The 72089-nt window shown below is 41.6% G+C and overlaps 2 protein-coding genes and 1 pseudogene across 2 annotated transcripts; 2 read left to right on the forward strand and 1 right to left on the reverse strand.

Annotated features, from left to right (window-relative positions):
- Positions 1 to 1896: 1896 nt before the first annotated feature.
- LOC101615246 (uncharacterized protein C6orf62 homolog) lies at positions 1897 to 2579 on the forward strand. The gene has a single exon (XM_045141416.1). The coding sequence runs from the start codon at positions 1902 to 1904 to the stop codon at positions 2577 to 2579; it is 678 nt and encodes a 225-aa protein (XP_044997351.1). The 5' UTR covers positions 1897 to 1901.
- A 10821-nt stretch (positions 2580 to 13400) lies between these two features.
- On the reverse strand, positions 13401 to 28358 carry LOC123457499 (annotated as a pseudogene).
- A 5492-nt stretch (positions 28359 to 33850) lies between these two features.
- Positions 33851 to 47461, forward strand: LOC123457500 (vomeronasal type-2 receptor 116-like). Its single transcript, XM_045141382.1, has 8 exons — positions 33851 to 34053; positions 34602 to 34617; positions 39614 to 39645; positions 41491 to 41785; positions 42183 to 42989; positions 44161 to 44388; positions 45278 to 45401; positions 46548 to 47461. Exons 1-8 carry the CDS (start codon positions 33851 to 33853, stop codon positions 47459 to 47461), a joined length of 2619 nt encoding a protein of 872 aa, XP_044997317.1.
- The last annotated feature ends 24628 nt before the right edge of the window (positions 47462 to 72089 follow it).

Genomic DNA, 72089 nt, shown 5'->3' on the forward strand with positions numbered 1-72089 from the left:
GGAAATCCGATGCTTGGACTGAAATAACTTGTTTTTTTTTGGGGGGGGGGGGCTTCCGCAGGCAGTCTTGGCGGGCCGCTGCCGCGGTAGGCGGGCCGTCTCCTCCCTCTCCACCTCTCCGTTCTCTCCCGGCTTCTCCCTCTCCCGCCCGCCGCTCCCTCCGCGTCCTCGCCCGGTGCATGCCCCCCGGGCGGGCAGGGATGCTCCGTGGCTCTAGGCTTTCTCTTGACCGGGCTCCAGCCCGCGCCGCCCCGCCGCCCGCCCGCAGGCTGCGGCTAGGAGGGCCTCGCACCCCGCCCCAGACAGACACCCGGAGTCGGCCCGCGCCAGTCCGGCCTCCGCGGGCACGAGGGGCCACCGGGGAGCTTTGTTTTGCTCTGCTGTGTTTCCCTCCCCCGGACCCCTCCCCACCCCGCTCGGTGGCGGCCTCTCCGCGCGCTCCCTGCACCCCGTCCCCACGTCGGGAAGCAAGGTCACCCTGCACCCCGCCCCGAGCCACCCAAAGTCTGGAAACACGATCTGTTGAACGAACGGGAGAGCGAATCCCGAACCCTGCAACTCCCCCCCACACTTTAAAAAAGCTATTTTTCTTTGGGTGGGAGGGCGTGTGTGGGCTTGTTTCAAAAAATTTTGTTATTAAAGCAATGACTTTCTATTCTTCCCTCGCCCCAACTGATGGTTTCCTCATATTTTTTTCCTCCTCGCCTGCCTCCTCCGACCCGGGCGGGAATTGCTTTCCACGATGAAATGAGTGGGACCGAGGCATCCTGTGAGTCGTTGCCGCTGAAGGCTAGGGGGTGGGGTGCAAAGGCCGGGGGTCCCCTGGGCCCCTTTGCCCGGGGCGCGGTGTGGAACCGGCACCTGCGCCCTCAGCCACGCTCGCTCGGACGGAGTCGCGGCCTCCCGCCCCACACACGCACCGTCCGAATCCCCACGGGGCGAGGGGTTGTTGGGGATCCCCGGGCATTGATCAGGGCCAAACCGCAGAGCCGCAATCTTTTAACAGTTAGTACCGTACACTACACCCCCACCACCCCACCTTTCCCTTCTGCCATCTCGGTTCTCCTGGGCCGCAGCGCTGGCCGCCGCCTGAGGGTGGAAACGTGGGTGATGGGGAAGGTGGTCACGACTCCGCTGTTGTTTCTCGTGGCTCCCCTGGGCTACAGCTCTGTCCCCCCTCCCTCTAGTTTCCCTGTAGTTGACGGCAGGGAAACCCTGGACCTCTCCCCTTTCTCCATGGATTTTGCACCTTTCTCTCTGCTCAGCACCAAGTGTAATCAGTAACAGGCACTGACAGTTCATAGCAATAGTGAAATCTGAAATAAGTGAGAATTTGTTACTACAGGCATGGATCTGGCTGGGTAAAACCCAATAGGATTTATTTTATTCACCTAACCTCTTTTTTGTCTTTTTTAATTTGGGAAGCAACGATCACATTTCCCACTCCTTTTTTCCTTAATTCCTTTTTTAAAAAGGGAAAATCCGGATGGATTTCAAGGATTGGACTGGTATCCGCTGTGTTTTATTGCACACTAAGTCCTGGTAATAGGTTTTTCACTTCCCCTCACATCCTTGATTTGGGCAGTTAAACCAGATGCGTTTCCCAGAACGTTAGTTCCAAGTATTTTGTCATCTTTCTTTCCTTCCTCCCCTTCCTTTTTTTCCCATCTGAACCCGAATATTGTCCAAACATGACTGGGCAGCAGCTTTTGTTTCTTGACCCTGTAATATGACAGTCTGCTAATATTGTCTTGGTGCAGTTTGGAGTGACAGTTGTCATTTTAGCTATTCAATCATATTAGCAGGAAAATATGACTTGTTTCTGTTGTATTGAGTCTTAAGAAAAGTGCCCATAGTTTAGTGACAATTTCCAAAGGCTTTAGTATCACCTGTATTTCAAAATGGGGGACCCAAACTCCCAGAAGAAACAAGCTCTGAACAGACTCCGTGCTCAGCTTAGAAAGAAAAAGGAATCTCTAGCTGACCAATTTGACTTCAAGATGTATATTGCCTTTGTGTTCAAGAAGAAGAAAAAGTCAGCACTTATTGAAGTGTTTGAGGTCATACCAGTTATGACAAATAATTATGAAGAAAATATTCTGAAAGGTGGGCGGGACTCCAGCTACTCCTTGGAAAGCGTGGAGCTTCTACAGGATGTGGTGCAGCGGCAAGCCCCTCAGTATCAGTCCATGCGGAGGGATGTAATTGGTTGTATGAGGGAGATGAATTTCATTCTTTCGCCTCGGAATGATATTGAGAAAATTGTTGGTCTCCTGTTTTCTAGATGGAAGGAATCTGATGAGCCTTTTAGGCCTGTTCAGGCCAAATTTGAGTTTCATCACGGTGACTATGAAAAACAGTTTCTGCATGTACTGAGCTGCAAGGACAAGACTGGAATTGTCAACAATCCTAACCAGTCAGTGTTTCTCTTCATTGACAGACAGCACTTGCAGACTCCAAAAAACAAAGCTACCATCTTCAAGTTATGCAGCATCTTCCTCTACCTGCCCCAGGAGCAGCTCACCCGCCAGGCAGTCAGCACCTTAGAGGATCACCTCCTTCCTTACATGCCAGAGTAAATGAGCACCAGCCAGCAAGTGGGGAGATGGAGAACGCAGCAGCAGTTTTCTTTTCTGTTTTCTCATCACTTTTCTTTCAGAGTTTAAGGAAAAGTTTAACACTACGCATTTTGAAACTTGGTCTTCCTGGATTTTTCTTTTAGCCATTTGTATCTTAGAACTTAAAAAGATGTCTTCTGCGTGGACTGTGTGAAAGAAGATGCTTTGCAGACTTGCTGCACTGCATCAGCATCTTAGAGGGATGTGAAATGCAAGGACTGTTGTACATTGAAACACTGACATGTTCCCAAAGGCACAAGGTGACACTGATAGTCTTCACGTTTGTGCTGGTTTTGCCTCTGACATCTGTCATCAGTATTTAGCGGGTGAGAAATGAATGTGGCAGGTCTAAGTAGCTTTGCGATGATCACCGTCGCTCCAGAGCACTCACTGTCAGGTGCATGCTAATGACCAGGGTGATAGTTTAAGAAAGAAATACAACTGTGGGAAAGAAATCTGAAATGTAAAGCATCTCACGGTAGGCATGCCTGCCTCATAGTTCACTGGACCATGTTTGTTTCTTGGTACTCATAAATGCCTGTATTCTTCCAGATCTCTTTCCCAGAGTTGCTGATCTAGAAGGTTCTGCCAAGTGTGGCTGTGTTCACACATGAAAGCAGAGCTGGAGTCTGAAGCAGCTACAAAACTGAGAAACAGTCATAGCTGCAAAGCCACCTCGGTAGAGGGCTGAGGAGTTTTCTATCTTGGTTTACTGTGTTAGAGATTTTTAATTACAAACAAAAATCCCAGTGAATTTTGCAGAAATACTGGTTTCTATGCCATCCTAAAGAAAGTTAAGAGTGTTTGGAGTAGTAGAGAGGTTTGAAAGTTGGGGTCTAAAATTGTAAAAATAAGCAGAGTGTCAAAGTTCTAAAAGCAGAACTCGTTTTGTGCAATGAACATAAGGAAAGACTACTGTACAGTTTTGTTCTGTTTTGTTTTTTCCTTTTCCATGAAGAAGAGCTTTGCTTAAGGGTTGCATACTTTTACTGGAGTGAATCTCAGTGACCATACTCCTCCAGAGAAAAACTAGTGCTTACTTCTTCCCACTTGAATTTAGCTCCTCTGGTTGGAATTTGAAAACATGAAAACCGAAATAAAATAGGTGAAAGTTCCTGATTATTCAGGTGAAGAAAAAGAAAAAGAAAAAAGATGATCAGACTTGCATGTTAGGCAGACTCATGTATTTGTCAGCTATTCAGCAAAGGCATTCTTGGGATTTGCTCTGGACCCACTTTGTGTAGCAATGGGGCATGCAGCAAATGAGTGAAGGCAGGAAGATTTCCTAGGAGAACCAGGTCAAAGCACTGGGTAAGAGGGAAAGGAAGAGTTAAAAAAATAAAAAGAACAGAAGGTACTGAACTGTGCCAGTCAGAACACAGAAAGACAGGCTGGAAAGATGGCTTAGCAGTTAATGCACTTGTTTACGAAGCCTAAGGACCCAGGTTCAATTCCCAAGTACCCACATAAAGCAAGATGCACAAAGTAGTGCATGCATCTGGGGTTCATTCACAGTGGCTAGAGGCCCTGGCACCCCCATTCTCTCCCTCTGCTTTATGTCTCTATCTCTCTCAAGTAAGTAAAAAGAAATATTATTTTTTTAAAAAACCCAGAAAGTATTGGCTGGAGAGATGGCTTACTGGTTAAGGCATTTGCCTTTGAAGCAAAAGGGCCCAGGTTCAATTCCCCAGGACCCACGTAAGCCAGATGCACAAGGGGCACATGCGTCTCTATTATTATTCATATTCCATTCTGCTATTCACCATGATTTCAGTGTCAATACACTTCCTTTCCTTTGAATGTGCAGAAGACTTTTCTCATGAATATCCTCATACTATATGCAAGACAGTCAAGTGTCAAAGAGGTAAAGCACCTGCTCAGAGCAGGTGGTCTCATTAACATACCCCTAGAAAAAGAATGAATTGCCACCTGGCAATCATAGCTTGAGAGGGTTGATGTGGTAAGCTAGTGTGTGATACATAAAACCTTTTCTCCAAAACAAATATATAAGTAAATGGAAATTTTCTCTAACCCAATGTGAGCATTAGGACTCCCACTACAAAGTCTTGGATTTGTTCAAAGCATTTGGTATCTGAATGCATTCTCAGTAAGTAAGTTAATGTGCCCCTAATACAGCTTCCCCTCTTATGTTTTTATCTTTAGCATTTAACTTCTCCTAGCCTCAATTTCATCATCTGGAAAATAAGTCCCCTGGTTTTGTGACACAGTGATAATTATGTAGAGTTCCTCAATGCACCTGCTACTCAGTACAATTTTGTTGCCACCCCTTTACCTTTCTACCCAGTTCCTACCCCATTTTTACATTACAACCATCCCTTCATCTCTTCCAAGATTCTGTCCCATTCTGAAGTTACACACATCCCACATATCCCTTCACCTCTTTTCCCAGTGCCTGTCCTATTCTGATATAAGGTTATATCCATCCCTTCACCTCTTTCTCCAGTTCCTGTTCTGTTCTGATATTACATCCATCTCTTCACCTCTTTGGGTAGTTTCTGTCATGTTGACTTTACGACTTCCACCAAACACAACGACAGAAACATGTATCTTGGTCAGTCTTCTGCAGTCCCTCATATTACACATGTAGAAAAAGCCACATCTTTGTAAAGTTGGAAGTACCAACTTTGACCAAAAGCAAGTTTTGAGGAAGTCCAAATCCAAGAATCCTGTGGTGCCACGTAGAACCTCTCATTGTCACACACTCTTAGGAAAGAAGCCTCTGAGACTTTGCTTCCTGGGCCAGGAAGGGCCCTGTGTCCAAGTGGATTTCAACCCATCTGTCCAAATCACTGCTCACCCTTATCCTTGTGTTTTTTAGGCTCCACACTATTGCACAGATCCCTAGGATGCACTACTCACTGCTCTTCCCTTGGCCAAGCTCCATGGCAGGTCCCGGGTACCAGGGTTTGGCACGTGGGTCACACAAGACTGCCCTCGCTGTGCTCTGAGCCAGTCCCCACAAGGGCTCCCACAAATACTTGCCTCAGAAAGAAGTTCAGGTATGACAGGGATATCGTACATTGTTGAGACAGTGCTTCCTACTTTGGGATCTCTCCAGGTTTAATTAAAAGCAATCAGGCTGCAAAGGTAATATGGCTTGACCCTTTCTGATCCTATCACACTGCAGTGGCCCCTGAGGGAAGTGTGGTCAGCATCCGACCAATCTGGAATCCTACAAAAGTGACCTTGTATGAACAAAGACAGGCATCATCCACGCATTTCAGGTGGTTGAAAGGGCGCAACATCTACTTTTGCTTCAGCAAACTTGAAAGGCAAATCTTGGACCCTGGCAAGGGTATCCACTCAAATGGGAAGGGGCTTTCAGGAGCCCCTGATCTCATGCCCTAGGGCTTCCCTTTAGTATGGACTCTTTCCTCCATCACCGTCAGCCAATTCCTCCCACTGCATAAGCTGTTGAGCACAGTACAAATATGATAATAATGAGAGAGAGAGAAAGAAAAACATCATAGATGGCCATGGATATCCAAGTTAAATAAAATGTTTGGATTACCCATGCCATTGCATGTCTATTAGTGCAGAACATCCAGCTTTTTTTTTGAAGAAAGAAACTGAAGGAAAAAGAAATGGAGAGCTTTGTATATGATGAAAAGATCATAAAGCTCTCATCTATCCACTTGTGTCTGCTGGGATAACTAGAGATTACCAACATGCTAAGAGTAAGGCTTAGACAATAATCCATTCATATTTCTCCAGGGAAAATTAATAAATCATTTTTATGACAAGTGGCCACAAGAAGAAATAGAAATCTAGTCATTATTTCAACCAATCCTTCATGAGGTCAAACACACCAGGAAAAGATGGTGTGTATATATGTTACATAGAATTCACAAGGTCCCTCTGCCTTCAGGAGATAATTTCAGAAACTGTCTCACATATATCCTGGAACTCTTCAAAGCCCCCACATCATCTTCTCAGTATCTCTGAGCAGTAGAGACTCTCACCATGATTTCATTTAATTATTATTATGTCCACCTCCAAAAGAATACTAAAGCTGGAGATGGTGGTGTGCACCTTGAATCCCAGCACTCAAGCAGGAGAAGTAGGTGAACTGTTTTTAGTTCAAGACCAGCCAGAGACTACAGAGTAAGTTCCATGTCAGCATGACCTAGAATGAGACCTTTCCTCCCCACCAAAGAAAACAAAAACAAAAATTAAGCATACTGGGATACACTCATACTAAGCATACTGAGATACACTCAGTGCACACACCCCAACAAGCTAGGTGAAAGCTACATATCTGGCTCTGAGCCATCAACATACCCCTGGGTTGGAAGTAAAAAACTAGTGCCAAGGCTATAGAGATGGCTCAGCAGGTGAGGTGCTTGCCTGCAAAGCCTAACGACCCACACAGAGCCAAACGCACAATATATCTATAGTTCATTTGCAGTGACTAGAGACCTTGGTGTACCCATTCTCTTTCTCTCTCAAATTAATTAATTAATTAATTAATTAATTAATAAAACTACTTCCACAAGCCATGGCATGATATTCACCAATAAAAATTAAAAAGATAGATGCTCAAGAAAATATTCATGTGAGATATCATGAATAAGCCATATAGAAACTCACTTCTTCATTAGCTAAATAATATATATGCTAAAAGGAAAAGTTTAGGCCAAACTACTCCATAGGGATAATGCTGTGCCCAGAAATCTTTGTTACAATAAAAATAAATAATAATAAATATTGTGGGATATTGCCAAGGTTCTTGGTTACCCACCAGAACTATATAGTAAGACCCTACTGCTGAAGACACCACATGCTTGGGCTGCATGTCATAGAAATTAAACTGGAGTTGAGCTGGAAGCCTCCTCCCTGTTGATTAGCTTTCAGGCTACAAAGAGCCATACAGCCTGTTAAGGGAGAAAAGCCATCAATAGTTTTAACCAACAGTGGACCCTAATAGTTCTAGGGCTGACCAGCCAAGCCAAATATACTAATTGATGCAATGATGTCATGCCTGTTATGGAACAAACCAACTGCTCTCTGATTAGATTTGAGGCCTACTCCATGGGAGGAATTCCTGACTGGTAGTCAAAAGCTAATCAAAAGCCTATGACTGAAGATGTCATAAGCCCTAAAGGGGAAACTAGCACTGTTTGGGTAAGTGAATATATATTATGACCAACAAAGTGCCTTCCAAATACTTAGCCTTAGGCCCACTTATTAATGCTACTATCACTTTGGGTTAAAGATACTTCTCTTTTCAGATAGCTGTCAACATCAGTAAACTAAAAACTCATTGAAGTGGTGACAAGAAATGACAATGGTGTATTCATCACTAAGTGAGTGTAGCAGACAGCTTCAGGTTCACTGAGATAAACTTCCAGACCAGGCACAGTTATGGCAGAAGGGATTTATTGAAGCTTACAGATTCAGGGGATATTTCATATTGGCAGAAGAAGCTGGCCTGATTTCACAGGAACAAGCAGAGGGAGAAAGAGAGAAAAGCAAAAAAAAAAAAAAAAAAAAAAAAAAGAAAAGAAAAGAAAAGCCAAAACCCAAAATCCCAAAGCCACACAGCCAAGCACATTTCAGGAACTCCTGCTAGGCACACTTGGCATATTGAAATCTGAAACACACCACCACACCTTAAGATCAGCCCAGTGACACCACCTCCAGCCAGGTGGCTGCAGATGCAAACTACAAACTAATAAAAAAATGAACATGTTGTGGGCCATCTATTCAAACTACCACAGTGAGACATCTCTATCACACCCTCCAAGAGTCAGGGACCACTGTGGATGAGGTAGTGGAAAGAATGTATGAGTCAGTGGAATGGAGGAGTGCTTTGCAATACTGTCTTCCAGACACAAAGTTGGTGTGGTATTCATGACCTCATAGTGGCTACCTGCATAATAGGAGGGGAAAGTAATGACATCAAAATAGACTAGTTAGAAACTAGGTGTCATGGCACACACCTTTACTCCCGGCACTTGAGAGACACAGGTAAGAGGACTGCTATGAGTTCAAGGCCACCCTGAGACTACATAGTGAATTTCAGGTCAGCTTGGGCTGGATCCAGAGCCTACCTTGAAAAAACAAAACAAAAAATAGAGTAGTTGGAAAGAAGAAGGGATTCAGTGGAAAAGGGTTTTGGGTGGGAAAAAGGGAGGAGGTTATGATCATGGTAGATCATCTATATGAATGGAAGTTGTCAATAAAAAGCTAAAGAAAAAAAAGAAAACATTCATATAGAAGGATGAATACTTACCACTGGGCATCTTTAGATCCTGAAGACAGCTACATCATAATCTCTTAAATCCTGAGAGTGTTTCCTTTCATGGATTAAAGAGAAGACTTTGCTGATGAGATTTAGGTGGGGAGATTATCTTGGATTGTCTAGGTGGATTAAAAGAAAGGAAAAGATTCTCCCCTGGACCTGAAGGAGGAACTCAACCCTGTCAACACCTTGACCTCAGCCCAATGAGACCATGGCGTGCTTCCTGCCAGGAGACTGGGTGGTTACCTAAGCACCAGGCCTGAGTGCTTAAGATGTGCTGACTGCTCTCACAAGGTTGTGACAACTTAGCATGCTGATTTTTCCAACCACAGTGCCAAAGCTCTAATTAGCTTTGGGAAAAAAATGTTCTACAAATGATCCCAAATGCATCTTCCTTCATCCAAAGCATGGTGCTTTTGGGTTTCCGGAAGATTAAAAATTAAAATTTCACACACTTTCACTTTAATAATTTACAAAGGCCCTTTCCCTACCTACTAAAAGTGAGCACTAACTACCACTGTGGAACTCAGGCCCAATTTTCTGCTCTGCAGAATGTTAATTCGCCTGTGGAATGTAAAAGCGGAGCCTGGGGAAGGGTTGGAAGGGATAGACAAATGAGTGCCTGCATGGCTAATGACTGACAGTACCATGAACAAAACCTTTAACAAAAACATAAAAACAAGATCCTCTATTATTCTTTAATGGACCCACAGAAATCCTGATGAAAATTATACACAATAGTAATTATACAAGAGGCCATGTTTCTTCTAGGCAACAGGGTTTTAGAGCTTAGCAAGCAACTACTCCCTAAAACCTTCCTTCCAAGAAAGGACATAGAAAGTATGATACCTGCTCAGGAGGCGGGGAAAATGGTGTTTTGTTCTTGGGGTTAATAAATCACTCCACTGACATCAGATGATAACTTTCCTTTTCCCACGAAGTCTGCTTATCTTGGTAATCCATTCCTATCTTCAATATATTCTTGTGGACAACAACCTCACCTTATCTCCTTTTCTGCATTTTATCTGAGACCTTCACAATTGCACTTAAACACTCTCCTTTTTCCTCTTAAGGGTAAAATAGCTGAGTTTCTTGGCTCCTACAAAGTCACTTTCTAGAAAAGAGTTCATCAACTTTTCTGCCTTTCTGGACAATCACAAGGTTTATTGTGACCGATTCACAGAGCTCGCAAAGGTCTTTCACTTACTCTTTGTGCCCTCAGCAGGTTACCAACCTAAGCCTTGATGCCCACAACCTCCCTGTCCCTGCTGTACACATTCACTTTTTTATTTGTATTTTTTGTTTAATTTATTTATTTGAGTGTAAGAGAGAGAGAGAGACAGGCAGATAGAGAAAGAGAATGGGTCCATCAGGGCCTCCTGCCACTTCAAACGAACTCCAGATGCATGCGCCACCTTGTGCATCTGGCTTACATGGGTCGGGATTCTTAGGCTTCACAGGCAAGTGCTTAATTACTAAACCATCTCTCCAGGCCTCACATTCACTTTTAAGATAGTATGGTCAACACAATGAGAAGTAAGCATCTAGAATTATGACTGACATGGAGGAGATGTAGAGTAAATATTTGTTGAACTGAATGTGAATGAGTCTGAGTTCTCTAGACTACGGGTCCAATCACTCACAAACCAACTCATCACAAGCTTGTTGGGGTTAACTCATTCAGCAACAAGGCAGGTTCAGATGAGAATAAACTGCAACCCAAGTTGCATTGTTGTAGACATTGTTTTTACAATTATATTTATTTACCATCAGTCACTGCACATGATACTGTGCAGACTGGATTAACTTTTACCATGCAGTAACCTCCAGGTTGGCCCTAGTTCACAGGTGAGCATGCTGCAGCCCAGTAAGACCCACAACCAGCCAAGATATACATACGGTTAGAGTTAGAAGCAGGTTTAGAAAAGAAGCCCACACTCTCAATGCCATATTCACCCATAATGCAGAAAGATTTAGATGTTGGACCTTTTCATTTCCTCTCTTGGACTCTGTCACCATTTCCATGTGAATTGCATGCTTGTGATCACTTTTTGGGGCAACTCCCTTGAAAAGAAAGATGCACACATATGTGCATGCATACACACAATAGTCGCAGAGTGAACAGGTGCCATGATCATGGAAAAGGATGTGACATCTGAAACCTGACCAAATGCCAACTTCCCTGGTATTGTACTTCATGCACCTATCTACTTTCCCATGCACACAATGCAGATACCAAAGTGTGATGCCATCTCCATGAGGCAGTGTCCAGGATTAAGGCCTATAACCCAGTATCTGGTAGCGAGTTCAGTGCCTATGAGAGACCTGGACATGCACGTTGCTGTTCCTCCTCTCAAGGTTCTTCTCACACAGCTGACCTGTAACATGGCCCTGGGAGACCGTAGTTGCTGTTCCTCCTCTCAAGGTTCTTCTCACACAGCTGACCTGTAACATGGCCCTGGGAGACCGTACGGGCAGGTGCTACTCCTCCTTCACAGGAGTGGTCCGTAAAAAGAGCTGTGAAGGATCTTTAAGACCTACTGGAGGCCAGACTGTCAAGGAGCTCAGACTCTAGCTGGGTTCTACCATGCCTCCCGCCAGCACGGGGGCAGGGACACAGGCTGTGTCCCGGTGGAGAGGGGCGGCACTCTTATACATGGTTGGTGATAGACTCTCACAGATAGATATGAGGTGGTGTCTCAAGGCTACCCAGGCTAACCCCCTCTTACTTTGTCTGCACGGAGAATACTGAGAAGCAGCACAGATGACCGTCTGCTCTGCCCACTCCAACTCCTTCCTGACAAGCAAAGATGTTTCCATGTATAAAAGTGACAAGCAGAGCTGAGGACCACACAGCTGTCCTTCGTTGAAGAGCTCAGCTCAAAGACTGCCCTGAAGGTCATTCTGGAGCAGCATTTCTTTTCAAGTGAGTGCTCTAAGATCCTGTTTGGGGATGCATTTCGAGCATAACTCAACCAACTGGATCCCAATGTCAGACTGAGGTCAGCCTATGGACAACAGGTTGTATTATTTATCATTGTCAATGAAGACAAGGTCTCCTCCACAGGCAGTGGGGCAATAGTGAATAGCGTGGTATCTTAGGAGAGGAGTTGTATTCCTTCTCATTCTCAGTGGAGACAAGGTCTCCTCCACAGGCAGTGGGGCAATAGTGAATAGCATGGTATCTTAGGAGAGGAGTGGTCAGTCTCCAAGCCAGAGACTTCAGAAACCCATTCCTGTTCACAGAAGAGAGAAGCCTTCCTGCTCTTCAGCATCCCTGAGCCTTCCTCTACATGGCCAAGCCTCCTCAGTCTTTCCCAGACTTCTTCCCAAGTTTCGTGTCTATTGATGCCCAGCCCAGCCCAGCCTCAAGACTGTAGCGCACACAGCTCTGCTCCTAGCCCACAGCTAGAAGGGCCCCAGCAGACTAGTGGTAGGAAAAGGGAAGAGTCTTTCGAGTTACACTTTTGGACTCTCTGTCTCCTCACAATGCACAAATTGTCCCTGTGATGTTTTGCCACCTAAATCCTCCTTATAAATCAGATCAGCTTCTTCCAACTTAAAAAAAAAAAAAAGTGGAAGGCCATGACTCTCAGAACGTCTTCAACCTGAGAGTGTTATAAAGTAATAAGGGTGTCACTTCCTCTGGTCAGTGCTACAGCTTGTTTAAAGAACGCGGGGCCTCATGCCCCCGGAGCAAGACAAGCTGAGCAGAAGCGCAGCTAACATGTCCCACGCGGTACCTGCTCTCTGGCCTTCAGAAATAAAGAACCTTTACGAAAACAAGCACCTAGTCACATTCACCTGCTTTCTCACCTGTCACACACCTACTGAGTATGCAGGATTTGCCTCAGATGGCACGGAAGTCTCCTGTCCCGGTCCTGGGTACAAGGGCAGGCACTGGGCAGTAGGAGCTGAACCTGTAAGCTGGGATCCAGCGCACACCTCTGAAGAAGCATGGCAGAGCCTTGGTGTCAGTCTCAGTCTCTGCCCAGCAGCAGTGACTTGATTCCAGCAGCAACAGAATCCAGCCCTAAGTCCTGGGAACATGTTTATCAAGTTGTCAGCAGTGGTCACCGGGGCTTGGGGTTGCGCATGAGTAGAGTGAAGAGATATTCTCCTTTCACTCAAACCCAATTCTACATCTCATTTTCTGTGACTTTTTTTTTTCCAGGTAAGGTCTCACTCTAAAACAGGCTGATCTGGAATTCACTATGTATTCTCAGGGTGGCCTCGAACTCATGGCAGTCCTCCTACCTCTGCCTTCGGAGTGCTGGGATCAGGGGTGTGCTCCACCATGCACTGCTCTTCAATTTTCTGAAAATCAAGAGTCTCCTCATCTCCTACCAGCCCGCTCCTCACTGGGCAGCCTCCCAGGACTTGAGGAGTAGGCTCATATCCGCAAACCTGTATCAATCATGGACCACCTGCCTCAAAAGCGTTCCCCAGTTAAAGACAGGACTGTCCCCACGGTGAGAGCATAAACCGCTCTGAAATCCCTGTTACAGTTGCAGAGGTCAGAATCTCAGTTCATTCACAGAACTGGCCTTGCTCTCGGCCTTGAGAGCAGCACAGACACCCGGAGCCTGGCAGCTTGAGCAGCAGCCACGGATCGCTCTGAACCACGTTAAATCCTGCAGCCAGCACACGTACCTGCAGATGTAGGTCCTCTGGCAGGACTCCCGCAAAGGCAAGCAGCTGGGTCTCTTCCTCTCTTCATAGGAGCACGCAGGCACGATGGTCTGTCGCCGTGGCTCCCTGCAGGCCATGTGTGGCAGGAGCAGAAGAGCACGCCGTAACTGAGCTTGGCAGGAACCTGGTCAAAGAACTGCCTCAGGGCCCTGTGGCATCTGTGGCGGCTGCAGACTTGGTTAGAAACGCTGGTGATACACGGCGTGACGAAGGCCGCCTTATACTTATGGCAGGTGTCATTGAGATTACAGGCATTGGCCGCATTCAGGCAATTGTTCTCTTCGGAAATGTGCTTAACTGCAAAGCAGAGAAAGACAGACATGATCACAGTGCTTGGCCTCTGTCCACCTCTACCTCCACATCTGCACGGAGATTTTGCTGTTCCCCTGACCATATTCCCACGTCTAGGACTCGAGGAATTTTAAGGCTAATTACCCGATGAGTCTCCAGGAAAAGGCGTTGGGATGCAAACACCAGGAGTCCACACTAGCACAAGCTCCTGGGATTCCCACAGATGTGTAAGTAGTCGCTATGGAGCTAGTTACAGGGACTCAGGCACCTGCCTCGTACTAGCAAACATAAGAATGTTTCCAATCTTTACTCTGGGAAAGGAAACTAATATCAAAAAAGCAACAAATTGGGTTGGAGAGATGGCTTAGCTTTTAAGCACTTGTCTGTGAAGCCTAAGGACTCCGTTTTGATGCTGGATTCCCCAGGACCCACATCAGCCAGATGCACAAGGGAGTACACATGTCTGGTGTTCCTTTGCAGTGGCTGGAGGCCTTGTTGTGCCCATTCTCTCTCTCTATCTGCCTCTTTGTTTCTCTGTCTGTTGCTCTCCAATAAATAAATGAAAATAATTTTCAAAAAGCAACAAATTATATACTTGTTCAGGATACAGTACATAAAATGATATGCTGAATGAGTTATAATTGCTATGTAGTTCTCCATAATTATTTAATAAATATATGTAGGACATGCTAACTACTGTATGCTTTTAGAGAAATTGCATGGTTAATTGACTCCACAAAAGATTAGGCCTGCTGTGTTTAACTTTTGGCTCCCAGACCATTGGAAGAAAAACAGTATACATCACATAAAAATTTGCAAACCCTGATTATCACTTAATTCCCTACATATAAAACATCTGTTCTGTGATTATTAAAAATTTCCAATTAGGAAGATTCAGCTGGGACTTTGGATAGCATTTCGTTGGGCTTCCACAGCAAGGGCTACAGGATTATCACAAGCCATATGCTGCCTTCTGCTCAAATTCCCTGTGCTCATGCTGACTGGCGAACCATTGCCACTCACTCTGGGACACTTTCTTTTGAAAGTTTTATTTATTTATTTATTTATTTATTTATTTATTTATTTATTTATTAGAGAGAGAGAGGCAGAGAGAAGGAATGGGCCTCCAGCCACTGCAAACTATCTCCAGATGCACGTGCCCCTTTGCTCATCTGGCTTACATGGGTCCTGGGGAAATTGAACCGGTGTCCTAGGCTTCACAGGGAAATGCCTTAACCTCTAAGCCATTTCCTGGGACACACTTGCATTGTATGTATATCAGTGCCAGGGAGCATGGCTGTGTAGGTTGGCCTGGGTCATACACAGTTTACAAAGTTACAAGTGAATGGACAAGAGGCACTATGCTCAGGATCCCCCATAAAGACCCCCCCGCCACCCAGCAGGGAAAAGAAAGTGATACAAACCCTGCAGAGTCATTTGGTAAAGGTGGCTTACGTCAGACTGATAAGTACGCGTGCCGGAGATCCTCGAGAGGGGGCAGGTAGGTAGGAGACTAGAACCCCACAACTACGGGATCAGGCACCCCAGTAAGTTCCCACTCAAGCCTCAGCTCCACTGCGGATTCTGTGCCTCCTTTTCTTCCTGCTTATACACCCCAAATTGGCAGGAACACTTGGGAAAATACCAGAGGCTAGAGAAGTGTCAGGATGCGGGGGTTCTGGTGGTCTGGATGGGGTAAAAAACAGGGCAGACATCTAAAAGGGGCATGTGATGGGCTGAGTGTGGCAGGCTCATGTGTTTGAATTCTTGATTCCCGGCAGGTAGTGCTGTTTGGGAAGGTAATATCTTGGGGAGCCGAGCTGGAGGAAGTGGGTCACAGTCGAGTGGAGAGGGCTGGAGCCCCATGTGTCCTTTGCTCTGTGTTCTGCATGCACTGGTGACTGTGAGGAGCCAGCAATCACACCTGTCTTGGCTTCTGTAACAGACAGCTTCAGGTTCATGGAAATGAACTTTCAGACCAGGCACAGTTATGGAGGAAGGGATTTATTGAAACTTACAGATCCAGGGGAAGTTCCATAATGGCAGAAGAAGTTGGCCTGCCTTCACAGGACCAAGCAGAGAGAGAGAAGCACAAGCCTAAAGGTCAAAAGCCACAGCACACTTCAGGAACTCCAGCTAGGCACACTTTGCATATCTTTAGATTGAAATCAGAAATTCACCACCACAACTTAAGATCACCCAGTGACATTGCCTCCAGCCAGGCAGCCAGCAGATGCAAACTACAAACATACAACTGAATATATTGGGGGCCAACTATTCTATTCAAACCACCACAGCTTCCCTACATGATATAGCCCCTAAACTAAAAATAAATGTCCTTAAGTTTCTTCTGGTCAGGTGTTTGTTCACAGCAAATGCAAAAGTAACTGCTACAGGGAATATAGAATACTTTTAAAGTCTTATTTCTAATAGGCAGGCAAACTGAGTATTAAATATTCTCATCACATTTCAAAAATATATTCATTACAACATAAAAATAAAAGGCACAGAAAGTAACAAATTCTTCATGAAAAGAAAACTTCCTATGTTCTATGAAAACTGTACGTTGTTTTGTAGGAAAAAACCCCCGCAGGGGGCCCCCACGTTCTGCCCAGATAAGGCGACACCCCAAATCACTCACGAGAAGCGGTCTTGATGCAAACTGCAAGAGGATTTTATTCCAAGTGCGCTGGGGCCCACAGTCGTACACCGCACAGGGGTAGAGGACTGCAGAGCCCCAAATGCAGGAACGGGGCAGTTTTTATAGGGTTTCTAACAAAGCCTGTGCATTAGACCAATCATTATTTAATATCAGGAGCCCCGCAGGGTGTTAGCCAGTCAGTTTGTGCCACCCCATAGTTTCTAAGCCAATTAGTTTACTTTGTTCAAGCCCCTCATGGACCAATCATTCTCTTGGTGGTCAGCATTTGCGCAGGTCCTTGGGTGGGAGTAGCAGAGTGTGGTACCAGTCTCCTATGACCTTGGAGGTCAGCACTTGTGCAATTCCTTAGGTGGGGGTAGCAGAGTATGGTATCAGCCTCCTATGACCTTGGTGGTCTGAGGCAGGCTGCTACAGCTTATGGTGCGAGCTACTAAGGCTTACAGTGTGGGCTATTAAGGCTACTAAGGCTTACAGTGTGGGCTATTGAGGCTTATGGTGCAGGCTATTTACAGAAACCAAATAAGTGGTTTACTTTATTATTCATTTCCCATCCTTGAGGGCTATCTCATGCCCTTTTTACCTAGTTTTATATTAGGAGTGGGCTCTGATATAATGAGAAGAGGGATTCTTTACTTGCTTCTAACAGAGAGTAAAGTCTGGAGTTTGAGGTATGCAGGGGGCCCGCTTAAGCTCCCTTTGGAGTGTGATAGTATTTCTGAGCTTCTGAATTCTTGGGCCTTTCAGTTTTAAGTGAATCCCTGAAATCAGAAACTACAATATTATACCCTGACGCACAGGGCATGTATCAGCACACCATAGGTTCATCCTACAAATTCAGCGTAGACGCAGTAAACACAACCTCCATCATCTCACAGTGAGCAGTACAGGTGCGGCCAGTGTCCGCCCATGGCAGCCCTCCACTTCAGCAAGCGCTCCTGGTGCTGCCTCCCGCACCTCCTACTCCAAAGCCTGTTTCTATTGGACATACTCACACTCCTTGGGACCCCAGGAAGGAAACAGCCACAGTGTGCCCAGGCAGACACCTGTGAATCTGGGTCTGGGTGACAATTCCAGCCTAGTCTTGAAACTTCTAAAGTTGTTCTTTGGGGACCAAGTACACTCTGAAAGTCTACTCTTCCCTAGATTTATTAGTTATGCATTTATATAATCATCAACTAGAAATTACTAAAACCATATTGAGTAATCTGAATTAGGACATTAAGGGCTGAATATTGGTAAATACGTGATTTAACTACTTGGATTTTTGTCTGCACTTGATGTGTGACGGAGGACACTTTAGCCTCTATGTTAAAAGAAGAACAGAGGCATCCAGGCTTAGGAGCCTGTCAAATTCAAAGAAACACACTGACATCAAAGACTGCATTCACATTGTGAACACTTTGCTTCAACAAAAAAGTCATTCCTTACATTGACTACACATCATGTAAGAAATTTCTTTTTCTCTGCAAGTGACACATATGGTAACACACAGCTTTAAAATTGTCCTGGTATACACCTTTCTGTTATCTTAACAGTTCTTAAAATTATGTGGGCTGCTAAGTTTTTCCTAAGAATGTATTAAAACTGAACAGCAGTATTGTCGCGAGCACTCTCAAAGATGATTGGTTGAGAGGATTCCGCCGGCGAAGGCCAATGATACTCAGACACTGGTATACTTGCAAAGGAGTTTACTGGGATGAAAGTCACGCACAAGCAAGCCCAAATTATCACAAATAGTATTATAGCTAATATAATATATAACCAAGGTATATTCATCGCTACTAACACAAGAATATTTCTAACAAGTCTAACATGTATACGACCTGACAACACGAGATTTGAGTTGCGACGTTTTACGACGTCTTACGACCTGACCAATACGGGGTTCGAGCTGCGACGTTTTCAGTTCGCTGCGCTCCAAGCCAAGTCTTGGTCTGCTGGCGTAAGCTAGTGTTCTGGCTTACGGATGATCGTTCGGACAGCGTGTCGGGCAGAGTGTCGGGCTGATGAATTCGGATCGGTGATGCGTCTCGCGGGTCAGGACTGCTGAGTAACCTTTCAGTCAGTCATAGTGTCGGGGAGACTGAGACAATGGTCGCTGAGCAGCTGGGGTTTTTATACTTTCCAATACTTATCTAATAGTTTCACACACATCTGCTAATCTCTATTACGTCACAACTAGTCTTAGTTTTGCTTACAAGCTTTGACTTTGCATTTTTTACTCTCACAACAGACGTGTTTATCCTAAACTGGCCCTGGACCATATGCTGGTCCTTACATGCTCATAACAAGTATTTTAAAGGACAAGTTTTGTATAAGGTGGAAATAGTAAGCCATTTCATTTCTGAACTGCTTACTCAAAGCTAACTTCATTTTAACACTGGGAATGACTTTGCCTCACTTTCTGCTAATCCTGTTTTCATCGATATATAAGTCTGACTGGAACACCACTTCCTAACCATCACTCCCGAGTGTGACAAATTTCAGAATATACAACGTGGTACATTCAGAGAACAGTAATTTATTGTCATCTCTCAGGTTAACATGTGACTTCCTTTATGTTTTGCACTCATTATCAAAATATTTTCACCCAACCTTCTCTACTTGAGACCAATTTACCCCTAAACAAGAACACAACAAAGGCAAAAGAAAACAAGACTCACACTCCTTGCAAAATCTAAGTTCAAAGATCTTCTCAAAAGGTTAGCAAAGTGCATTTAGCATGCATGTGAAGAGGATATTGTATCAGGAACAACTGAGGTTTATTCCAAGGGTCCTAAAGTAACTTAATGCTTAAAAATCAGTACCATGCACATTAATAAAGTACAGAAAAAATATGATTAGTTCAGAAGAAACAGAAAAAGCATTCACTTTACTTTAATGCCATTATTTAAGGAAAATGTACATGGACTCAGCAAACTACTAGAACAGAACTTCCTCAGTTTGGTCAAAGAAAGCTGTGACAAACCCACACTAAAATCACATCTCATGGTAAAATTCTGATTGTCTCCCCCTAGTATCAGGAGTAAATAAAGCTCATTTACCATGTACAGTAAATATTATGCTAAAGATATTAGCCTTTGCAACCAAGCAGTAGAAAGAAATAAAAGGTATAGAGAGTACACAGGAAGACATGTTTGCAGATGAGCAGAGCATCTATAAAACAGCCATTAGAATAAGTGGAATCACTCAGCAAATATAAAGTTCATATAAAAAATCAATTGTGGGGCTGGAGCTTAGCAGTTAAGGTGCTTGCCTGCAAAGCCTAACAACACATGTTCGACTCTGCAGATCCCAAGTGAGCCAGCCGCATGAAGGAGAGGGAAGCGCAAGGCTGCAATGCCCACTAGGTGATGCAAGCATCTGGAGTTAAGAGCTCACTGGCTGAGGCTCTGGTTCACCAATTCTCTCTGTCCCCAACACCTTGCTCTCTCTAAAAAACAGACCAAATGTTTTAACACATACTTCACAAAAATAGGTATTAAAAATGAACTGGAGAGGGCTGGAGAGATGGTTTAGTGGTTAAGCACTTGCCTGTGAAGCCTAAGGACCCCGGTTCCAGGCTTGATTCCCCAGGACCCACGTTAGCCAGATGCACAAGGGAGCGCACGCATCTGGAGTTCATTTGCAGTGGCTAGAGGCCCTGGTGTGCCCATTCTCTCTCTCTGTTGCTTTCTAATAAATAAATAAATAAAATAAACAAAAAAATGTACTGGAGAGATAGGCTTAGTGGTTAAGGTGTTTGTTGTCAAAGCTAAAGGACCCAGGTTTGATTCCGCCAGTTACTTACATAAAGCTAAATTCACAAGCTGGCACAGGCGTGTCTGGAGTAGTCATATTGGCTAGATATCATGGTATGCCCATTCTCTCTCTCACTCCTCCAGGGCCTTCAGCCACAGCAAATGAACTCCAGATGCATGCACCACTTTGTGCATCCAGCTTACGTGGGTCTTGTGGATATATATATAAAATAAATCAAGTTTTATTGTTAAAAAATTATAGACCCTAGAGGGAATCTTCCACTGTTATTTGGCCAAAAGGAAAGATTTAGCCCATTAAAACATCTTCGAAGTGTCTGGTCCATACAGTTTCCACTCTTGCTTGGTTTCTTTAAACAAAACAAAAAACAAACAACAAAAAAAAACCAAAAAACATTTGATTTGCCATTACCCAGTGTTCCCCTCTGCCCCCAAATAAAAACTCTTTATAAAGGCCTCTCTTTCAGAAGAAAGTGGACAAAAGACTTATCTTCCTTAGACTCCTGCCCCCGACCTGCGGGGGCAATGTTACACGGGGTGGTCGAGGAGGGATGCAACCTGAAAGAATGGGCGGAAAAGAAGGAGACCAAGTGGAGGTTTTGTCAAGGTCTCGTTTAATGTTGGATTTTTTCGCCTTTTTATAATCAACCAGCATGTAGGGCAATAAGGGGGGGGAGGGGGAGGGGGTACAAGGAAGGAGGAAGTAGGGCCACCTGGCTGTAATCTTCTGGAGCATCTTCTCAGAATCTCTCTTGTGACCTCTCCCAGAGCAGCTGTTTGTTCTCGGGGGAGGGGCTGCATGAGGGCTGCTAGCTCTCTTTTGTCCTCAGGGCAGTGAGGGGCCATATGAAGGCTGTTAGTTCTTCTTTTGTCCTAGGGTGGTCAGGTCATGGTCTCTGACAGACTCCAACAAACATGGCTTTGGGGGAGTGTGTCATTTGCTATAATCAGTATTTCTTGCCATGGACCATATGAACAGCTCACTTCCTATCAATTCGTTTTGGGGTGTGGCTCCTTTTGTCTTTTTCCTCAGCTCCTGGGCTTCAGGAGCATTTTACCTCCCACTTTGCTTGAGAAGGCAAACCCCTCCTCATAATTACCACTCTAATTAATGCAGGATTTCTGAGCTAAGCTGGATCATCCAACTGGTGTTTTTCCCAACAAGACAACCACCTTATACTTTTGTGCCATCCTGGGAAATCTGTCAACCTAAGGATGGCCCCAGATGTTCTCCTCTGGCCTCTGCACACATGGACACAGAGCATGCATATCTGCATACAAGTATATACACATACATACAACATACCACACCATGTGTACTGTTCACACACAAAGTGGTCTAAAGTGAATCCCTATTTTCTCCAGAAACACTACTTACACGAATGTGTTTTCCTTCTTTTTGCGGCATACATTTAAGATGCACATTATGATGTATCAATACATAATGACACAATGAGATAGTTACTACAGCACAGCATATTCATCTAATGCTTTCTTCAGCTAGGAAACTGTCTTCCTTTTCAATAGCATCTTTCACCTTGTTTTTTAAACATTTATTTTATATTTATTTATTTGAGAGAGGCAGAGAGAGAGAGAGAGAGAGAAAATGGGCAGGCCAGCACAACCAGCCACTGCAAAGGAATTGCAGACACATGTTCCTCTTGTGCATCTGGCATATGTGTGTCCTGGGGAAATCAAACCTAGGTCCTTTGCTTCACAGGCAAGTGCCTTATCCTCTAAGCCATCTCCTCAACACTTTACCTTGATTTTTTAATAATCTGCTTGATATCTCGTGAAAAACAAGTTCCATTATTTTTATGTGGAATTTAAAATCTTTTTTTTTGCATGTATTCCCCTCCTGCCACAGATATACTTTACTTTGGAACATATTCTCCAGATTAAAATATATCCTCACAAATGAGAAGCAAAGCATGCCATCAACCCACATCCAGCCCCAACTACAAATTCACTTTTACTGAAGATATTTGATAAGCACCCATGCTGAAAGAAACGAGGTATGGTAGGTTGTTCATTCTTCACTCAATGTAGTTTAAGAACTGCCTTCCTGAAGGTTCAGGACTGCAAGTTTTTTTAATCCCTTATTGGGGAATAGGAAACCCAGTCTTAGAGTCAGAAGCAAGCCAACTGTTATGAGCATGTAAGGACCAGCATATGGTCCAGGGCCAGTTTAGGATAAACAAGTTTGTTGTGAGAGTAAAAAATGCAAAGTCAAAGCTTGTAAGTAAAACTAAGACTAGCTGTGTGCAGTGACGTAATAGAGATTAGCAGATGTGTGTGTGAAACTATTAGATAAGTATTGGAAAGTATAAAAACCCCAGCTGCTCAGCGACCATTGTCTCAGTCTCCCCGACACTATGACTGACTGAAAGGTTACTCAGCAGTCCTGACTGAGACCCCCATGAAACACATCCCCTATCCGAATTCATCAGCCCGACACTCTGTCTGAACAATCATCTGTAAGTCAGAGCATTAGCTTACGCCAGCGGACCAAGACTCGGCTTGGAGCGCAGCAAACTGAAAGTAAAACGTTGTAGCTCGAACCTCGCATTGGTCAGATCATAAAACGTTGCAGCTCGAACCTCGCATTGGTCAGGTCGTAAAACGTCACGACTCGAACCTTGCATTGTCAGGTCATATACATGTTAGACTCTTTAGAAATATTCTTGTGTTAGTAATGTAGCGATGAATATACCTTGGTTATATATTATATTAGCTATAATATTATTTGTGATAGTTTGGACTTGCTGTGCATGACTTTCATCCCAGTAAACTCCTTTGCAAGTATACCAGTGTCTGAGTATCATTGGCCTTCACCGGCGGAATCCTCTCAACCAATCATCTTTGAGAGTGCTCGCGACACCAACAGTTTATAAGGCATTAGCAATGCATTGAAATGGCCGAGATTTATCAAAGATCAAGCATGTTTCAGACCCTATGCTATGAATTGTACATAAAACACTGTTAAGCTAAAAGAACTTACAAAGTAGGTGTGATCACCCCACTGTATATCCAAGGAAAGTGAGGCACAGTGCATTCCAATGACCTTCTGGGACACAGAAAGCGTAAGAAGGTTGGACTAGACCTCTAAGAACACTTCTCTATCATTTAGCCACCCATGGACGGTGGTTCACCCGCTCCAGACAAGGAAGGGAGCTGTGAGTAAACATAGCATAACTAATAGTTCCTGGCTTTTAGGGGAAAGGCAGACATGTAAATAAGCCCTCTGTCATTCAGGTACCCAGAGACAATGGTATGTCTGCTCCACAACAGGAGGAGTGCTGAGCAGACAGTGGGTAACTAATATTCCTGACTTTCTAGGGAAAGACAGACACATAGCTAAAACCTCTCACTGCGCCATCATCAGTGGCCACCATAAAATCAACAGCACAGTCCTGAGTGAAAGGACCTGTCTCAGGAAATTCCAACAAGACTTTCAGCAATAAAATGTGATCATGGTCTTGAAGAACTAATACATGCTTCCCAAGCCAAGGCAAGGTCACAGGCAAACACCCAGGAGGGGCGCACAGATGGAAAACCTGAGGGACAGTTTAGCCCAGACAGCTTTAATGGAAAGAGGTATGGCACTTCCAGGAAGATAGAAGGATTAAGCAGAGAAAGTAGGGGCTCCCTGGCCTTCTGAAATGTGGCCCTAGATGAGGCTGCACTCTAAACATCAAGAGGTAGCTGTTTTAAGGAAAAAGTCCAGTGTGTGTTTTCATCTAGTCTTCCATTTGGGTGCTTTGTGATCTTGAGCTAGTGTCCTCTGTTTGCTGTGCTTCAATCTGCTCATCTCTAAAATGGAAGCATCCAAAAATGAGGGTGTAAGTTAATGATGCAAATCTCTCCACACAATGCCTGGCATGCAGTCAAGGCTCTAAAAATGCTGGTAGCTGGTGGTTCATAAGATACACAGGGTAGAGGCGATAACTGGCTCACTGCAAACACAGTGTAACAACTGTGAGAGCACAGCACTGCCCAGTGGATATTAGGCGAATGAGTATGCATGTAAAACCCACACGTCAATCCTTACCATTTCCCTTGCATCTGTACTTTCCTACAAGACAAATCACTGGGAATACAGAACACTCAGTAACAAGCCATCATCTCGTAGAGTCAAATTCAACTCAAATTCAACTACCATGTTTGGCCACCAAGAAATGTGGGCTGGAGAGATGGCTTAGTGGTTAAGCACCTGCCTGTGAAGCCTAAGGACCCTGGTTTGAGGCTTAATTCCCCAGGACCCATATTAGCCAGATGTACAAGGGGGCGCATGCACCTGGAGTTCGTTTGCAGTGGCTGGACACCCTGGTGCACTCATTCTCTCTCTCTATCTGCCTCTTTCTCTGTTGCTGTCAAATAAATAAATAAAAATGAACAAAAAAATTTAAAAAAGAAGAAATGGGTGATTTGTAGTGTTATATATACATGAGAAAATGTAACTGTATATAAAGATAATTTCTCAAAAAAAGATAATTTCTCATGAAACCTACTGCCTTGACCCTAATTTATGAGCTGTCTGAATTCAGATAATAAGAAAAACATAACTCTAAATTTAAAAATCTCTCATAAACCAAAGCAAACTGAAGAACTGCAAAGAAAGGCAAAGTAAGTCACAGGAAGAAAGATTACATTTTCAAGGGCCACTGGGGTGAAAACAGTCTCTTGATGCTAACACTTGCCCAGGAAGCATTAAAAACAGCAGAAATGCCACCCCCAAAATGATCGGGAGTTTGGGCATATGCTTTTAATCCCAGCTGAGGTTGTAGAATCACTGTGTTTGAGGACAGCCTGAGACTATAGAGTGAATTGCAGGACAGCCTGGGCTATAGCAAGATGCTTCCTCAAAAAAAAAAAAAAAAAAAAAAAAAAAAAAAGAGGGAAAGGGAGGGAGGGAGGAGGAAAGGAAGGAAGGAAGGAAATATTAAGAAATGGTAGAATTTAAGCATTTAAATCAAAGGCAGACAAGTGAATCCACCCAAAATTCTTCAATAATTTAAGGTAATCGTCAGTGTGTCCTAACAGAGTTGCAATATTAGAGAAGATCCCATTCCATTGGGGCACTGTGCTTATAAGATAAGCAATAAGAAAACGACTGCCACAAACAGAAGCAGCATTTCCTTGGCCAAAAGTTGGCCATCTATACATGTATGTATGTATGTATGTATGCATGTATGTATGATATATACATATATATATCATATATATATATATACACACACACACACATTTTTTTCAAATATATTGTAATGTTTAAAAAACCAAACAACTCAGTCACTTCCCTCAAAACCACTCAGTACTTCCCTGAGAATTACTCTTAAGTGGAACAATCACTGCTAAGGGTTCTGCCTCATGATTTTCATCATCCTACTTCTAATTTACCAGAAACACTGTGCCATTCTACTGGTTTCTTACAGCGTATTTGAGAGCCAAACAAAACGCAAGTCAACTGATGCAGGTTGGCGAAGTCGTCTGCGTAGAAGTGTAAATCGGCTTACCTGACAGGAATGGCACCACCAGCAATACACCTGACAGTGTGCTGTTCACGGGTTCATATGGGACCTTTGAGCAGATCACTTCCTGGAACCCACAGAGATTGGGCTCAGATCTGTAAATCTTGTAATTCAAGTGTGTTTCACTGATGAATCTAAATGTTAATCCTGTCATGACTGTGTAACAAGAAGATACCAAAACTTTCAAAGATTTTTTTTTTCCTTTTTTTTTTTTTAAATTTATTTATTTGAGAGCGACAGACACAGAGAGAAAGACAGATAGAGGGAGAGAGAGAGAATGGGCGCGCCAGGGCTTCCAGCCTCTGCAAACGAACTCCAGACGCGTGCGCCCCTTGTGCATCTGGCTAACGTGGGACCTGGGGAATCGAGCCTCGAACCAGGGTCCTTAGGCTTCATAGGCAAGCGCTTAACCGCTAAGCCATCTCTCCAGCCCCTTTCAAAGATTTTAAGAGCATGGTTTTCTTTTTCTTCTCTCTGTCTTTGTTGCCCTCAGTCTCTCAGAGTGCCACAAAAATACTAGAGCACAACCCAGCCTGACTACCAGAAAATCTCACACTTAAAAAAAAAATTCTGTTTATGAGACATGGCAGCGGGAAAATAGACACACCAGGGTCCCTAGACACGGCAATTACCTCCAGGTGCATTTGGCTTATGTGGGTCCTGGGGAATGGAACCTGGGTCCTTAGGTTTCACAGGCAAGCACCTTGACTGCTAAGTCATCTCTCCAGCCCCCTTCTTCCACTCTTTACGAAGGAATGGAATCTGAGAGTAAAGACCCAGTGGACTTCAAGAACCAATGGAAGGAAGGGGACCAAGGAGAGGCTCTATTTCGGTTTGCTCTCCAAACCATGGTATATGGTTGGAAAGCAGGTTTACCGGATATTCAAGAAGTATCTCTAAAATAGGCTTTTATATAATAGATTCTGAAATGGCTGCTAGTGGGCCAGACCAATATATCATGAACGTTTCTACTGTGATTCTTGGTGGAGATTAAAGGTGCCACATGTTTTTTGTGCAATTTATAGACTCCTGTGGCCTCTGGCACATAAGTACCAAAACGTTTGCACCAGGGGCTGGAGAGATGGCTCAGCAGGTGGAACGCTTGCCTGCGAAGTCCAAGGACCCATGTTCTACTCTCCACATCTCACATAAGCCAGATGCACAAGGGTGAGGCAAATGCAAGGTGGCACATGCCCACTAGGTAGTGCAGGAATCTGGAGTTCAAATTCAGTGGCTGACGCCCTGGTGTGCCAATTCTCTCTCTCTCTCTAAAATATTAAAAATAAATAAATAAGTAAATTTTCACTAGGATGGACAGCTGTGATCAGTTGCTTTTCCTCTCCCTGAGTTAACTGTGCATGTTTTAACGAAGGGCGAACAGCAGTAGTTTATTGAAGAGGCAACTAATCTAAGATGACATGCTGGTTTAGCACTCATATGCCTTTTTATCAAGCTTGATGGGAAGGAAAATAAAATGGACACCAGCTGCCACTGTCTCCAGGGTGCTCATTCCCCTTCTAGGGAGAAGGGAATGGAGGACGAGATGGCCTGCTCAGGAACCTAGGGGCCGCATGCCTTCTGAGAAGGACCAGGCAGGGGCGATGGGCTTACCTTGCAGGCTCCGGTACATGCGCCAGTAGATGCGCAGACAGTTCTCCTCGTCAGTTCCACGCTCACAGTAGCAGCTGTAGAGAGACGTCTGCTTCAGGGCTTCTGCGGCATTATGGCATTCATCCGTGGCCTCGAGGCCCGATGCCAGGTTCAAGTCGGTCTTCTTGCTCCCCAAGCACTGCCTCAGCCTGCGGTAGTTGGTGCGACAGCCCCGCTCCTTCCAGCACTGTTCCTTGGCTTTCATGCACTCCACGCGGTCCCCACCGCTCAGCTCTGCTCACAGGAGCAATTCTGCAGGGTGAAGGCGGAATGCGTAAGTGTATTATTTACTGAAGAGACAACTCCAGGCCCAGGAGAGGGTGGGGGCCCGATACAAGGAAGTTTGGTCCATTTGGGGGTGAGTGCCCTGGGCAGAGAACTGGTCCACCGCTTTGCCCTGCCTCAATGCCCTCTTCCCTAGCCTGTGATCTGAGGGGGTTTGCCCAGGATCCTGCAGCCTGGAGCCCGTGAGCGTCTCAGGCTGTCACCTCGCTGAGCAGCTCTCAGAGGAGCCGGGGTAGCGGGTGGGGAGGCTAAAGGAGAGAAGCTCTCCCCAAGCCCCCTCTCCCGACGGGGCGCTCGCCCTCGCTCCACCTGCCCCGCTCCTTCGCCAGCTCCCAAGGCCTCCTTCTGTCCGGCGGGAGCAGAGGTTCGAACCTCTCAGCTGCAGACCCGGACACCAACACCCACAGCCGAGCCACAAGCGAGGGCGACAAGCCACCACTTCCCAAGCGGAGTCGTGACCTCTCCCCCTGGCCTTCTCCACCGCACGCCCTGCAGTCTGGGAGCATCTAGGGCGCAGTGGCCCGGGAAAGACCCGGGAACAGGAGGGCCAGCGGCGGGCCTGGACCTACCCAGCAGGGGCAGCACGAGGTACAGAGCTAAGAACATGGTGCTGGGCAGCTGGTCCCCAAGTGGGAGCAGCGGCGGGTCCCTGGTGCTGGGCGAGCCGGCTCTGGGCTTCGAGCGCCGCCTGCACCACAGCGCCCCGCTAAGTCCCGTCGCCTGTGGCTCGGCTGCTCTGTGGGTGGCGGGCAGGGGCTCTGGTCCCGCTCGACCCTGAACCTCGAAGGCGCGCTGACACTACAGCCCGAAGTCTCTCCTTCCACCCTCCCCTCCCTAGCTCGCTCCAGGGGTCTTCCCTGTGGGTGTAGACGCGCCCCCCCCCAATCTGGTCTGAGCGCGGGAGGTCAGCGCACATCCGTGGGGGAGGGCGCCGAGGGTGTGGACACGCTCCTGAAGCCCACGCGGGGGTCTGCACAACCCCAGAGGCAAACAGCTAGTTAAGGTCCTAGCTCTGGGGCGGAAGCCGCCTTGCAGGGAGTCCCTGCCCTGGGGGGCAGAGGTGGCCAAAGCCCTTCTCCCTCCAAGTTGTGCTCAGACCCACAGTCAAGGGAAACGTTCCCTTGGGGAAACACGACACACATCTTCACCCCAAAGAGGACTCAGGTGGCAAACCAAAGTACCACGACACCAATACCAGTTCAGTGAACCAATGGGTTTATTGGGGGGGTCACTTACAGAACATAAAGATGGGTTACCAGTAGGAACACGGGGCCCCCAAAGCAGCCACATTGATGGAGATTCTTGTGTGAACATTACTCTCTGGATGCTCTTCCCTCAGCCCCGAGATGAGGGCTTACTTAGGGAGCATCAGGACCCCAGAGCAGCCATACCATGGTGAGGTCTCTTTCCACAGTGAATGACAACTTCCCTGCGGTGGCTTCTAGACCCTCCTGGTCTCTGTCCAGGAGCAGCGCTGCAGTGGGGCTCACTATGCTGCTCCCGCAGCCTTGGGGTGACACTTTGCTTTACAGAGCACAAGACCCCAAAGAAACACTACATTAGGGCTCACTATTTCAGGATTACCCCCATGGATGCTCCTCCCTCAGCGTGGGGGTGAGGGCTTACTTACAGAGCATGGAAACTCCAGACACCACCTCAATGTGTTGTAGAAATTCTCTGGAAAGATCACACCAACACCAGTATGGGTGAAAGTAGAGCAGTTTACCTATGGAGGACTTGAGACATTGTATATGGGTGTTGAGCTCCTAACCCTGAACCCAACCCTAACCACCCTAACCCTAACCGTACCAACCCTAACTACCCTAAACACCCTAACCCTAACCTTAACAACCCTAACTACCCTAAACACCCTAACCACCCCTCACCCTAAGCCCTAATCCCAACCCCTAACCTCAACCTCAAGCCCTAACCCCTTACCCCAACCCTAAACCCTAACCCCAAACCATAACACTAACTCCAACCCAAAGGTGAACCATAAGAATCCTAACCCTAGCAACCTTGACCATACCCTGACCTCCCTGACCCTGACTCTTAACTCTTACTGTAACCCCACTCCCCTACCTTGACCCCTGGCCCCCTGACCCCTAATCCATAACCCTAATCTCTACCCTCTTAACCCCCTACACTCTTAACCCTAACCCCTATCTCCTACCCCTTAACCCCAACCTCTCACCTGAAACCTTAAAACCCTAACCCTTGATATTTGCTAAAATAAACCCTATCTAAAACCAGGTCCTAACCTCTACATCCTTAGGGGTGTGTACTTACAAGTGTAGGCAGAGATGAATTTGTGGCCGGAAACTAGTCCATTGCAGAGACGTCTTCATTACCATCCAGTATATTATTTGCAGTTTTTAAAATCTTTTGTAGATAGATTGATAAAAACGGCAGGGAGAGTATTTAGAGATGCTGGCACTGGTATAGACTTTGTAAAACAGCTTGCTTATGAAAATGCAAACAGTGCTCGCAAAGCAGCTATATGGCCTTATAGAAAGAAAGTTGATCTACAAGGATATATTAGATTATGTGCTGATATTGGCCCTAGCTATACGCAGGGGATATCCATGGTTGCAGCGTTACAAGGAATTCCTTTTGAAATGGCCGCCACTGCAGCAAGATCTGGCAAGTGCTTTTCTTGTGGAAAAATAGGACATATGAGAAAAGATTGTCTAGATAAAAGAAATGATGGAAATTCCAATAGTCCAGCTCCTGGTCTTTGCCCAAAGTGCAAAAGAGGAAAACACTGAATGTAAAAAAAACAATGAATGTAGATCTAAAAGAGATAGAGATGGCAACCCTATTATCCAGCAGCAGGGAAACGGGAGGAGGGGCCACCCCCAGGCCCCAAAAAGACAAGTTTATGGGGCAATTCAGTTTGTTCCTCAAACAGCCCGTTACAGCCAGTCTCCCCACTTCTCGGAGCCACCCCAGGGAGTGCAGGACTTGACCTCAGTTCCTCCACCTACATAGTACTGACTCCAGAAGTTGGATTTCAAGCACTGCCTACTGGAGTGTGTGGCCCACTGACAAAGCACAGTGTAGGCTTAATCTTCGGAGGAGTAGCAGTGCTATGCAGGGATTACAAGTAGCACCTGGAGTTATTGATGCAGATTTCACAGAAGAACTTAAAATTATGGCGTCTTCTCCAAAAACAATCTTTACAATATTGCCCGGTCAGAGAATAGCTCAATTGTTGCTCCTTCCAATGATAAGAATGGGAGGGGTCACTAATGTTCAGGGTTGAGGGACTCAAGGATTTGGCTCCTCAGATGCTTACTGGGATCAACCCATCAGTAAGGAACGACCAAAATTAACATTAAAATTAAATGGGAAGCATTTTGAAGGGTTAATAAACACTGGAGCTTGGCCTGGGTCACATAGCTTAAGTGTGGCAATCAGTGCATTCCATAATTTGCTCCTCTGCACCGTCCCATTGGAAGTCTGCTAGGATCTGCAAGCATTAAAAACCCCAGTGATCTTTCCTTTCCTTCCCCACAAGGTGAAGCATGGTTAGGAAGATGCCATCTTGACAAGAATTGCTATTTGCACATATTATATTGCCATGTTTGCATAGTCTGATGACAGGGTTTTGATTCTCTTGTACCCACATAAGGTGAGATGTAAAAAGTAGCCAAGTGGCTGGGGCTCTTGTGTGTCCTATCTTTCTCTCCATCTCTCTCTCATTCTTTCTGCCTGTCTGTTTCTTTTTCTCTCAAGTAAATGAAAAGAAGAAATAATTGCCAGGTGTTGTGGAGCACACCTTTAATCCCCAAACTCAGGAGGGAGAGCTAGGAGGATTGCCATGAGTTTGAGGCCACCCTGAGACTCCATAGTGAATTCCAGGTGAGCCTGGGCTAGAGTGAGACACTCCCTGTAAAAACCAACTAAATAAATAAATAAATGAAATCAATAGATATTTAAAAGCTAAACTGTGCAATAAGAAATTATTCCCCCTAAGGTTTGAATTAAATAAGAATGTGCATCCTCTTTAGTTTTATTGAACACAGTGCAGAAGACTTGGTGATGGTTAATTACATTGTCAACTGGGTTGTATTTGTAAACACGTATGAAACTTATGAGGCTCATCTCATAGTGTGTTGATAATGGCTCTTTTCTTGAAAGGATAAGTTAGGTGGTGGGATATTCACCCTGAATATAGGTGGAATCATCCTATAAGGTGAAGCCCTAAGCTCAATAAAAAAGAAAATCCATCTGAGTGCCAGAATTCACATCTGTCTTTTTATGTTAGATATGTGAAAGCAATCTCATATTTCCTACAACTGTGCCCTTCCAATCATAATGGTCAATACACTCTTCAACTGTAAACTAAAATGAACCTTTGTAAACTTGTTTCATGACATATATTTCCTCAGAACATTGCCAAAATATCTAATTTCCTTATCTGGAGCAATAAAGGAAGAGAAAAATAAAGTTACCTGCAGGTGCCACTGTTTGGGGAGATTATGAAAACTTTTAGAGATGGAGACATGCTGGAAAAAGTTTGTCACTCATTATGGACCTGACAATTCACTCTATCCTTCCTCTGAGTCCTGCATGCCAATGTGACTCAGCTTCCAACTCGTACCTGCCATGCCTTCCCCAGCATGATAAAAATGGAATGAAGCCATTTCCATCCACAAGTTGCTTCTGGTATGGTATTTGTTAAAACTGTTACATGCACCAAAACCGTGTCCTAGAAATGAGTGTCTACATAACAAATGGTGGTGGCAAAATGGATATCCACACACAGAGAAAACAACCAAGAACCATCCTTCCCATCACATGGAAAATACATTGAAAATCAATGAAAGATCTTAATGTAAGACAAGCTTTGAACTTGAGGCAAATGTAGGAAAGATTGCTCAACATTTTTCTTTCAAGGTAGGGTCTTGTAGCCCAGGCTGATCGGGCATTAACTATGTAGTCTCAGGGTGGCCTCGAACTCAGATCAGTCCTCCTACCTCTACCTCCCAAGTTCTGGGATTGAAGGCATGTACCACCATTCCCAGCTGTCCAACACTTTTTTATAGACAAGGAAATTCTTCAAAGGACTCCAATGGCTGAAGTAATAATAGCAAAATGGGAATGTATAATGCTTAAAATAATCTGATCTGAAAGAAAACAGCACAGTAAACTGGCATTTTCATAAGAGACAATATGTGTCACCCATTCACTTGGAAAATAATGAATTTGAGAACATATAAATAATATTTAGAAGTTGAGCTAAAACCTTCCCACTTGAGATATGTTGATTTGGATAACTTAGGTATTTTCCCAAGAGTGATGCATATTGATCACCTTCTTTATCTACTTTCAGATTTAATTAACTTCATACTCATTCCCATAGAAGCTGCATTCTCATTGTAAACTCTATGGGTTTCATTCTACCTCAATTCTTTGTCATAGTTGTGGATTCTTTTGATAAGGATATATATTTCCATATATATATTGTTTATTCAGACATTAGGAAACGTGGAGTTGTGGGATATTACAGACATGAAACTGCCATGGAGTAGTGCGTGGAGCACACAGTAAATGCTGTGATGCTGATGGGAGTGAGGTATGTGCGGATCCTCTCCTCCTTTGCAACAATGGGGGAAATAATGCTGCACTTTTATGCATGAGCTATGATGGAAAGGAAAAATTTCTCAACTTTTCACTACACATCTGGTTTTAGACATGCTGAAGAAATCCATTTACATGCTTTCAGGTGTTTTTCATCCAAATGGCTTGCTGACATGAGTCTGGGACCAAAAGTGCTCATATTATCTCAGGGGCATTCATGCCTGGATATGCATGACCTCATAGCACCTGAAACCAGAAATAATCCTCACAACATGTTTTTCAACATGTGTTTTTGACCATGATGTAGACCTCAGGTGCAATGCCCCATGGCTGTGTTCTGTACTTCTCAAGGGAGGTGACACAGGCTGGGAAGAAGGACATTAGGGATATAAATATTCCCCCTAGCCAGCAGTAGTAGTAAAGATAGATACACGCACAAGCATACACGTGTGATTTGTGTATCTACTGGATGTTGAACATTGCATCTGAGCTCAGACTGCGAGCTTTGAGAAATGGGGAAGCTGACCAGTCTAATGCTTGCCATATTTCTTGTGATGCTTTCTGCACTCTTCTGCAGTTTGACAGAAACAAGCTGCTTTTGGAGAATAAAGAAAAACACAGACAATGATGGAGATATGTGGAAGGATTGTAATTTTGAAATTGTGATATCATGGAAGCCTAGGAGAGAAAAAGATTTAAGAAGAAAGCTTTCCTGGTAAGTGTCAACTTTGGTTCTTAATTTTCTCTTTCAAAGTCATGAATAAAGTGTAAGAAGTCTGCATATGGGTAACAACAACACTTGGAGGATCCCTTGCTCTTTTATTCCTAAGTATGCCACTTATAAATGAGCCAAAAATTATTTTGCTTTTACAAAGCAGTATTTTCCCACAATCAAGTGAATATGAGTTTTTATACTCCAATGTATATATCTAGGATTTTTGGGCATAGTGCTTTCTTCCTTGCCCAATATTAAATCCTCCTTATCCTGACAATAAACTCCACTGGCATTTGGTCAATATTAAGTGGCTGAGAAAAAGTGTCCCTTCCAGTATCTGCTCATCTTTCATCCATAAGTATGTAACTCCTAAGGTCTTCCAAAGGGGACCAGTTTTATGTGTTTGTCGAACCGTGGACAGTCTTTTCACTTAGACACTCATCTCTCAAATTCTTGTGTAAGAGATTCCATGATATTTCCTTATAAAATGTTATATTTGATGAATATTTTATGTCACCAGACTTAATGTCTCATGTCTATTATCCTAGCATTTGGGAGAAAGATGTAAGATCACCTTGAGTTCAAACCCTGGTTGACATTCAGGGAGTTCCAGATCAGTCTGAGCTATTGTGAAACCATGTTTTCTAAATATCTAAATAAAAAATCAGTAAATTTTAAATATATTTTCCAAAAAAAGGTGGACTCCTCTGGGATATAGTTCAGTGGCTGAAGCTGCTGACTTGCAAGGCCTTCTGGCAGAGGTTCAATTCCACAGCATCCATGTAAAGCCACATGCAAAAGGAGTCACATTATCTTGACTTGTTTGTAATGACAGAGGATCTATCATGCCATAAATGTTCACAATAAACAAATAGATAAGAAAACAAATTAAATATTTTAAAAAGTTGTTTCTTTACTTTACTACATGTACTGTCCATATATGCATTAATTAAATTTTATGAGTATTTTTTGAGGTAGGATCTTGCTTTAGCTCAGGATGGCCTTAAGTTCACTCTGTACTTTCAGGGTGGTCTTGAATTCACGATGATTTTCTTAACTGTGCCTTCCACGTGCTGTGATTTAAAGTGTGTGCCAACATGCCCAGCTTATGTAAATTTTTTGCACCTTCCACATTTGAAGACAACCATTTCTTGTACTTTTGTGTGTGGCTCACTTACTTACCACAGGAAAAGCTATGGGTATCTTACAAATTATGGGATATTCTTCTTAATGACTGAAGAATAAATTTTGTCCACACATCATGTTTTTAATACATTCATTAGATAAATGCTAAGGTATGTTTTATAACCTGTTATTGTGAACAATAAAACAATGAAAACTATAAATGCAAGCATTTTTGTTTTATTTTGTAATTAGCCCTAGTGTATTTTACAAAATGTTATAAACTTCTTATATCTCCTAACAACACTTTCTTTAAGTTTATACCCAGGATTGATAGAGCTGGATCTTAGAAGGGAACAACAGTGTTGTTAACAATAAGTACAGGAAATTCCATTCCTAACCAAATATAATAGGACTTCATTTTCTTACACACCCTTATTAAGTACATTGAATAATGCTTCTGTTAAGATTTTTCATTACTATTATCCCTATTTCTTGGGCTATAAGTCATATATATTTAGCTATTCTCTTTGCTATTTTCTGGACCATTATCCTCCACAACATCAATGATGACCAGAAATGTTTTTCATTTGCATTCTGTATTCTTGGTGTGCAACCATTTATTAAAGTAATCTAACTTGACCCTTCTCATTTAATATGACAAAACACCACATCTTGGACTCATAATCAGGAAATGTTTCTGCGATATGCTATTTTCTCTATGACTGTCTATTGGATTGAGAGTCTATTTTGAAATTTTTATTTGGGGAGAGAGTTACTATTCCATTTTCATTCTTATTTGAGTGGTTACCCAGTTTTCACAGCATCATTTAGAAGAAAAGCTGTCTTGTCTTCCAAGTGAATTTTCGCATATGACTAAATATTTGAAATTTTGAATTTGGCCATTCATTGTACTCCTTGTCTTACTATGTCAGAGGATTAGCCTGCTCAAGTTTGTTTCATTGAAGCTGAAAATTATGTATTATTATACTTCATGAATTTTAAAGTAAAAATAAGAATTCCTCTAATCTGAAGTCTTGTAAAATGACTTATGAATGATTATACTCCTTTAAGTATACATTTTAGGTTGCCATAGTTTAACATTTTGATCCTGATGTATTTCATATTTTACATTTTTAGAATATTACCTTATAGTAGACACATAATATTCATGTATTTTTGGATTAATTTTATCTTTGTGTTGCCAAGGCCTTTTCCTAAATCTATACTTCTAGCACCTAAAATGCATGAACAACATCCTCAAGGACTGCTGTAAAAGCAGAACTTTGGGACTCCAATTCAAGTCATTCTAATTTATATGGGTTCAGGAAGAGCCAAAAGAATCACAACCTGCCTGGTGGTATCAATGGTGTTGTGATTCTTCCTGACTCATGCTCATCAATGGTTTCCAAAATCACTCCTTTGTTCCCCATAGGTACATTAGAATCTGTACTCCAGAGCATACTTTACTGTACTAGGAACATTGCCATATCAGCTATTTTCCACTGCCCATGAAATGCCCACAAAAGAATAAAGTAATTCTCCCTTGATCAAGCATATTTAATATCAGTATACAAAAGAATGATGCTATGGGAAATGAATAAGTATCACATAACTGAACTAATAGAATTTGAATGAAAATTCTTTGATTTCCTACAGATAAAATCCTGGAAGGGCACAGTGATTGTGCCCAAGTTGGCAGGTCAAATGGGAAACACCACCAGGGAAGATGCTGAATAACTCTGTGCACATATAATCATTCTTTATTGTGTAGGGTATAATAGTGTGTCATTAATTTGTAAGTATTTTATTTACCATTTAAGAGAGAGACAGAGGAAGACGCAGAAAGAAAGAGAGAATGGGCTCATCAGGAAATCCAGCCACGGCAAATGAACTCCAGACACATGTGCCACCTTGTGCATTTGGCTTACATGGGTTCTGGGGAATCGAACTGGGATCCTTAGACTTCACAGGCAAATGCCATAGCCACTAAGAAATTTCCCCAGACCATTCATCATTAATTTTGACAGATAGAAAAAAAGTAAACTTAAATCAAAAAAAAAAAAAAAAGATTAGTAGCCAGAAGCAAATTGCCACAAACTGATCTTGGGGCTTAGGAAAAATATTCTCAATTTTGCAAAAAAGAATGATTATTGGGTATTGGGGATAAGCAAGAAATTCTTTAATACTTATTTACTTTCTTCTGTATTTGACATTTTGACACATGTATAAAAATATTTTCATATTATTCTCACTAATTACCCAATAACACATTCTTCTTGCCCATTTTTCTTTTTTCTTTACAAAATTAGACAAATTAGGGTTGCTTATACGATTATTTAGTGAAAGGTTATGTACCTTGTGTTAGGAAATTTGTCAGTGGCTACATCACCTATTAACATGATTCCCAGATATCATTAGCAGCCATTTCAAACGTTTAGTTCCATTTTTCTTGGTACTCTATCAGCAACCAGAAGTTGTAATTGCCAATATAAAGTGATTACTGTATGCTCAGAGTCAAACAGGACATCAAAACTAGACCCTTGGGCTGGAGAGATGGCTTAGCGGTTAAGCGCTTGTCTGTGAGGCCTAAGGACCCCGGTTCGACGTTAGCCAGATGTACAAAGAGGCGCATGCGTCTGGAGTTCATTTGCAGAGGCTGGAAGCCCTGGCGCGCCCATTCCCTCTCTCTCCCTCTATCTGTCTTTCTCTCTGTGTCTGTTGCTCTCAAATAAATAAAAAACATTAAAAAACAAAAACTTGACCCCTTTAGGTTGAGGGAACTTTGCAGAAGGTGGGATAAGGTCTTACAAAGAAAAACAATATCTCAATTAAGGCTGCACATAGTCTATAAGTTAAAATGTGAAAGGCACAGCTTATCAAAGTTTACTAACTATAGAAGCAATCTTTCTTTTGTTGGTGATAGCAAAAGAAGATAATTGTGAATAGGAAAATAATAGAATTAGGCCTATTTGATCTAGAAATCAATTGTTTAAAATTCTGAGTGAAAATACAAAATTAGTGAGACAATTCCTCATAGATATTATGATAGTGCTCCCAGTGAAATGTGGAATTGGAAACTCCAAAATGAATTCTTTTGAACATAACCTGTTATAATTATTAGATATTAAAATTTCATAAAAAGACAACATCAGTGATTATTAAGAAATATTTTAATCATAAAGTCAAAATATATCTACAGAAGAATTCTAATGATCTACAAAACTATCTGTCTATCTATGATTAGAGAAGACTTAAAAATGAGGCAATAATAGAGGAAATCAAAATTTTACATTTACAGAGATATCAAAAAGTTTAAGGGACCATGAAATTTTCACATGTGAAATATGCCAAATCCTGAGTTTTCTCTGCTTACTTACTAAGCACTAAGGTTAGTAATGTAAACTAGCTGTAAGTTAAGCAGGTATAATAGTAAACTAGTAAGGTAAACTAGCAGTCTAGTAGTGATACAAATTTAAGAAAACATGCAACATAAATGCAGAGGACAATGCCAGAAGAATTGTATTCATAATCACCATCAACACAATAGATCTACATTGATAAACAATGTTTGGGGGTTGCATAACCCATCCATCCTCTAGTGTAACACAAACCTCAGCTCCCACATGTTATCTTTCTGCCCTTGTTACCTGCACTTGGATCTCACACGTGAATGTAAGCACAGTCTCCTAGTCACTACACCACTTTCTCCTGCCTATGTAATCTATGGCCAGCATCTCACATGGGGCTCTGCATAATCACATACACTAGTTTGGGTAGTTAACCAGTCTCCATGTCCTTCCTTCCACCCACACTGCCAATTGGCAGATTCCAGTGAGAGTCTGGGAGCAAGTTCCCATCTTCATGTCCTTCTGCCTACCTGTCCTATCACTTCTGCGATGACAAATGTGAGCCCAGGTGCAGAGCCAGTCCATGTGCCCTTCCTACTGCTGGTGCCACCTGCTGCTCAGAATCTGCACATTAATGGACACTCTGCCCCTTGCCTCTTAAAATCACTACTAAATTACAAAAATAACTCTGAGTATTTGTGGTGTTAATTCTCCAAGCAGACCCATCACTGAAATAGATTTAAATACTCCCAGCATGGCTCAGGAAATTTTGAGGAAAGGGGTGGAAAGATTGTTAGATCCACAAGTTGGGACATTGTACACAGAGGTATTCCCCCCACCCCATAATACATGGCCCACAATTCCCATGGTGTTAACTTTCATCCCCAGAGAGGAAGGCCTCTTCAGTAAAGGGGCAAGGAGGAGGGAAAGGATGGTACCAATAAGTGTTGTTTACCTACAAAATATGTCCATATCTAATAAAAATGTCTCCAAGTAGAAGATTGGATCAGAAAAGAGAAAAATTTCCTAATCTCAACAAAAATATATCTTGCCATTAAATAGATGCTTTTTTTTTTTTGAGGGAACAGGTGGAAAATATTTTCTATGACATTGCATTTGATTGCCAACTTGACAAGAGTGATATTCTGGATTAGGTCAACCCTGGGCAGTATTCCTGTGAGATGATGTTGACTATGCAATTGAGGTTGGAATATCTAACTTAACAGTGCGCAGCACCATTCCAGAGCATAGATTCTGTAATGTGCAAAAGGGAGAAAGCTGGCTGCTAATGCAAACCCTTCACTAAGCACTGCTGCCTGCTTGTTGGCTAAAAAAAAAAAAAAAAAAAAAAAAAACGGGTCCCAGTTGTCATGCCTTATCTGTCAATAATCTCCTTATAAGTTTTGACTGTTATTTAAGATTACCAGAAGTGTAGTCTGAAATGAATACTTCCTCTTTAAACTGATTTTAATTATATATATATATATATATATATATATATGTATATATATATATATATATATAGAGAGAGAGAGAGAGAGAGAGAGAGAGAAGCAGCAGAAGCAGAGAGAGAAAACTGCCCTGCCAGGACCTGAGGCACTGCAATCAAACTCCAGATGCGTGTGTCCCCTAGTGCACATTTGCAAACGTGTGCAAGCCTCACCTTTGTGTTTCTGGCTTACATAAGATCTAGAGATTCAAGCATGGCTCTTAGGCTTTGCAGGCAAATGCCTTAACTGCTAAGCCATCTCTCCACCCCTAACGTTATTTTTGTCAGCTATTTTGTCCCAGCAAAGAGGATTTATATAATACAGGAAGCAAATGGAATTGCAGAAACAATGGTCAACTCTTCTAATTGCTGATCAAATAGATTTCACGCCATAATGAGAGGAGATACCATAATTTCAAAGACAGTATAAGAGCCAAATTTTGCCATAAGTGGATAGGACTGACTGAATATTCAGCATTAATCAGAGCATGACCTTAGTCGATGCAGTATGATATGTAAAACATTGCCATAGAGTAGGGATTTATAGTGGGATTTCTGCATAAATATGGGGACCTGATTTCAAGTCCACAGCCCTCAGATACAATTTTGGCATGTTGATGTGCATCTATAATTCCAACACTAGATGAGGTTGATAGAGTCCTGGAGCTTGCTTGCTTCCTAGTCTCACCAAATTGGTGAGTGTCCAGTCATCAGACTAATGATGCTTAACATAATGGAGGAAAACAACTCACATTGACTTATGGGCATACTCAAACAAGCATCTGGCCTCTTCCTCACATTCTCACATATAATATTGTCTCTCCCAAACATGAAGATGTATATTACCCACATATACACTCCAAAAATTAGATCACAAATTAGATCACTGGTTCTTTTATTGTGCGTTTCCTACAATTATGAGTTTCAGGATAAAGATATAGGCAGATTTACTGTGTGGCACAGGTCTATTTTCAAGATCCTCAAGCTGGAAACAGGAAACAAACTCTTTAGATATATTTGAAAGATATTTAATTAATTTACTTATGTGTGAGAGAGAGAGGGAAGGAGGAAGAAGCAGATAGAAAGAGAGAATGAGCACACCCGGGCCTCCAGCCACTGCAAACAAGTCCAGACACATGAGCCTCCTTGTGCATCTGGCTTACATGGGTTCTGGGGAGTAGAACCTGGGTCGTTAGACTTCACTGGCAAATGCCTTAACTGCTGAACCATGTCCCCAGCCCTCTTTAGATATTTTTAAAACATAAATGCATTTAAGAATGGTCTGCCATTACACAATTAAGAAAGAATTCTCAGTTGGTCTTTATGTGATGCGGTTTCATATCCTCACATCAAAGTGAATGATTACATGAGAATTTCAGGAAAAAAACATCATTTATCACAGGTATCGCATGTCCAATCTATCTGTTTCAAAGTTATCCTGTTTGGAAACTCATTCATAATAATCACTGTGTTTCTTTTCAGTTTGCCAGTCAAAAAATATCAATATATTCTGACACTGATTTTTGCCACTGAGGAGATCAACAGAAATTCCAATCTTTTACCCAACATGTCTGTGGGATTTGAATTCCTTGAGTCCAAGTGTGATGATTCACTTAAACTTCTCCCTTATCTAAGTAAGATAGCAAAAATACGTTACTGGATTCCTAATTACAGGTGTAGACAACATTCATGTTATGTACGTCTTACTGGACCAACATGGGCAGCAAGTATCAAATTTGGGACATTTCTGAAGCTCTTTGAATTTGCACAGGTGAAACTTTTGTTATATACAGTATAAATCCTGACCCCTCCCCCTTACTACCATTCTCATGTGCTTAGTGGTATTTCAAGTAGGGGACATGAGTTATGCATGTATTGTCAAATGCATTTCAAAGAGCTAATGACCAGTGATTTTGTGGGGTATCAACACTTCATTTTTAAGATTTGATTGGAGGAAGTGGGGAAACATACAAACAGATTTCCTACAACACTCACATTGCTAAGTAATTTTCCAGAACCTTATGGACAGTGACATATGAGTAATAATTGGGTAACAAACATCCTTCCCACCATTCTCCCTATGTGGTGATTAGCACAATTCAGATCATGGATTGAGTTTGTTTCCAATTCCCTTCCTCATATTGATTTCTATGTTCTGTGTCCTTTAGATTCACTATGGCCCATTTCATCCTATTCTGAGTGACCATTATCAGTATCCTCATCTGTATCAGATTGCCCCCAAGGACACAAGACTGGCTTATGCCATAGTCTCCTTACTGCTTCATTTCAACTGGACCTGGGTAGGGCTTATCATCTCTGATGATGACCAAGGTATTCAATTTCTCTCAGATTTGAGAGAAAAGATGCAAGGAAGTGAAGTCTGTTTAGCCTTTGTGAATGAGATACCATTAAACATGGAGTTATACAATACAAGGGCTGAGATATATTATAACCAAATTGTGACGTCATTGGCAAATGTTGTGATGATTTATGGTGAAATGAATTCCACAGTAGAAGTGAGCTTCAGAAGATGGGCCTATTTAGGCATCCAGAGGATCTGGGTCACCACTTCACAGTGGGATGTTGTCACCAAACATACAAGCAGAGACGTTAGTTTTGACTCATTTCATGGGACTTTCATTTTTTCTAACCACCATCAGGAGATTCCCAATTTCAAAAAAAATATTCAGACAATGAACACTTCAAAATATCCAATAGACCTTTCTCTGATGAAGTCAGAATGGATGTACTTTAATTGTTCAAATATTGAATCTAAATGTAGAACACAGAATAAGTCTTCACCCAACACCTCTTTAGAGTGGTATGCAGGTCAAGGATTTGACATGGCCATGAATGATGAGACTTATAATCTATACAATGCTGTGTATGCTTTGGCATATGCCCACCATAATTTCTTTTTTCAACACGTAGATATTCAGGCAACAAAACCTCAACACCTAGTTGACTGCCCAAAGGTATGTATTGTCATCAGTGTTCCCTTCTAAGTTGTTGCACACATTTTGAAACCCTGGTGCTGTGGAGTACTTTTCTCAATTATGAATATTTCTATATTGTTTCATTTCCTACTAAGTGAATCTAGATATGAGATTATTAATTACTTTTGGGGGGAAAATACCTGACATAAGAAATTGAGTAAAGAATGCTTTCATTCTAGTTCACATTTCAAGGGTAGAGGCCATCATGATGGTGACAATATGGAAGCAGGAGCATAAAAAAACAACAAAAATTACTGTGTCCATGGCAATACATGGTCTGTAAGCAGAAAGTGATGTTATATATATCTTTCTGTGATAATAGACCCTTGGCCTATGGAATATTGCCATATGTGTTCATTGTGAGTTGTCCCAGTTAAAGTACCTAACATAGAAATTCCTTAGAGATATGTCCAGAAATTTGTGTCCACGGCAATTCTTATTTAAGTCAAGTTGATACACGTGATAAATCACCACTGTGTGAATATATTGAAAAAGAGGACAGTGAAATTAATGATCTCAGTTTTGAGTGAACTATGTTTATTGTGACAGATGGTCCTGATACCATTCCAAATGTTTTGTTTTGATATGTAATCCCAGATATTTATCATGAAGTGCTTGAATATCTATCTTACTTTTCCCATGCCAAAGTATCCTGATCAGTTTGATTGATAGTACATATAAGTTGTTAAAGTAATTCTGACTCACTGTAAGTACTGAAAGTTACTTGATTTTCATAAATATAATGGGTTTAGAATCTTACATTGCCTCCTACTCATAACTGATGGCTGACTCCACAATACACAGCGCATATTCCCCAACTAGGAGTGTCCCTGCTAGGGGTGGGGGTCAGGAAGGACGCTGACAATGGTACCAACCTGACTGTATTCACTGAGTACAAAAGTAATTTAAAAACCTTATATCACTAGCTTTATATAATATTTAGTAATCATTTTAGCAGTTTCTCCAAAAAGAAATTTATAAAAATATAGTAATTAATTTATTTGTAGAATTTCATTTATTTCACACTACTGGGAACTTGCAATAAAGTTTCCTGCTGAAGGATGAACAGAAAAAAAGCAAGGTCTAACCCACAACATATATCATGTTTATATGTGTGTACAAACTTAATTTCAATATACGTCTCTTTTAGCTTTACAGCTCCCTGAAGACCTTGCAATTTTTGAACCCTGTTGGAGACCTAGTGACTGTTAATGAGAAAACAAAATTTGATGCAGAGTATGATATTCTCCACATTTGGAATTTTCCACAAGGTCTTGGAATAAAGGTGAAAATAGGACAATTTTCTCCACATCTGCCCCTTGGTCAGCAATTGTATTTGTTTGATGAGACACAAGAGTGGGCAACAGGGAGCAGGCAGGTATGTTGTACTCACTGTAATGCTTTACCATAGACGTAAGATGCAAACATCATGTGGGGCCATGTGTGCCCTTCAGTGTTTGGTCAAGTGCAACATGTTTTATAGGATCCTTTTTCCAGTGTCCTAGAGTTTCTTTCTGTCTTATGAAAAATATTTGGAAACAACAAAATATTTTATCAAACTCTCCATACGTAAGACAACTTTCAGTGTACTAAATGGAGTGTGGTCCTTAAATTATATTGTATGTTGTCAGGCACTGCCAGGCACAGACTGAAGCCTTCAAGAGAGGGGCCTGAGCTGCCAGGCACTGCTAAGGACCCTAGGGCTACAGGGCTACAGAAGGCCACTCCCTCCCCAACCCCTGCACACCTGAATTTAGGTGGCATTACCCATAACCCTGTGACCATTGGACAGGTGCCTAGGAAACTCCTAATCAGCTGGTAGCCTTCACACAGTCCTGAGACCATATTTCACCTGATCCACCACTTCCTCCCCACCCCCACATCCTCCAACACCCCCCACCATTGCCTACATGCTGGAAAGATAGTTCCTAGGCATAGGCTAGCAACATTTAAAACCACCAGTCCCCTTAGGGTCCTCCCCCCACCGTCAGATGCTTATAAACCCATTTCCCTGACAATAAACAGAGAAAGCTGTTCATGCCAAAATTCCTCCAGTAAGTCTTTTACTTTTGCGTGCTCACCCACCCTGGCCCTGAGCTCTTTCAGGGAACCATGGCCAGGCCCCAGAGGACACAGGAACCCACAGTCTGTGTGGAAAATAAGTTCATTAATAATGCATTGTTTTAGTATATATTTGTCAATGGAGTAAAAAAAATCCTAACTGTTAAAAATACATTTCTGTGGGGCTTGGTTTCCACCCCCCCCAGATCCCCTCCTCTGTGTGCAGTGAGAATTGCAGGCCTGGATCCAGGAAGTTCAGACAGGAGGGAAAGGCAGCCTGCTGTTTTGATTGTTCTCCTTGCCCTGAAAATGAAATTTCTAACAAAACAGGTAAGTTGATGTTTCAGGTAGAAATTCTCCAGTTATTCTGGGGACTGGTTTCTGCCTGGATGGGACCTGAAGAGACAGATAATATAATTACGTTTAAAACATGATAAATACTTCTGACCACAAAAATAGCACTCACTTTCCTCCACAAACCTCATTTTTATTACCTAGATCCACTGTAGTGGTTAATTCCCCCACAATAAAAAATAAGCTCTTTGAAATGTAATAATCCAGGAATATGTTATCCCTTTCAAGGATTATGACACCTGATATTTTCTTCACATACATATAATCTGCTTTGAGTCTACATACATTGAAGATTACAAGAAGGAATCTTTCACATACTTATTTTCCCATTACCCAGTAGGTTACTGACAGAAAAGAAATGCCCATAGATGTCATTATTTTAGCTTTAGAAATATGTAATTTTCCAATACTGTGAGTGTTAGAATAGCATCTAGTGAGTACATACAAAATAATTGAGAAAGAGAAGTTAATTTAAGACAACAGACAATAGCATATCCCAAACATTAAAATCCTGTTTCAGGAAACCTAACCATTCTAGAGTTGTACCTAAATGCTGTAAGAAATATGAGAAAAGGGATTTAAATAATAATGTAGATATTAATACCTCCATATTTTCATCTTAGAGTCTGCTACGTGTCCTCATACCTAGAGGATGTTTCCAGTGTCCCAGAAATCAAAGTGTGTGGGAGTGGTGGAGTGTCGATAGATGAAGTAAAAAATAAAAAAAAGAAATACGACTGACATTTTTTTTTTGACGTGTACCCACTGGGATAACATCATAAAAGAATTAAAATAATAAAATATAGAATAACTATGACATGCCGACACAATTACTGCAATTGTGTGAACAGAAATTTAGAAAACATGATTAAGAAAAGTAACATTAGAGGTATAAATGGAAAAATCTACTTTGATTGAAATATTCAGTATGAGATACTGTATAATTAATGAGATGGTCTTTATTAACTGGGAATCATGGCTATAGAGCAAGCTACCTTAATTGTTGCCAGTAGGAACAAGGAATACAAACAGGACTGACCTCTAAAACGTGTGTTTGCAGTATACTTTGACTAAGAAGGAAATACTGCCACTATCCTGAGGATGCTTTGCTTTGTCTGCCAGATATGGATCAATGTGTGAAGTGCCCAATCAACCAGTACGCCAACAAAGAGCAAACTCACTGTCTCCAAAAAACTGTGACATTTCTGTCTTATGAAGACCCCTTGGGGATGGCTCTGGCTTGCTTGGCCCTGTGCTTCTCTGCACTCACTGCTCTTGTTCTTGGGGTTTTTGTGAAGCACCAAGACACACCGATTGTGAAGGCCAATAATCGCACAAACAGCTACATCCTGCTCATCTCCCTCGAGTTTTGTTTTCTCTGTTCATTGCTCTTCATAGGACATCCCAACACCGCCAAGTGCATCCTGCAGCAGGTCACCTTTGCAGTTCTGTTCACTGTGGCTGTGTCCACTGTCTTGGCCAAAACAATTACTGTGGTTCTGGCCTTCAAGGTCACTGCTCCAGGAAGAAAGATGAGGGGATTGCTGGTATCAGGAGCACCTAACTTCATCATTCCCATCTGTACCTTGATCCAACTAGTTCTCTGTGGACTCTGGCTGGGAACATCCCCTCCCTTTGTGGACACTGATGCACACTCAGAACATGGTCACATCATCATTGTGTGCAACAAAGGCTCAGTCACTGCCTTCTACTGTGTCCTGGGATACCTCGGATCTCTGGCTGTAGGGAGCTTCACTGTGGCTTTCCTGGCCAGAAACCTGCCTGACACATTCAATGAAGCCAAGTTCCTGACCTTCAGCATGCTGGTGTTCTGCAGTGTGTGGCTCACCTTCCTCCCTGTCTACCATAGCACCAAGGGGAAGGCCATGGTGATGGTGGAGGTCTTCTCTATCTTAGTCTCCAGTGCAGGGTTGCTAGGTTGCATCTTTTTTCACAAGTGCTACATCATTATATTAAGACCAAGTAGAAACTCTCTTCAGAGGACTAAGAAAACAACATATGGTTCATCCAATTGATTTTTAAATTTTAACTCACATGTATTGGTTTGATATATATCTCAAAGAAACTCTTACACTATAGTAGCCAATAAATACTAAAAAATGGTAAGATGTTTGTTTATGTGTACAAATCTTATTTGTTCTCTAACAGTATTACCAGCGTTTTTGCACAGACTTCAGGCCAGTTTCCATTACCCAGCACCTACTGAAAGCCAGTTTCACAAAGTGGCATATGCCTTTGTAGTTAGGTAGCAACACCAAGAATAATCATTTTCTCCCATCTTACTCAGATTAGTAAATAAAAACATTTAGAAAAAGAAAAAAAAACCTGCTAATGTACCATGCATTGTGCTCCTATCAGTCTTGATCATGTGGAATGTATCTGATCCATTCTTCCAGTTTTTCAATGTAAATCTGTTGTAGAATATTGCTGAACAGAGCAAATGTCTTTGGGCCTGACTAAAAATGTTGCAGTCGAGTGCTCAGACTATTCAGATATACAGTGAGGGTATAAGTAAGAGATAGAAGTATATTACCCTTTGGAAGAAGTCAAGTCTGTACATTAACCTTGTTTCAATATACATTAAGGTTATGGAAGTGTGTGGAATAGCCTTAAAAACTTGAGGATGTATAATTAAAGCTAAGATTGTGCAGACCATCGAAGGTCCATGCCCATTATGTAAGAGAAAAAAAGTGATGCCATTGGAAAGTACTACATTTGAAAATTAATTTGTTGTTACAATGATATTATTTAACACATTTGTAGTTTAGTGGATTGCAGATCATGAAAACTTTAGTATTTATAAAACCTTTCATTAAATGACTCTTGGTGTCCTTATTTGAAAGTTTATAAACATAGGAATCAATTACTAGTGTATCATTGTAAGTGGTGTAACTTTTGCTATCAGTTGCTAAACAGATGTCATTTGTCTGTCAAGGATTCAACTATATGAGACTGGTTTCTGAATGTTCTAGTGTTAAAGAAGTGTGATCAAGACTAGGTCCCTAGTACATCTGCATTGCTTAACCCTTTCCTTTTTTAAAACTGTGTTTTATTTTATTTATAGGAGAGAGAGAGAGAGGCAAATAGATGATGATGATGATGATGATGAGAGAGAGGGAGAGAATGGGTGCACCAGGGCCTCCAGCTGCTGCAAATGAATCCCAGATGCATGTGCCACCTTGTGGATCTGGCTTACATGGGTCCTGGGGAGTAGAACCTGGGCCCTTTGGCTTTGTAGTCAAGGGCCTTAAAGGCTAATCCACCTCTCCAGCCTCTGCTTGCCCCATTTTGATGTTAGACTGCTTACATCCATTCTTTTCTGTCCTTAAACGTGCTCCACCCTATTGTGATGACATTCATGGTGAGACATCACATCCAACGTACTACGCCAAACCTTTGAAACTACACTCCAATATTTTCATTTGAAATTCTTATCTTAGTACACAAAGTAATGTAAAATAAAACTCAAATGTGAGGGAAGAGATTTATTCTTGCACAGGAGCAGAGAGTTCAGCCCATGGGACCTTTAAACAGAATAGCAATTGTTTAAATCACAGTCATTTGTTGTGCTGAAGAAGAGAAAATACAGAGTGCCTGTAGAACTTCCATGACCGTCAAAGTGCTGTTCATTGTCCATATGGAAGACAGCCAGGTGTGAGGAATAATCCAAGTGGAAGAGAAAAGCCATGGCATTAGTGTTAGCTTTCCGTTAAAACTAAGACGATGATTTACTATGTTATCTTCTCCCCACCTCCCACCCCTGCCGGAACTTTCTTCTTTGACTTACCTGACGGAATGTATCAGCATGTTATTCTCATGAAACATGACCTGATATCAAGCCTGAATGTCTTCCTGGACAATACAGTTTTGAATGTCACATTTAGAGTGGAGTAAATAATAGTTGACAAGGGACTAGATCATTAGCAGTCCTTTTTTTTATTTTATATTTTGGTATTTTCAAGTATGTTGTTCCTCTAGCCAGGCTGAGCTGGAATTCACTATGAATTCTAAGCATGGTCTCCAACTCATAGCAATCCTCCTACTTCGGCCTCCCAAGTGCTGGGATTGAAGGTGAGCACCTCCACCCTGACCATAGAGTACTTTTATTTTTGGTTGTTTTTAGATTGTGTGACACCCAGAGGTGATCGCATTATGCAAAAATTATATAAAATATTCAAACATTTGTCCATTGCTGATTTCTAGACCTGTGTATAGATTTGTGGTTGTCTACTTCTCTTTTATGAGTAAGATTAGGGACTAAGCAGCTTTATGCTCACAGGGTCTCTTAGGCTGCTGTGACACACCACTGCTATATTGTGAAAATAGCCATAAGTGATACATAGTGGATGGATGTGACACTTTTTGAACTTTTTGATTGGGTTATCCCATTATAGAATGACTTTAACTATACTGAATTCTGAAGCACATCAAAATTCTGATTTCCTCGAAGCCTATATGACTCAGATCTATTAGGCTTTTACTACCTCATGAGAGTCAAACATCACATAGCACTTAGGAAAGACACATACCATCGCTGTTGTGAGGTCGCTGATGAATTGTTTTTTCTTAAGTCTCCTACTGTTGTATTTACCTTCTCAATGCTGAGACAAACACCCAAGCAAAAGCAGCTTATATCATGAAAGGGGTTATTTTAGCCTTACAGGTTCCTGGAGAAACGTGATCATAGCAGAGAAAGCTGGATAACTTCAACACACATGAGAGAGAGAGAGATCACTAGAGTTCAAGGTGTCTCAGAGAATACATCAGGGCTGCAGAGCACTTCCAGCTCTGTTTCCATTGACTCATCTTCTTCCACAGGGCTCTTTCTGCCAGAAACTTAGTAGGAATCTTAAAGGTGTTCAAAAATGCCTGAAATTATGGAGACAATAATTAAAGCACCACAGTTATCCACACTAATGAAGTGGGTCTCAAACACAGCTCTTATCCACTTTTGTCAGTGATTCCTGTCCTTCCTCTGTTATCTTATGCAGACCTCAGTTGGAAATAACCAAGTGTCACTGATGGCTTGTATGAGCTCATCCAATGGGGTCTCTTATCTCCCACATTACACATGCTTGTGAAGCCTTTGTCTCATGAGGGATCCATAGGTAAAGTGCTCTGATTCTCCACTTCCATGATACTAATAATGGCCCAAAGCCTCATGATCTGAGTGGTGAAAGGCTCCTTTATTTCTTGTTTAACAGTATTTCAGTTCCACAATTCAGTAGTGCAATAAACCTGACCAACATAGTTTTATATATTTGCCATTTAAGCCTTATATATTCATGCTGAAACATGTTTTTGCCTTCCTTTGTAATAAATGTCAAAACTTATAGGTTCTTTTCATTACTCCTGCCTTGCTCTGTGTCTTCTCATTGTCTCCTTCCTCCAATTTGTTCTTTCATTGTGTCATACCAGCTGTAGGAACTGGCAATATCTTACCTTTTTCTAATTTCCTTGACAAACCAGGAGACAGTAAAGAGGATATCACAGGCATGAATTTTGGGGCTGTAACTCAATACCATATGAGTATGCCATTCAAAACAAAAAGATATATTGCCATGAACAACTGATAAACATGTTATTCAGCCCCAATTCCCTTTTTTAACTTTTAAAAGAGATCCCCTATAAAAGACTGTTTTGTTTTTTTAATAGCTTACAACTTTCATTGTTTCTGCCATGTAATAGGACCAAAATGATTGTTTACTTATTGACCTTAAATTAAATCTTTCCCTCTGGAAAACAATAAATAAAAAGTCTATAAGAAGTTACATAAAGTTGAAAAGTGTGTGTGTGTGTGTTTGTGTGTGCAATAGAGTGAGAGAGATAGAGAGGTAGTAAGAGAGTGAGACAGAGGCATAGATAATATGGGCACAACACAACCTCTTCCCACTGTAAATGAACACCAGGTACATGTGCCAGAGGGTTCATTTAACTTTATGTGCTTTCTGTGAAATAAAATCTGGCCTGCAGGCTTTACAAGCAAACACTTTTAACCATTGAACCATCTCTATAGCCCTCGGTTGTGTTTATTCACCCATTACTCAACTTCTTTCAAACAAATATATTAAAGATAAATTTCTGTCCCCTTTGCAAGTGTCAATTTTTTTTTTTTTTTGCACGAGCTTTCTTTAGAGGTATATATTCACCTAACGTAGGAATAATGACAGATTTCTAGGGATCTCCTCAAGGTCCATCTTTGTGATCTTTGAGTTTACTTGGGTTGCATGATAAAAATTTGTTTGTAGTATCATGAGTAACTAAAGGCTCTGTACCAGCAGAAATAGTTGCATTATTTGGATGATGGCTCTCAGCACATGTGTTAATGGAGTTTCACACAAAGATTTCTGTCCTCAACATTCCTGAGGAGTGTCCTACATTTCATTATTTTTCTACTGTTATAAATTGAGGAAGGGATATTTGTCTCCTATGTTTCATGATAATCTGAGCCTGTGTCTAGTCAAGTGCCTGGGTCATGGTAATTTTGTGAGATTCTTGAGTTTCTTTTACCCTGGGGAGATAAGAAAATATGTCTTCACCCAAAATAGGGCTCTGAGGGCAGACACCAATGCCAATTCAGTCAACCAATGATATTATTGGGGGGGGGTCACTTACAGAGCATGGAGAAGAATTATTTGTAAAGATGTGGAACATCTAAAGCAGCTATTTAATGAGACCTCTTTTGTGAAGAATATTCCTTGAATGCTCCTTCCTCAGCCTAAGAATGAGGGTTTACTTACAGAGCATGGGTACCCAACAGCAACAGCACCACCTAGAAGTCTCATCTCATCCTGAATGAGGATTTCCCAGTGGCCATTCCAGAAGCTCCTTGTCACTGTCTGGGAGTATGAGACCACAAAGCAGCACTTAAGTGTAGCTCACTACGTCTGGATTACTCCACTGATACCCGTTCCTCAGCCTTGGGGATGGTTTATTTACAAACCATGCATACAGTAAGGAAACTGTCACAGTGGATCTCCTTATAACTTTACCGTTTACTAAGAACTTGATCTTCCCTGGAATCCTGAGACCTTGTGCGTTTCTTATATGCAGCTGGCACAGGGAGCGCTTGAATGCCAGGTCGGAGGGACCTGATGACTGTCCCAGGTCTTCTCTCATGAATCGACCCAGCTGCTTGAGATAAAGCTGGCAATAGTTGTTTACACCTTTCAATGTGTGCGAAATTTGCTACACAACAATGAGCAATTCTGAGACACGTGGAAGTTACAGTGTGGAGAAAGCAGTTACACACTCACACACAATGGCTTTTCTTAGGTTGATTTCATATCATCCTAAAGTAATGGAAGACTTTTTCCAATCTGAGTACTTTCACGTGTAGATTTTACTGCTTCTTTTGCAGACATCATAGTGCAATCTGCAAATATGTAGAATATGACTAATTCTTACAATATTTTTAAAATATTTATTATTATTTTTTATTTATTTATTTGAGAGCGACAGGCACAGAGAGAAAGACAGATAGAGGAGAGAGAGAGAATGGGCGCGCCAGGGCTTCCAGCCTCTGCAAATGAACTCCAGACGCATGCGCCCCCCTTGTGCTAATGTGTTTGACAATACCAGATTCAGTAACCTGAAACCACTCTCAGTACTTGTAATTTTAACTTGCTTGAGGTTTTACAGCTTAAAATCTTAAATCTCTCAGTCCAATATCTCTAGCCAAGCACATCAGTCCATTACAAATTTAACCTTGATCAAACTCTCTGGGCCTAGGCAACAGGACGCAGCCAGCCCTTATGCCAGTATCCCAGTTCCAACAAAGTCCTCTGCAGTCTTTCCTTCCCCTTAGAAATATCATATTTCATTTTTATTTATTTGACACACAGAGAGAATGGGTATGCCAGAGCCTCCATCCACTGCAAACAAACTCCAGATGCATGCACCCCTTTGTGCATCTGGCTAATGTGGGTCCTGGAAAATTGAACCAGGGTCCTTTGGTTTTGCAGGCAAGTGTCTTAATGACTAAGCTATCTCCCCAGCCTCCCCTTAGAAATCTCATAAGCCAAGCCTCGAAGTTCAATGCTGTCTGCACTTAGCATTCTCAGACTCTCATCAGAATAGTCCATAAAACTTAGCTTACCAATCCAGAAGACATCTTCAGTTGCAAGCACCAAGTCCATGCCTATTCCTGCAAAACAAAGGTTCCAAAAGATCAACATCCACATGGTTAGATTCATCTCACCCAACTCCCGGTACCAAGTTCTGTAGCAGACAGCTTCAGGTTCACTGAGATGAACTTCCAGACCAGGCACAGTTATGGAGGAAGGGATATTTATTGAAGCCTACAGATCCAGGGGGAGTTCCATAAATGACAGAAGAAGCTGGCCTGCCTTCACAGGATCAAGCAGAGAGAGTAGCGCAAGAATAAAAGTCAAAATCCAAATAGCACTCTTTAGGAACTCCACCAATCACACTTTGCATATCTTTAGATTGAAATGTGAAACCCACCACCACACCTTAAGAGTCCCCCAGTGACATTGCCTCTAGCCAGGGGACTGCAGATGCAATCTACAAACAAACAAATGAACATATTGGGGTCATTTGTTCTATTCAAACCAACACACTTGAGGAGAGGAGAAGACAGGATACTCTACTTGTAAGTAGAGAGTTTGACTACAACAGTGGAAAGGACTTGGGGAAACAGGGGAGAGGAAGGAAAGAAGGGAGGAAGGAAGGAATACAAAACTAATAATGGTATGAGGCAGTCCCAAAGAAAACCATCTCTACTTAGAATATTAAAGATGCAACTCTTCAAAAGAGGGAGAGAACGTAGACAAAGCCTTGCCTTAAAACCATAGACTGTTGGAAGTAAAATCAGTGTCAGGATTAGGGCACCCCCAAAGGGGGCTGTTAGTCATGAAAGCCCATGAGGCCCAAAACATTGAAGGCTGTAGCCAATACACGTCTTTACACACCAGAACACAATGATAAGATGCTGCTGTTGAAAAACCACAGATTCTGTTCACAGGAAAATGAGAGATCATGCTGCTACTGAAATGGAATCCAGTTCCTCAATGAGTATCTCTTATGCTTTGGGAAAGAGCTATTCAAGATTCTATGAGGACATGTCATCAATAGCATGACCATGCCATGGATACTGCAAAGTACAAAAGACACCATCTAGGATTTGTGCTTTCTGGGGGCCTGTTATGAGCATGTAAGGACCAGCATATGGTCCAGGGCCAGTTTAGGATAAACAAGTTTGTTGTGAGATTAAAAAGTGCAAAGTCAAAACTTGTAAGCAAAACTAAGACTAGTTGTGACGTAATAGAGATTAGCAGATGTGTGTGTGAAACTATTTGATAAGTATTGGAAGGTATAAAAACCCCAGCTGCTCAGCAACCATTGTCCCAGTCTCCCCGACACTATGACTGACTGAAAGGTTACTCAGCAGTCCTGACTGAGACCCCCGCGAGTACATCACTGATCCGAATTCATCAGCCCGACACTCTGTCCGAACGCTGTCAGAACAATCATCTGTAAACCAGAGCACTAGCTTACGTCAGCGGACCAAGACCCGGCTTGGAGTGCCGCGAACCGAAAGTAAACATCACAGCTCAAACCCCGCGTTGGTCAGGTCGTAAAACGTCGTAAAACGTTGCAACTCAAATCTCGCGTTGTCAGGTCGTATACATATTAGACTCGTTAGAAATACTCTTGTGTTAGTAATGTAGCGATGAATATACCTTGATAGTTTGGACTTGCTTGTGCGTGATTTCATCCCAGTAAACTCCTTTGCAAGTATACCAGTGTCTGAGTATCATTGACTTTCGCCGGCAGAATTCTCTCAACCAATCATCTTTGAGAGTGCTCACAACAGTTGAGGTAGTCGGCAGGATTCTGCCATAATTAGAAGGTCAACCTCAAGTTATAGCTTCTAGAAATCCTAGCTTTGAAATTGAAACTAAGTGTATGACTGAGTGACCGACGGGTTAGTACCAACCACCATGAAGCCAAATCTGTAACAGGACGAAGAGTGGGTATTGGTGCTGGAAAAGCCCGACTGGGAAAACACCACCCTCCCTAAGGGTGCAGAAGTACCAGTAACTTGACGCCACAAAGCCAACCCAGGGAACTGGGGAAGAGCGGGTTGATGCGCATTGGAACTGAGTCACTAGTCAGAACTTATGTGGAGATTTCTAAGCAAAAGGATAGAAAGAAGAGCTGATTTAAAATTTGAACAGTTAATACAGTGTTCAACGCAGGCCTGAGCCGCCTGAATACCGCAGCCAGGAAAGTTGCTGCAGTTAAAAAGCTCATAGTTGGATCTTGGTAGCGGGTGGGCGGTCCGCCGTGAGGCGAGTCACCACCCCTCCCCGCCCCTTGCCTTTCGGCACCCCCTTGATGCTCTTAGCTGAGTGTCCCACGGGGCCCGAAGCGTTTAGGCTAGAAAATCCATCGAATTTGACCTGGTATATTTGCAAACGAGAAGTTAAGTTTCTTTATTGGTTATCAGACCTATTGTGGAGATGAATTCCCTAATCAAAAAGCTGAAGGGAATAAAGGTTTCTCCGGTCATAGGAGAACCTCCTCAGAAGAGGAAGACAAATGGAGAACTACTGCTGAAGCAGTACAGTCTAGGATAGGAATGGAGCCAATTAATATTGATTTGGATTTAATTAAAACCCTTTGTGGAATCAGTTTCTAAAAAACAGGTGCCAGCAGTATTAATGAAAACTGTGCAAGATTTAGACAAGGACAGAATAATGGGCAAAAGGCTAGCCATGAATATTATGAAGAAGCAGAAGGACCTGATCAACCCTTCTGGTGCTTCTTACTCCTTCCCGGTTACTACTACTATGAAAAGGACTCCCATGGGTAGAGCTATAAAAAGATTAGCTCCTAATTGGTCTAAAGCCCCCGCCAAACCGGGAACTTGCATAGAGGAGTCCAGAACCTTTAGTCCCCAAGAATTGTCTCATTTAAGGAGGGGTTATGCACAGAATGGACTAAAGGATGCCCAGTATTTAGTAAAATTATGGGAAAAGTGGGCAGACATAGTGATGCTTCATGAAACAGAAATGAGAAAAATTAGAGGTGTTATTGAAAACCCCTCCATTCATGAAGCTTTAGAATATGTTTTGGAAACTTCAAAGGGTGACACCCATTCCCTGATAGACTGGCTAACTGCAGCTTGGAGATTAGCTTTCCCCTCTTTGGATTTAACTCAATTTGAAACTGCAGGAAGGTGGAATTCATATTCAGACGCAATACAAATTTGTAGAAAACTGGGAGTATTATATTATGTGTATAATCAGGCAGAGACACCAGAAGCCTCACCTTTATTACCTGCTTTTAGAAGGCTCATCATTAAGGGTGCCCCACAACATTTAAAAATGAGTCTTGTAGGTAACTTACAAGGTGCAGAAACTATAGCTGATGCTATTCAGTTCTTTAAGGGATTTAGAGAACTTGAAGCAGAAAATGTAGTGTCCTTTCAAGTTAAGGCACGGACACTTCGCAGGAAGAGGTTTAATGGGAACAAGGACAGACCCATACCTTATTTTAATATTAAAATAAGACCCTTTGGAAATAGAAATACAATGTCTATAAGGCCTAAGGGACCCAAGGGCCCCTTTCGCCGTGTTTTTGGCCAAAGAAACTATCCCTTTGGTAGACCAAATTATTCCAGACTTTTTTTAGGATGATAGGGCCCATCAGGGCCCCCTGCTGGGCGAAATCCATGCAGACAAATGACAAACCGCGCGAATTTCCAACCCAGCCAACCAAGGTTTTCCAGATAAATCTAGGAAACTATGACAGCAGACCGTTTGGAAATATTCCCATAAAATTAAAAAAATAAACTAATACCTACCAAGTGGCTACTAGATACTGGTAGTCAGATAAGTATAATTACTACTCACCCTAATCAAGAAAAAGCTAAAAAATATATTTCTATACAAGGAATAAATTCTCATAGAGATGCACCAGTAATAAATGTGTGTTTGCAAGTTTATGATAAGCTTATAGATTTAGAAGCCGCAAGCTTAACAGCACCCACTAACGTTCTAGGAATTAATGAAATAAGGAAAATATTTCCAGAATTTTTAAATAATAAGGCTATTAAAAAGGTATTTGTTAATTTAGCAGAGGCAAAAATGGACCCAGTAAGATTACCAAAAATTCCCCCGTCTTTTACCCCTCAATACCCTATAAAAGGAGGAATTAAGGATATTACCAACACATTGAAGGATTTGCTTAAGGAAGGCATAGTGGCACCAACTCAGAGTTTTAATTATAATTCACCCATCTGGCCGGTAATGAAACCCAATGGTAAATGGAGATTCACAGTAGATTACAGGAAAATTAATGAGAAAAGTCCAAAAATGCCTGGCTCATTACCTGATGTAGAGGACATTTTCCTCAGGATTAGACAAGCATCCCCCAAATGGTTGGCGACTATAGATCTATCAGACATGTTCTTTGGTACCCCTTCCACCCAGATTCCCAAGAAATTACTACTTTCACTTGGCAGAATAAACAATATAAATTTCTGAGACTGCCACAAGGCTATCTAAACAGTCCAATAATAGCCCATACCACCCTAACTAGCACTTTAGAGGACTTTGAGTGCCAGGGGGTGGAAATTTTAACTTACATAGACGACCTATTGATTTTAGGACAAGATAAAGAAACAGTGGCTACTGCAGCCCAAAAATTAATCCAACACTTAAGGGATCATGGTTGGACAATTAATCCATCCAAGATCCAGGGGCCAGCAGAACAAGTTAAGTTCCTAGGAGTACATTGAACAACTAGTGGACCAAAAATCCCAGATGAAGTGATAGAAAACTTAAATGCATTAGAGAGACCACAAAATAAAACACAGGTACAGCACTTAATTGGTATGTTCGGCTATTGGCGCCAACACATACCATATCTGCAACGAATACTCCAGCCATTATATAAAAAAATAAAAAAGGCTGAGGATTTTGTATGGGAAACAGCCCAAGAACAAGCAGTGACCACTGTATTAGAACTGATCAAACAATACAAGGACCTTGGCTACATACAACCAGGTGATATTATTATTATTGAAATATTATTTAGTTCAGGTTACGGCAATTGGAATATTTTTGCAAAAGGAAATAGATTAACACCGATTGGATTTTATTGTAAAAGGTTTCCTTGGTCTGATAATAAGTTCTCATTATTTGAGAAAACCATATGGTATGATTATTACAGACCAAGGAACGGATAAATCTGCACAACATGCCAAAGTAATTGCAGTACTTTTAGCTGCAAGACAAACTCAAAAAGAAAATTAAAAAGAGCTAAATTTATATACAGATTCCTGGTGTGTAGCCAATGGAATTGCAGTTTGGTCAGGTAAATGGTGTAGAGCAGGCTGGAAAATAAATGGTAAACCACTATGGTCGGATAAGATGTATGGAAAGAACTAGATAAAATCTCAGAAACAGTTAAAATTATTGTACATCATGTAGATGCCCATACAGGAAAACAAGATGAGACCCATAAGAATAATGAGGTTGTGGACAGATTAGCAGCTCTATTAACCAATATTAAAATAAAAAAACAATATAAGGTAGAGGACATTGGTCCTCTGACAAAGAAAATTGTAACAACTTATAAAATACAAAACTTAGAAAATACAGAACAGGGAACATTGGGTTCCTCTGAGACTATTAATATTCATAAACAGGAGATATTGAATCTCCACAATACTATGGGACACATTGGTGCCCATGCCTTGAAACAGTGGTTTGATCAAAGGAATTTGAAGGTTACATGGCATAATATAAACCAAGCCTTAAAAATGTGTGTTAATTGTCCTAATAGCAAGTTAAGGTTCAATAAGAATTATCATGGAAAAATTGGTTATAAAATGGGATTTAATACTCTGGTACAGATTGATTTTATTGGACCATTGCCAAGATTTAGAAATAAATATGCATGCACTATGGTTGATGTTACCACAGGATTAGCTATGACAAGACCAGGTAACCATCCAGACCAGCAAACATGCATCATGACCTTGTTAATGTGGTGTGCCCAATATGGACCACCACAAGTCATTCAATCCGACCAGGGATCACACTTTACAGGAACACTTACACAAAGAATAGCAAAGAATTTAGGAATAATGTGGGATTTTCATAAAGCATGCAATCCAACAAGTGCTGGAGCCATAGAACATTTTAATGGATTGCTAAAAACACAATTAACACACAGAATAGGTGAACCATTAGAAAAAGCACTACTATATTCTACATTAGAATTAAATCAGAGACCTAGATTAAACAGAGATAGCCCCTTACAAGAAGCCCTAAAAATTTTTTTTATTAACATTTTCCATGATTATAAAATATATCCCATGATAAATCCCTCCCTCCCCACCCCCACACTTTCCCATTTGAAATTCCATTCTCCCTCATATTACCTCCCCATTAAATTCATTGTAATTACATATGTACAATATCGACCTATTAAGTATCCTCCTCCCTTCCTTTCTCCACCCTTTATGTCTCCTTTTTAACTTACTGGCCTCTGCTACTAAGTATTTTCATTCTCACGCAGAAGCCCAATCATCTGTAGCTAGGATCCACATATGAGAGAGAACATGTGGCGCTTGGCTTTCTGGGCCTGAGTTACCTCACTTAGTATAATACTTTCCAGGTCCATCCATTTTTCTGCAAGTTTCATAACTTCATTTTTCTTTACCGCTGAGTAGAACTCCATTGTATAAATGTGCCACATCTTCATTATCCACTCATCTGTTGAGGGACATCTAGGCTGATTCCATTTCCCAGCTATTATAAATTGTGCAGCAATAAACATGGTTGAGCACGTACTTCTAAGGAAATGAGATGAGTCCTTTGGATATATGCCTAGGAGTGCTATAGCTGGGTCATATGGTAGATCAATCTCTACCTGTTTTAGGAACCTCCACACTGTTTTCCACAATGGCTGGACCAGATTGCATTCCCACCAGCAGTGCAGAAGGGTTCCTTTTTTCCCACATCCCCGCCAACATTTATGATCATTTGTTTTCATGATGGTGGCCAATCTGACAGGAGTGAGACGGAATCTCAATGTAATTTTAATCTGCATTTCCCTGATGACTAGTGACATACAACATTTTTTAGATGCTTATATGCCATTCGTATTTCTTCCTTTGAGAACTCTCTATTTAGCTCCATAGCCCATTTTTTGATTGGCTTGTTTGATTCCTTATTATTTAATGTTTTGAGTTCTTTGTATATCCTAGATATTAATCCTCTATCAGATATATAGCTGGCGAAGATTTTTTCCCATTCTGTAGGTTGCCTCTTTGCTTTTTTCACTGTGTCCTTTGCGATGCAAAATCTTTGTAATTTCATTAGGTCTCAGTGGTTAATCTGTGATTTTATTGCCTGAGCAATTGGGGTTGTATTCAGAAAGTCTTTGCCAAGACCAACATGTTGAAAGGTTTCCCCTACTTTTTCCTCTAGCAGTTTCAGAGTTTCCGGTCTGATGTTAAGGTCTTTAATCCATTTGAACTTAATTATTGTGCATGGCGAGAGAGAAGCATCTATTTTCATCCTTCTGCAGATATATATCCAGTTTTCAAAACACCATTTGCTGAAGAGGCTTTCTCTTCTCCAATGAGTATTTTTGGCATTCTTATCGAATATCAGGTGGCTATAGCTACTTGGGCTTACATCTGGGTCCTCTATTCTGTTCCACTGATCTACATGTCTGTTTTTGTGCCAGTATCACGCTGTTTTTGTTACTATGGCTCTGTAGTATAGGTTAAAATCAGGTACGGTGATACCACCAGCCTCTTTTTTGTTGCTCAGTATTATTTTAGATATTCAAGGTTTTTTGTGATTCCAAATGAATTTTTGGATTGTTTTTTCTATTTCCATGAAGAAAGCCTTTGGAATTTTGATAGGGATTGCATTAAATATGTAGATTGCTTTAGGTAAGATTGCCATTTTCACAATATTGATTCTTCCAATCCAGGAACAAGGGATGTTTCTCCACTTTCTAGTGTCTTCTGCAATTTCTCGCTTGAGTGTTTTAAAGTTCTCATTGTATAGATTCTTTACTTCCTTGGTTAGATTTATTCCAAGGTACTTTATTTTTTTTGATGCAATTGTGAATGGGAGTGATTCTCTGATTTCATCTTCTGTGTATTTGTTGTTAGCATATATGAAGGCTACTGATTTCTGTGTATTTATTTTGTATCCTGCTACATTGCTGTAGGTTGTGATCAGCTCTAACATCTTGCTAGTAGAGTCTTTAGGGTCCTTTATGTATAGAATCATGTCATCTGCAAATAATGATAACTTGATCTCTTCCTTTCCAATTTGTATCCCTTTTATGTGTGTCTCTTGCCTTATTGCTATGGCTAAGACTTCCAAAACTATATTAAATAAAAGTGTGGACAGTGGAAAACCTTGTTTTGTTCCTGATTTTAGTGGAAAAGCTTCCAGTTTTTCCCCATTTAGTAATATGTTGGCTGTAGGCTTGTCATAAATAGCCTTTATTATATTGAGATATGTTCCTTCTATTCCCAGTCTCTGTAGGACTTTTATCATGAAGGGATGTTGGATTTTGTCAAATGCTTTCTCTGTGTCTAATGAGATGATCATGTGATTTTTGTCCTTCAACCCGTTTATGTAATGTATGACATTTATAGATTTGCATATGTTGAACCATCCCTGCATCTCTGGGATAAAGCCTACTTGGTCAGGGTGAATGATCTTTTTGATATACTCTTGTATTCTGTTTGCCAATATTTTGTTGAGAATTTTTGCATCTATGTTCATGAGGGAGATTGGTCTGTAATTTTCTTTTTTTGTTCTATCTTTGCCTGGTTTTGGTATCAGGGTGATGCTGGCCTCATTGAAGGAATTTGGTAGAATTCCTTCTTTTTCTATTTCCTGGAAAAGCTTAAGAAGCAATGGTATTAGCTCTTCCTTAAAAGTCTGGTAAAATTCAGCAGTGAATCCATCTGGGACTGGGCTTTTTTTAGTTGGGAGATTATTGATAACTGTTCGGATCTCCATGTTTGTTATAGGTCTAGTTAAGTGATTAATGTCATTTTGATTTAATTTAGGTAGGTCATATAGATCAAGGAAATCATCCATTTCTTTCATATTTTCATACTTTGTGGAGTATATACTTTTATAGTATGTCCCTATGATTTTTTGAATTTCTCTGGAATCTGTTGTGATGTTACCTTGTTCATCTCTGATTTTATTAATTTGTGTCTCTTCTCTCTTTCTTTTGGTCAGATTTGCTAAGGGTTTATCAATCTTGTTTATCCAACTCTTTGTTTCATTAATTCTTTGGATTGTTCTTTTTGTTTCTATTTCATTAATTTCTGCCCTAATCTTTATTATTTCTTCCCGTGTACTGATTTTTGGTTTGCCTTGTTCTTCTTTTTCCAATGCTTTAAGGCGAAGCATTAGGTAATTTACTTGCGACCCTTCTAATTTCTTAATATAGGCACTTAAGGCTATAAATTTACCTCTTAGAACTGCCTTCATTGTGTCCCAGAGATTTTGGTATGTTGTGTTCTCATTATCATTTGACTCTATAAATTTTTTGATTTCCTTTTTGATTTCCTCATTGAGCCATTCATCTTTTAGTAGTGTATTGTTTAGTTTCCATGATTTTGTGTATGCTCTATAGCCTTTCTTGCTACTGATTTGTAGTTTAATTCCATTGTGGTCAGATAGAATACAAGGAATTATTACAATTTTCCTGAATTTGTTAAGATTTGCTTTGTGTCTGGGGTCTGACTCTCTCCTGGCTTCCAGCCATGTCATTCCATTTTACGCGTCAGCTGCGTATGGAGTCTTCAGCAATAGAGTCTTACCAGTGGCCTTTGGTGGGTCATCAAGTACTCTGACAGAAGTCTGTCATTGTTTTGGGAAACCTTGTAGGTTTCTCTGATCAAAAGCTCATTGTGGATGGTAGGCCCAAGCTGGAAGTGGGGGTTACAGGTCAGTGTCCACTAAGAAATTGAGGAAAAAGATAACTAATATAAAAGAGTTAGAGAGGAGAGAAGTAGAGGGGCGAGGGGGAGAGGGAGGGAGGGAAGATGTAGAAGATTTAGGTCAGTCTTGATCTTACCCTCTCCAGTGTCTTGTGGTTCAGGTGTTTCCTCTAAGGGTCTACTGAAGGTTCAGCCATTTGGTCTAACTTTTAGGAAGTAGAATTTTATGGTACCATTGCTGTTTGGGTCTGGATTACTGTTTTCCACCCTTTGATTCCCTGCCCGCCCTCCCATCCCTCTTATTGTCTAGTCCATGATGTGCTTGCTGGGTATGTAAGGCATCTTGGGCAGATTCAGGTTAGGTGTTGCAGATGAGTGAGACTATGTGTCAATTTTTTTTCTGTGATTGGGTAAGTTCACTGAGAATGATCTGTTCCAGTTTCAACCATTTTTCCTCAAATTTCTTTATGTCATTTTTTCTTACTGCTGTATAGAATTCCATTGTGTAGATATACAACATCTTTGTTATCCATTCTTCTAATGATGGACATCTGGGTTGATTCCAGCTTTTAGCTATTACGAATTGAGCCACTACAAACATGGTTGAGCAAAAAGATAGCATCTTCAACAAATGGTGCTGGACAAACTGGATAACCACATGCAGGAAACTAAAACTTGATCCACACATTTCACCATGCACAACACTCAAATCCAAATGGATCAAAGACCTCAACATAAGATCAGAAACTCGAAAACTACTGGAAGAAAATTTAGGAAGTACTTTCCATGATATAGGAATGGAAAAAGACTTCCTGAATAAAACCCCAGTGGCTCAAGTTCTTAAACAGTCACTCAACCATTGGGATCATATGAAGCTGAAGAGTTTCTTTACAGACAAGCATATAATAAGCAAAGCCAATAGAATACCCACAGAATGGGAGAAAATATTTGCAGGTTATCCAACAGATAGAGGCCTTATCTCTAGAATTTACAAAGAACTCAAAAGTCTAAACAATAAGAAGACAAATACCCCACTCACAAAATGGGGCACAGAGTTAAACAGGCAATTCACAGAGGAAGAGATACAAATGGCAAACACACACCTAAGAAAATGTTCATCATCCCTAATCATCAGAGAAATGCAAATTAAAACAACTATGAGATTCCACCTTACCCCAATAAGGATAGCCAACATCAAAAGGTCAAATGAAAATAAATGCTGGCGAGGATGTGGAGAAGCAGGGACACTCATTCACTGTTGGTGGGAATGCAGGATGGTACAACCACTTTGGAAAGCAATATGGAGACACCTGAAAAAGCTGACTATAGAAATACCAACAGACCCGGTTATACCATTACTGGGCATCTACCCTAAAACCTTCAAACCAAAAGCCAGGGAGATTTGCTCAACCATGTTTGTAGCGGCTCAAAATCTTGTTTCAAAAAACCAAAATAGTCTGATTAAAATGTCAAAAGTGTTATTTTAGATATGCATTCAAGCATTTAAGGAAGTAATGGGAAATGTTTGATGATCAAATATAAGAATAAAACATGTATTTCTAGGATGTCAAGAGCACTGAGTGGATGAATAGGTATTATTTAATGTTGCTCTCTAGTTTACAATTGAGAAGAGAAGCAAACATGGAGGTGAGATGGTATAGTAGACCTTAAAGGCTGCAACCAATACAATCAAAAGGACTTAAGTAATTATATAAAAGTTTACCTATTAAAGTCTTCAAGGTACTCTCATACCCAGGTCACATTTCCAGTGTACCCGAAATTAAAGTAGGTAGGGAGTGGTGTTGATACATAATGTAAAAGAGGAACGAGTGATTTTAATTTGTTTAGATGTGATTGGGTAAAGTCATAAAAAAGAATTTAAAACTATTATTGGAAAGAAAATAAAAATCATGTTTATTCAGATAATACCATAACATACAATTCAAATTGTTTTGTTACATACAAACTATAGAGGTGATGGATGAGATTCATATTAATATGGAAAGTGTTTTAGTTTTGTGCATGCTGTCCATGCTACTTGTAGCAAATAAAGTGAAATTTTCACCTCTATAACCTAGACTAACTATGACACGCCTACACAATAAAATCATATGCACATAAATTTCCAAAACATAATTAAGAAAAGTAATATTTGAATTATAAATGTAAAAATATCATATTCCTTAATGAAAATACTGAATATGGATAACATATAACGCTTTTTAATCCTATTTTATGATTCAATGTGATCACGATCAAAATTGTGAAACACCATGATAGAAAATACAACTTACAGGTGGGAGGAATTTCTCTTTAATTCACTATTATGCATCATAGTCAATATTATCAAAGTTGGAAAAACATCGTGCTCATAATGCTTTCTCCATAACTTCCTGACTAAATTCTGCTAAAACATAGACCAACGGTTAGGGTGGCAGAATTTGGAGAAATAGGTAAACGCTATGTCCTCTCCAGATTAGTACATTAATACCTATGCCAAGGAAATGGGTTTAAGCAATAGTGATATTGGTGTGAATTATATATCGGGATCTTCAATTTCATTTTTATAATATTTATTTATTTGTTCATCTTTGGGTTTTTTTTGTTTTGTTTTGTTTTGTTTTTGAGGTAGGTTCTCACTGTAGCTCAGGCTGACATGGAATTCACTATGTAGTCTCAGAGTGGCATTGAACTCACTTTGGTCCTCCTATCTCTGCCTCCCTAGTGATGGGATTAAAGGTGTGTGCCACCATGCCTGGCTGTATTTCTTAAAAATAAGTTTTGAAACAATTATATGTATGAACTGCCATCTAAGAACAAAGCCATAGGGCATCACCTTGATACAGACAAAGACTTCATAAGATATATAACCATGCTTGGAAGGAACAATCACATTTTATTGTTGAAATTTATGGTCTTTGTCAAAAACAAATAAAAGGTTTTCAAAATACATCAAAGAGCCAGGCATGATGCATGCCTTTAATCCCAGCACTCTGGAGGCAAGGGTGGGAAGATTTCCATGAATTCAAAGACACCCTGAGACTACATAGTGAATTCAAGGTCAGCCTGATCTACAGTGAGACCATACCTCAAAAAACAAAACAAAAAACAAGGGCAGCAACAACAGCAAGAATAAAAGACAGCAAGAGTGCTTCTGGTCAAGACAGTGTCCACCTAATCATGACTCAGCTCTCAGGGTAAGATCAGGCAACACCTGTGGGAGAGCATGGAGGGGCACCGAAGGAAATCAACTGATTTCCACACTCCCTTGTAGCCCCGTAGACACTAGTCTCAGCCACGTGTCCCTGATCAGGTTCTCTGCTGTGCTACCTGCAAGCCCCTCCCTAATCCCAAGTCAACAGCAGCATGAGTGCTGTCCCTCCCTCTCCTTATGGATGTTTTAAAGACTGTTTTAAATAAGACATATAGCCATGTACCTCTCTGATCTTGGACTGCACTGTTTATACAACTCTGAGTGAGAATTATCATTATTTTTTGAGGAAAACCTGTTTCTTTTTTATCAAAGAAACTAAGGGCAGGAGGGAGACACAGAGAGAGAATTGGTGTTCCAGGATCTCTAGCCAATGCAGTCAAATTTCAGACACATATGTCAACTTGCGCACATATGTAACTTGCTCATATGTCCCCTTGTGTGTCTGAATTCTGAGGGATCTAGTAAGTCAAATGTAAGTCCTTTGGCTTTGCAGACAAGGGCCTATTCACTAACCCACATCTCCAGCAGTAGAAATCATAAGAAATATTTCATCTAAGCTATGTCGTAGCATTCTATTACATTACAGCAACATTATTTTATTATTTTAAGATAAAGGATCAAGAAAATATGTAGGGCCAATTAAATGGATAAAATACAGCATTGCTAGGCTGGGTAGATCAATCAGCACTTATGATGCATGCCTGCAATACCTAACCAGTCCTGTTCAATTCCCAAATACTTTGTTACAATGAGACGCACAAAGTGGCACATGTATCTAGTGGTTATTTGAAGTGGCAACATAGTCTATGAACCCATTCTGTCATTGTCTCTCTTTCTCACTCGGCTTGCAAACAAATACAAATAGTTTAAAAGATATCTGTGTTTTTATACCATGATATGATGGTCTTTATTAATTGGGAATGATGGTTATTGAACAATCTACCTTGATTTTTGTCAGTAGGAACAAGGAATACAAATATGCTTCGCCTCTAAAACACTTGTTTGTACTGTGCTGTGACTAAGAAGGAAAGACTGCCACTATCCTGATGATAATTTGCTTTGTCTGCCAGATATGGATCAATGTGTGAAGTGCCCAATCGATCAGTATGCCAAGAAACAGCAAACTCACTGTTTCAAAAAAATTGTGACATTTCTGTCTTTTGAAGACCCCTTGGGGATGGCTCTGGCTTGCTTGGCCCTGTGCTTCTCTGCACTCACTGCTCTTGTTCTTGGGGTTTTTGTGAAGCACCAAGACACACCGATTGTAAAGGCCAATAATCGAACAAACAGCTACATCCTGCTCATCTCCCTCAAGTTTTGTTTTCTCTGTTCATTACTCTTCATTGGATATCCCAACATAGTCACCTGCATCCTGCAGCAGATCATATTTGCAGTTCTGTTCACTGTGGCTGTGTCCACTGTCTTGGCCAAAACAATTACTGTGGTTCTGGCCTTCAAGGTAACTGCTCCAGGAAGAAAGATGAGGCAGTTGCTGGTATCAGGAGCACCCAACTTCATCATTCCAATGTGTACCTTGATCCAACTTGTTCTCTGTGGACTCTGGCTGGGAACATCCCCTCCCTTTGTGGACACTGATGCACACTCAGAACATGGTCACATCATCATTATGTGCAACAAAGGCTCAGTCTCTGCCTTCTACTCTGTCCTGGGATACCTCAGATCTCTGGCTGTAGGGAGCTTCACTGTGGCTTTCTTGGCCAGAAACCTGCCTGACACATTCAACGAAGCCAAGTTCTTGACCTTCAGTATGCTGGTGTTCTGCAGTGTATGGCTCACCTTCCTCCCTGTCTACCATAGCACCAAGGGGAAGGCCATGGTGGTAGTGGAGGTCTTCTCTATCTTGTTCTCCAGTGTGGGATTGCTAGGTTGCATCTTTTCCCCCAAGTGTTACATCATTTTATTAAGACCCAGTAGAAAGTCTGTTCAGAGGATCAAGAAGAAACAACCAACTTATTTTTAAATTTAATTTATATGTATTCATTTAGTGTATATCACATAAAACCCTTTTCATTATTATAGCAACTAAATATTAGAAAATGATAAAATACTTGTTCATATGTACAACTCTTATTTGTTCTCTAAAGATATTTATCAGCTTCCTTGACCAACCTTCAGGTCAGGTTCCATTTCATCACACTCACTTAAATCCAGTTTCTCAAAGTTGCATATGCCTCTGGAGTTAATATTCAGTAGAAATAATAATAATTTTCTCATAATCTGTCAAATGAGTAATTGTAATCATTTAGTAAAAAACATGGATAATGTGCTGGGAATTTTGCTGCTATCAGTCTTGATAACAGGAAATGTATCTGAGACTTTCTTCCCATTGTTTATTTAAACTTGCTATAGATTGATGGGTAGAACAAATGTCTTTGAGCCTGACTAAAAGGTTGCAGTTGGATTTCCTTTTCCTTAGATGGACAGCAGAGAGACACCACCAAACAGCTGGCAAACATGGTCTGAGCTCACACTGCTCTAAACCCACCTTAAGGCTGGACTTAAGATCCCCCCATGGCGCCCCCCAGTGACACCTCCTCCACCGGGCTGCTGGAGACTTAAGTTGCAAGCTTAACCTTAATCAAAAATCCCTGAGGGACTTCCATTTAAGATGGCGGCATAGGTACCACGCCAAAGCAGCCTAGGGGGGAAAAAGGCCAAAAAAAAGCCTCAGCAAAATACACACGTTTACTAAAAGGTGAGGTGTATAGGAAATTGAAGCAGCAACAGAGAAGTAGGAGAGATCCAGAGCATCCAGAGACTGCATAGGCCAGCAAAAGTGGCCCCAGCAGCTCCACCAACTGCGGCTGTGGTGCACCAGAAAGCCGCTAGACTCGGCTCCAGCCGCAGAAAAAGCCAGGTGTGGGGATTTTCCCCTCACACCAGCGCTCTACACAGCTCAAGAAACGTGATGGGAGAGTGGCTGTGAGCAACGGAGGAGCAGACCACGAGGTAGAAGAACACGTGGAATAGCGATAGAATCAGAGCTGCTGTGGCTCCCTCTACTCCCCTACCACCTGAGCCAAGCTCCAGCGAACAGAGCAGAGGCCCTGGGACCCAGCCACGCCAACTTGAGCCAACAGTGGGACCCAAGCAGGAGCAGAGTCTGTCAGGAACATCAGCGGCTCCAACAACGGTAACAGCGACCCCAGCAGCAGCAGATCCAGTAGCGGCAGCAGCGTCAGACCCAGCAGCAGCAGCTTCTGAGGCAGCAGCAGCAGTGGCTCGCTCCAGTAGTGGCAGCTACAGCAGCAGCAGCAGAGGCAGCAGCAGTGGTGAGCCCAGCAGCATCAGCTTTCAGCAGCAGCAGCAGCAGTGGACCCAGAAGAGGCAGCATTAGCAGCAGCAGTTCCATCAGCAGGTGTGCTGATGTGCAGGGCCACAGTTGCCAGGCTCGGTTTTCCCTGCAGGAAAATCCAGTGCCCAGCTCCAGAAATCAGAACAGCAGCCCCATGACCAGGCTGCAACTTGACTGAGACCAAAATCATCCAAGGTAACTGGGACTGCACCAGGGAAGGGTCTCACTTGGTCACAAGCTGACTTGGATCCCTCAACAGACCAGAAATCTTAATTTCTATGTTGAGAGAGGATCTGGTTGTTATAATAAGTACTCTGGAATACATACTTGGGGCTGTTTTTGATTGAATGGGTACAGTGTTTAGTTAATTTTTAGAATCTTCCTGTATTTTATTCCACTCAGCCTACTTGAATACTCCCATTGCAGGGAAACTCAACAACTAAGAGCGCCTTTGCAGATATTCAGATAGTCTTAAGAGCCTCACCTAACACCTTAAGATCCTACCCTAAAAATATATAACATCAAATCGATTGATACAGCTAAGAATACCCAGCTAGCTAGAAAATCCAAGCATTAACTTAATCCAAGATGCAAAAATATATACATTATAACACAAGAAACACTAAAAATCAAGACAATACAAATCCACCTAAAAGTATTAATGCATCAGAAATGACCTCCAGTGAGAACGAGTTAGAGGAAATGCCTGAGAAAGATTTCAAAAGAATGATTGCAAATATGTTCAAAGAAGTCAGAGAACAAATCAAAGGAGTCACAGAGGAAATCAAAGGAATCAAAGAAGACACAGAACACCAATTTCATGAAATAAAGAAGGCAATATAAGACATAAATAAGGAAATAGAAATGATAAAGAAAAACCTGTCAGAATTACTAGCAATCAAGAAAACAGTTAATGAAATAAAAAACTGTAGAAAACATCACCAGTAGAATGGATGAAGGAGAGGACAGAATACCTAGGCTAGAAGACCAGTGGCAGATCTAATACAGGCCAACAAAGAGAAAGACAAACTTATAGAAAAGTATGAGTGGGAATTTCAAGATATTCGGGACATTATGAAAGGAAGAAATATAAGAATTCAGGGCATAGTAGAAGAAGAATTCCACCCAAAGGCATAGTAGGTGTCTTCAACAAAATCATAGAAGAAAATTTCCCCCAAATTGGGAAAGAGGTGCCAATGCAGATACAGGAAGCCTTTAGAACCCCAGGCAAACAAAACCTGGAAAGAAACTCTCCTCACCATATTATAATCAAACTTCCAAACACACAAAACAAAGAAAAACTATTGAAAGCACTTAGAGAGAAAAATCAAGTTACCTACAAAAGCAAGCCCATCAGGATTACAGCATATTATTCAAAAAAACTTTAAAATCCAGAAGGGCTTGGAGTGATTTATTCCAAGGTCTAAAAGATAACCACTGTCAACCAAGGTTACTTTATCCTGCAAAGTTATCCATTCAAATAGACGGAGAAATAAGGACATTCCATGACAAAAGCAGGTTAAAGGAGTATTTGAAGACAAAACCAGCTCTATAGAAAATGCTTGATAGAATCCTCCATGCTGAAGAAAAGGAAAAGCACACATATAAGGAACCTAGAAAAAGCAAGCAATACTCAAATACTAGTTAACACAAGACAGTACAGGTAGAACTGAAACCACAAAAAAAAAAAGTTAAACATAAGTACACACATTTCAATAATATCTGTTAATATCAAGGGCCTCAATGCCCCAACGAAAAGACATAGGTTTGTACACTGGGTTAAAAAGCAACATCCTACAATTTGTTGTCCCCAAGAAACTCACCTTTCTACAAAGGATAGACATTATCTTAGGGTGAAAGGTTGGATACAGTGTTTCAAGCAAATGGGCCTAGAAAACAAGCAGGGGTTGCTATCCTAATGTCTGACAAGGTCGACTTTAGTCCAATGTTAGTCAAGAAAGATAAGGAAGGTCAGTTCATATTGATTAAGGGCACACTCCAACAGGAGGACATTACAGTCCTAAACATATATACACCTAACATGGGGGCTCCCAAATTCATCAAACAAACACTATTAGAACTAAGGTCACAGATAACAACAAACACAGTGGTAGTGGGTGACTTTAACACCCCACTCTCATCAAT

The sequence above is a fragment of the Jaculus jaculus genome, unplaced genomic scaffold, assembly GCF_020740685.1.
Source record: "Jaculus jaculus isolate mJacJac1 unplaced genomic scaffold, mJacJac1.mat.Y.cur u25, whole genome shotgun sequence".
Classification (NCBI taxonomy): Eukaryota; Metazoa; Chordata; class Mammalia; order Rodentia; family Dipodidae; genus Jaculus; species Jaculus jaculus.

Coding starts and splice junctions, on each gene's coding strand:
- LOC101615246 (XM_045141416.1), top strand. CDS start 1,902: ATGGGGGACCCAAACTCCCAGAAGAAACAAGCTCTGAACAGACTCCGT.
- LOC123457500 (XM_045141382.1), top strand. CDS start 33,851: ATGGGGAAGCTGACCAGTCTAATGCTTGCCATATTTCTTGTGATGCTT. Junction 39,646..41,490: donor TTCTATGACATTGCATTTGA/TTGCCAACTTGA, acceptor CACTGTGTTTCT/TTTCAGTTTGCCAGTCAAAA. Junction 44,389..45,277: donor GGGCAACAGGGAGCAGGCAG/GTATGTTGTACT, acceptor CACCCCCCCCAG/ATCCCCTCCTCTGTGTGCAG.